The sequence below is a fragment of the Benincasa hispida genome, chromosome 3, assembly GCF_027475165.1.
Source record: "Benincasa hispida cultivar pf3 chromosome 3, pf3_genome.v1.1, whole genome shotgun sequence".
NCBI lineage: Eukaryota > Viridiplantae > Streptophyta > Magnoliopsida > Cucurbitales > Cucurbitaceae > Benincasa > Benincasa hispida.
Window position 1 is genome coordinate 23,161,786 of NC_143480.1, and position 72,089 is coordinate 23,233,874.

Here is a 72,089-nt window from a genome sequence, read left to right on the forward strand (position 1 = left end):
TAGTCCAATCTAACCCCCTTTCGTTAACTAATGGGACACTCCACTATAGCCCGTAGCGAAACTCCCTTCACTGTAGATATATTATGTCCACTTAATAACCATAATCAGTAAGTCGATCTTTCACAGGTTGTTCGTAATCACAGCTAAGTCAAAATTACCGTTTTACCCCTGTGAATACATCTTGTTCCTTAAGTTCTTACTGACCCTCTAATGAACAATTCTGATTCATAATCTCTATGAATCAAATCCTTTCTCTATCATGAGAAGGCGATGCCCCGATTGTTCAAGACCTGAAATCAGTACTTAAGAGAATAACCTATCTGCTAACCTTAAATAGGGTAGGAGTGAATTCCATCTTGCAAGGCTATGTCCCCAGCTATTCATCCGATCTTATCCCCAAAATGGTAAGCTTATTGAGCAGTGTTGTTGGACTACTTTCATCGTTTGCAGATCAAATGATAATCACAAACAAACAGGAGTTCATAGCTAGCTCAGGATTAAGATCGAGTTAACCTAGATTATTTGATAAATGAAATAGTTAGTTTTAACAGTAAACGATCGTTATACAAAAAAGTGACTATTTTCGTGGTCCAGTCTATATGCAAACTCATTGCATAGGATGCCCCCTCTCACATGTCTCAACATGAACGATTTGTGGATCACATCATTTGTAGCACTTTACAACTTCTTGTAACAATTATAGAGTGGGCCACATCCAATAGTGTTACCAGGATGAGATATCCAATTTCATCCATATACTTATTAGACCATTTAGGCTATATACTATCAACTTGATCCTGTTTATGTCACTACATAAAGTTACAACATTCAGACTATAGCCAATGATACATTTATTGGATTTTCATAATAAGATGTAAAATCAACAAGTCATTATTATTGATAAATAGAATGTTTAATACGAACTGCGAGTTCTAGGACATTCCTAACAATTTCCCACTTGGACTAAAACTCCAGTGAGAACAAATATATACAATATAATGTTGAGAAACATAATGGGAAAAATACAATAAACTAGGGCATCTATAATACCATAGACAATCTCCCACTTGTCCTAGATTACACTACTCGAAGTCCTAGTCCAACTAGGTGGCCCTCAAAAACTTTAGCCGATAGGGCCTTTGTGAATGGATCAGCAAGATTGTCTTCAGAGGCAATCTTTGTGACGATCACATTTCCTCTATGTGCTATCTCTTGGATGAGATGGTACTTTCTTTCAATGTGTTTTCCATGTTTGTGACTCCTGGGTTCCTTTGAGTTGGCAACTACACCATTGTTGTCACAATACAGTGTGATAGGCAGGTGCATATTTGGAACAACTTCCAAATCAGCCAAGAATTTGCGTAGCCATACTGCTTACTTAGAAACTTCGCATGCAGCCACGTATTCCACTTCCATGGTGGAGTTAGCTATACAACTTTGCTCGATGTTTCTCCAAACTATAGCTCCTCCGTTAAGAGTGAAAACTGATCCTGAGGTAGATTTCCTGGAATCTACATCAGTCTGAAAATCAGAATCAGTGTATCCTGTAAGGATCAAATCCTTAGGTCCATACACAAACATATAGTCCCTCGTTCTCCTTAGATACTTGAGGATATTTTTGACAGCGGTCCAATGACCGTGTCCAGGATTGGATTGGAACCTGTTGACGATTCTAACTGCAAAACATATATCAAGACGTGTACACAACATAGCATACATCAAACTCCTAACTGCAGATGCATATGGAATTCTGTTCATCTCCTCAACTTCTTGAGGTATCTTAGGACATTATTCCTTGGACAAATGAATCCCATGCCTGAAAGGTAATAAACCTTTCTTGGAATTTTGTATACTATACCTTGACAACATCTTATCAATATAAGATGCCTGAGATAGTGCCAATGTTCTATTCTTTTGGTTTCAAAGATCTGTATTCCTAGAACATACTGAGCATCACCCAAATCTTTCATTTGGAATAATGTTGCTAACCATCTCTTTAAGTCAGCAAGAAAACTTGTCTCATTCTCAATGAGCAACATATCATTAACATATAGAACTAAGAATGCTACAGTTTTGTTGACTATCTTCTTGTATACACAAGGTTCGTCAACGTTCTGTTCAAAGCCATAAGATTTGATCGCAGTGTCAAATCTTATATTCCAGGATCTGGACGCTTGTTTCAATCCATAAATGGATCAATTAAGCTTACATACTTTCTGTTCCTGTCCTTTTTCGATGAACCCTTCTGGTTGAGACATAAAAATACTTTCATTAAGATAGCCATTCAGAAAAGCTGTCTTGACATCCTTTTTCCATATCTCATAGTCATAATATGTGGCAATGACAAGAAGTATTCTTATTGATTTGATCATGGCAACAGGAGAAAAAATTTCTTCATAATCAACTCCTTCTCTTTGGGTAAAACCCTTTGCCACGAGTCTGGCTTTATAGGTCTGTACTTTTCCAGTTTGGTCTCGTTTTCTCTTATAGATCTATTTACAACCTATAGGTGTTACCCTTTGTGGTTGATCTACAAGTTCCCAGATAAAGTTGAAGTACATAGACTCTATTTTATCGTCCATGGCTTTTATCCGTTGTTCCCTGTCGATATCTTCTATTGCCTGCTTAAAGTTTAATGGATCCTCTAAACCATCATCTTGTATGATGTTTTGAGTTTCTGTTAAACTCATGTAGTATTCAGGTTGTTGAATAACCCTCCCACTACGACGAGGCATCCTTAACTCTTGAGATGGACGTAACGGGACAACAAACATTATTAATGGACCAGCTTGATCAACAACTCTTGTTGATCTTTCTATAGTATCTTTAGACAGTTCTTGCAATATTAGTTTACTATAAGGTAGATGATTTTTAATATGATCCTCTTCCAAGAACGTAGCATTTGTCGATACAAATACTCTATCTTCTTGGGGATCATAAAATAATCCTCCTTTTGTTTCTTTGGTGTATCCTACAAAAAGACATAATTTTGAACGTGTGTCCAATTTTTTAGGATTCTGTAACAACACGTGTGCTGGACAACCCCAAATATAGAAATTACATACTCGTTTTGCGTCCTTTCCATAATTCATATAGTGTTTCTAAAACACTTTTGGATGGAACAACATTCAGAATAAAACTACAATCTGTACTGCATACCCCCAAAAGGACTGAGATAATTGAGCATAACTCATCATAGACCGAACTATGTCCAACAAAGTTCGATTTCTCCTTTTTGCAACATCGTTTTGTTGTGGTGTTCTAGGTGCTGTGAGTTTGGATTGAATTACATGATCTACTAGATAGTTCTAGAATTGCAAATCCATATACTCACCACCTCGATTAGATCGAAGTGTTTTAATTCTTTTACTTAACAAATTTTCAGTCTCAACCTTAAATTCTTTGAACTTTTCAAGAGTTTCAGATTTGTGACTGATTAAGTAATTATAGCCATATCGAGAGTAATCGTCAATAAAATTGACGAAGTACTAATATCCTCTTCGAGCTTTAACATTCATTGGACCACATAGGTCTGAATGTATAAGTTCAAGAGGTTATTTGGCACGAAGACCTTTGTCAGAAAAAGATCTTTTCATCATTTTTCCCTCAAGATATGATTCGCATGAAGGTTGGGAACTGTCTTCTAACTGATTTAGATGACCGTTTTTTACCAATCTCTCAATCCTGTTGAGATTAATGTGACCAAGCCTGAGGTGCCAAAGATAGGCGTTAGGAGAAATTTTTCGCTTTTTATTATGAGTCTCAGCCGTTTTAAACATCTCTATATTTAAAATTTAAAATGGCTTTTGCTTCGGTTGGTTTTAATATGTATAAGTTGCTATAAAGTCTTGCAGAACAGATATGTACACCTCTTGAATAAACAAACACTTCATTACATTCAAAAGATACACTGTACATATTTTCTAACAGACAGAAAATGGAGATTAGATTTCTTTTCATCTTTGGTACATAGAACACATTCTTAAGCAAGATAAAAGAATCTCCAAAAAAAACTTCACATCTCCCACTGCTTCAGCTGAAATGACTTCACTTGTTCCCACCTTGAAAGTCATCTCATATTCAGAAAGACTTCTCCAAGAACTAGTTTCCTGTAGAAAAGTACAAATATGATTAGCAGCGCCTGAATCCAATATCCAAGTAAGGTGAGAATTTTCCACTATACATGTTTCAACAACCAGTAAATCAAATTTACCTTGTTTAGCCTTTTTTGCTTTCTTATCAAACAGATATTTTGGGCAGTTTCGTTTCCAATGCCAATTTCTCCACAATGAAAATATTTTCCCTTGGGAGTTTTGTTTTTGTTTTTCTTTGCAGTGGCTTTCTTTTTCCCTTTTCCTTTCTTCTTCATTTGATCGGATTTATCTTTAGACAAAAAAGGACCAGTTTTCTTATCATCAGTGGGTTTCGTCCCTGATGTCAACACCCCTTATAAAACTTTTTTGATTTTGAAATAACATTTATTTCTTTTTCCTTCAGTTTCATCATTGATTGATAAGCTTGCAACTCATTCAACAGCATCGTCAAATTATAAGTGATTTTGTTCATGACAGCGTTTGTCCTGAAGAACAGATAACTCTCAGGAAAAGATTCCAGTATCATGCTCACTTGACTTGTCTCGTTTATCATTTCCCCGTGAGCCTTCGCAATGTTAAAATGAACCATCATGTTGAGAACGTGTTCTCTTACGTTGGTTTTATTTTTCATGCGAGTCATATAAACATATTTGATGGCTTCATGTCTAACAGAAGATGATGGTTGCCCGAACATCTCCTGTAATGATGCCATAATCTCACAAGCTGTGGGCATGGCCTCATGCTTCTTGTTAAGTACATCAGATATACTCGCTAATATATAGGCCGGGGCTTTCTCGTTCGCCCTCACCTACCTATCATAGACGTCTCGAACATTTCAGGTAGCCGTTGAACTGGGTTAAGGATCTCATACCGAGAGTTCCATGAGCGGGCTTAGATCGCTCCGATTTCACAGTGACCGAAACATAAACGATATACATTCTATACAAACAGCTATGCATATTAAACTCATAATCGACATGCTCAGAATACAATAAAACACAAGGAAAGAGTTCATACCAGATGCAGACACTCTTCGAACGGCTGAACCCAAAGCAGTGGAAAACCTCCCACCGATCTACCAGCACCCAGCGAGTCTGTCAACTGCAACAGCACGATCCGAACGTACATGAACAATACCGCAGGGACGACACCACCACAAGAGAAACCCAGGTATCCTCGGCATCAAAAACCCAAAGAGTGGGCTCTGGTGAGTTTAGTAGAGGATGGAGGAGAAGACGTAGTGTAGATGATAAGCAAATGGGAGATGAACTCTGCTATCATATAACGGAAATACTTCTCGTATAGTAGAGCTACACAATCGTTTAGGAAAAACTGAACAATCGTTTAGAAAAGATGTATACGATCGTTTAGAGAACGCGTGAACCAGACGATCGTTTAGACGAACGAGCTTCTATCGTATAGGCTCTTGCGATCGCTCTTTCACGGATTCTTTTTGGGTGCGGGCGATACGAATGCACAATTGAATAATAAAATGAAAACGATTTTCATAGCTTTAACTCGCCAATTACCATAACCTTCACAGCCCCACTTCCCACGTCCGAACGTGGATTAATCGGTTAATTATCAAATAATTAATCAATTAATTTAATTAATAAATATAGTCATATTATATTTATATCCTATAGTTTGATATCATATATCTACTATAGTATTTTCTCCTCTACTTGATATAAATCATATTTATATCTAATTTCCTTCAAAATAATGCATCTCATACATTTAGCCAATTATATCATATATAATTAACCAGTCCAATTATATCATATATAATTGAACTTCCTCTAGTCAATTTGAACATTTCAAATTAACCTAAACACTAGTTCTCGACTTTATCCAAGCTACCCAGGTGACCTAATGAACATGTGGCTTGAAGCTCCAACGATATGTGAATAGCTGACTAAACTCTTTAGCCACGCGATCTACCATCCATTAACTGTCAGTGATTCTACTAAAGACCAACAACTGAACTCTTCTTACCACAGATATATTTTTGTGTCCATCGGATACAACCAATCATGAGTACGATGACCCTTCACAGATGCTCGTAAGTACAGTTGGGCCAATTTACCGTTTTGTCCCTGTAGTTACATCTCATTTCTTAAATACCACTAATTCCTCTAATGAACAATACAACATAGTCCAACTATGTGTGAACATCTCTCAGGCCAAGAGAAGGTGTGTGGCGCCACATTGTTCAAGCCCTAGAATCAGCCCTTAAGAGAGCCATCTATCTACTTACCCCTACCTCGAGGAAGAAGTGACTTCCATCTTGTGTAGCTGAGTTCCCAGCTCCCAAATCAGACGAATCCCCAAAATGGTAGGTTTGAATTGGCGACTTGGCCACTCGCAACCATACAAATCAAAGGACCGCCCTTAATGGTAGAAGTTTTCAACTCACTCAGGATTGAGGTCATGTTACCTATGGTCATCCTAGTGAAGTGAAGTCTCTATCATGAACAGTGTTATATAATGAGACATTAACACTTCGTGGACAGGTCTTATACAAACTCTTTGTATAGGATGTCCCCGCTCGCATGTCCTCAACATAAATTATCAGGATTAGACCATTTGTGGCAAGTCACAACACTTGTGACCATTCCACAAAGCGGGTTGTGTTCGTAACATTACCAGGATAAGGTTTCCCTCCTATATCCATATACTACATACCATTTTGGTTATCACTCAAGACATGATCCACTTGTATGTCACCACATACAGATAACTAGAGATTTTATGTTTATTGGTTTGTGGTAAAGCAAATAAAACAAATAACCGAGCAAAACAATAAGATGTGAAGTAAATATCATATATTAATAATCACTGGTGTTCGTAGATACTGTTTACAAACTATAAAACACGAGACTTTAGGGCATCAACCCCAACACTGGGAACTAAAGGACACTCCTCCATCAACACAAACCTCAGATCGTCTACTACTAATATCGTATTGATGTTTGACTTCCAATTCAAATAACCCTCTCCATAAAATTTATCAGAAGAAAGCAATTGTATGATTGAGTTCAACATTGCTGAAACATTTTAAATAAACTCTATTAAATATGCATCTAAATCCATTTTTAGAAAAACTAATAAAGTACCCAATAAATATTTATTTATTTGCAACGATACTTAAGTGATTTAGAACAAATGCTGCTGTGGGGCAGCCAAGAATTCCTTCACAGAAGCAAGACAGTTCTTGACCAACTACTATTTTCAGAATAACTCATATTCCAATAGTTCTTTTGGTTATCATTTTCGGTCAAGATCTTTACTAACAATTAGTAATTCTTGTAAGTGTGACCCACCATTTTCAGATCTTATAGGACGGTATGAATATGCCTCTGAGATAGAAGACAATATCCAAGACAGAACTATAAGACCCTATTCATTTTACTGAAACATGGGTTGTTTTGAATCTTATGTTACAACCTCCGAAGGGATCATCGTGGTTAAATGACTAGCTAGTGCCGCCTAAAAACGACAGCGGGCGCAACATAGGAATCTCATGTTTCAAAGTTATGGAGGAGACCGTAGGACAGTGTTGATACATTTCCTTCACCCATTTACTATGAACTACCTCCCTCATTCACCTTGTTATTGACCCATGCAAACACTTTCCGAATGGAGCAGTCGAGGTAAAATCGACATGAAGCCGAGCATGGATCTCACGGTGTGAACTCTTGAAGACATGAGAGCTAATAACTATATATCAAATATATTGTTAATCTTCCACTGAAGTATTCTAAATGTTTAGGTAATTTACTTAGGCATGATGACAAATTTCATACAACCTAAGTCTAATTGGTTTTATCCAAGTATAACTCTTATAATTGGATTTAACCTATAATGTCTAGGTGATAAACCATTTTATTACCTCACATCGCTCACACAAACTCATAAAATCAGTTAACAACTCTCAATCGTTCGGTCATAATCCCTAGGTAGGAGGTGTTCCGTAGACTGTCAACTTAAGGACCCCCAGCCTTATACAGGTTTATGAACCGATATGAGTTTGTAACTATATTTTATAAGTTAACAATCTATTTTAACGTTTAAAACTAGTTGTTAACCTAAGTGAGCATGCAATTATTCTTTGTTATGGATTTTAAATGTCTAACCAATTTTATAACAACATACAAAATTTAGACATGCTAAACATCCACAACATTCAACAAAGGTATCTAATATAACCATTATATTAAACATAACCCTAACATGCATACTATATATTATAACTGTTATAACATACTTTCAATGCATGTAGCATGCTTCCTACGGTGGGGTTTTAAATCTACATAGCATACTGTATGCATATATATGAATTATTTAATTATTACATACATCTCATGCATAAACAATTAAATACTAACTGATATGGTTTTCGTTTTGGCATAAACAAGCACACAGATGCCTAACTATTACAAACAACTTTAAAACCATCTTTAAACCGCTCAAACCACTCCAAACCGAACCCAAGCAACTTGAACCGGACTGGATGAGTCTGAACCAGACCAGTCAAAACCCTTTAAGGCTGAATCGGATTAGACCTTGAGAAAACTGGTTGAACCGACTGCTCTCGATCCAACCTCAAAGTCTTGCTAAGGTCGATCGTGTAGCGCTGACGGCAATTGTCTAGTGTCATCGCCTTATGTTGAGAAGAGATACACGATCGCTTAGTGTTTGATGAAGCTAAACGATCGCTTAGCTCATCGTATAGAACTACACGATCGCTTAGTACCATAGCCTAGCTATCGCTTAGCTCTATCGCATAGAACTACACCATCGCCTAGCACTTTCATGTCATTGCTTATTATCTGCCGCAGCTAAATGATCGCTTAGCTCCATCGTATAGAACATCATCACATCGCTTAGCAATTCTTCTACACGATCGCTTAGCTCTGCATCTAAACGATCGCTTAGTGCTATCGCGTAGCACTTCATCACATCGCTTAGCGAACGTCGTAGCTAAACGATCGTGTAGTGCCATCGTTTAGAAAATCCAACGTATCGTTTAGTTTCCACGCCAAAGCTAAACAATCGCGTAGTGCTATCGTATAGCAAATAAATGCATCGCTTAGCTCCCGCAAGTACACGATCGTTTAGCGTTCAACATCACAACGATCAGCACCATTGCTAAAAGATCATCTAGCTTTTCTTCACATCGTGTAACGTCTGGAACTAAATGATCGCTTAGCAACTGAACCTCAACAACGAATTTTAGTAGAAGATGAAAAACTGAAACAGCAACTCGACCTCTTTCACTTGTTTCTTCAATTACATCTTAATTTCAACTCCAATGACTCCAAATAAATTGCAAACTCTTGCTAACACATAAAAGCTCATCAAACAAGAGCCATTTACAAATTTAATCGAGAAATTAAAGATAATTAAAATGCCAAAACTCAAAAAACCATATCAGTGTGTCAGTTTCATATATCTCATGAAAAACGCCCATGACACCAAAATTAAACCGATTTGAATGCTTAAAAGATTCTCTGATACCAATTATTAGAGTTAGATAACATGTAGCTGAAGTATCAAGGATCCATAAGTATTCAAATTCATTAATTTTGGCAGAAACTAAAGCATGATCTTCTATAAAGAGTGTTTTAAGACCATACCTTTGAAGAACTCTCCAAGAACTTGATTGTACAACAGCAGTTTTCACCAAAGATTACCGCAAACCACCTCAAGATCTTCCCCACTATCCTCTTGGAGATTTAGACCGAGTTTTGGGACTTAAGAACAACTTGAAACGATGAAGAACAGTGAAGAACTCACAACAACTCAATTGGAAGAACTCTTTCTTCTCACTGAAATTTTCTCTCAAAATTTCTGTGTTAGCATGCCTTCAAATCACTCCAAACTTCTTTATTTATTGCAGATGAACATGCAAAGAATAGAATTACATGGCTTGCATCTCATGCTTGGAGTATTAATGAAGAGAAGAAAATAGACTTTGTGAGAGCATGAAGAAGATGATATTGGAAAATCAACATTTTCCATTTCTGAACATGCAAAACTGATTTTCCAATTTTCTTTGTAAAATAAAATTTTGATTTCAAAACCATTTTGATTTATAAAACTGAAAAATTAATTTCATAAATTAATTTAATATCAAATATTAAATTAATTTTTGCACAATAATCATCTTCATATATTTAAATCATATTTAAATATATATTCTCCTGTTCCGTTTAATTTGAACGTTTCAAATTGATTTCTCAAGCTACTCTGAAGCTTAACCATTTACGAGTTAGTAGGGGGACCTCGCGGACCTACAGATCATGGACTTCAACTACTCGAGATCAATCGGCTAAACTCATTAGTCCGATCTAACCCTCATTCGTTAACTAATGGGACACTCCACTATAGCCCATAGCTGAATCCCCTACTATAGATATATTATGTCCACTTAATAACCATAATCAGTAAGTCGATCCTTCACAGGTTGTTTGTAATCACAACTAAGTCAAAATTACCGTTTTACCCCTGTGAATACATCTTGTTTCTTAAGTTCCTACTGGCCCTCTAATGAATAATTCTAATTCATAATCTCTATGAATCAAATCCTTTCTCTATCATGAGAAGGCGGGACCCCGATTGCTCAAGACCTGGAATAGTACTTAAGAGAACAACCTATCTGCTAACTCTAAATAGGAAAGGAGTGAATTCCATCTTGCAAGGCTATGTCTCCAACTATTCATCCAGTCTTATCCCCAAAATGGTAAGCTTATTGAGCAGTATTGTTGAACTACTCTCACCGTTTGCAGATCAAAGGATAATCCCGAATAAACAGAAGTTCATAGCTAGCTCAGGATTAAGATCGAGTTAACCTAAGTTATTTGATAAATGAAATAGTCAGTTTTAATAGGAAACAGTCGTTATAAAAAAAAGTGACTATTTTCGTGGTCCGGTCTATATGCAAACTCATTGCATAGGATGCCTCCACTTACATGTCTCAACATGAACGATTTGTGGATCACATTATTTGTAGCACTTTACAACTTCTTGTAACAACTATAGAGTGGGCCGCATCCAATAGTGTTATCGAGATGAGATACCTAATTTCATCCATATATTTATTAGACCATTTAGGCTATATACTGTCAACTTGATCCTGTTGATGTCACTACACAAAGTTACAATATTCAGATTATAGCCAAGGATACATTTATTTGATTTTCATAATAAGATGCAAAATCAACAAGTCATTATTATTGATAAATAGAATGTTTAACATGAACTGCGAGTTCTAGGACATTCCCAACAGAAAGGACCAGTGTTGGTTTGTGGAGATAGTCTTCAGTCTTGGAAGCATAAGAGGATAACATGTTAGGTTGCAGGGGATGCAGAGGAATGTCATTTTAAATAAGGTGTTGAATTTGGATTCTAAATCTTGATCCAAATCCTAGTCTTGGGGCATTATAGATGGTATTAGAGTGAAACCTCTCCCAATAAGATATAGTTCGGGGACAAACCAAGTGGAAACTGGTAAGCATATAACGACCCGAGCTTAAGGGGAACATGGATGAACTTGAGACCACATCTGAATGAGAGGGATCTCAACATGAAAGTATAGTTAAGAAAGACTTAAAAGAATTGAAAGTTACTACATATACCAACAAGGTGCACCTTCCTTTTCGATAGCTCAATTATAGGAACTCCAAATTTAAGAGTGCTTAGCTTGGAGCAATCTTATGTTGAGTGACCTCCTAGAATTTTTTTTGTATGCATGTGTGTAACCCATTAATTTATTTTCCCTCCACTTAGGTTCAAAGATCTCTAAACAATAATCGAAGCTAAGAATACTTAGTTGGAACGCATGCTAAAATTTTGGAGGGTAAAAATTTGCCTAAGTATTAGTGGATAAAGGTTGAAATAAAAAAGTTGGAAGCATAGTATATTATAGTCAAAATTTTGGCTAAGTGTCCAAACTATGCGTTGAACCTAGGGGAAATTATAGGAGTAGAGCATGCATTGGGACTAGTAGATGAAGAAAGGAAGGAGTAAATTTTGGTTAAGTGTTGGACGTGAAGGTTGGACGCATGTTGTTGTAGGAAGTCAGGAACTCAACTCATCATCCTAAGATTGGAAGCATAGTTGGGGAGATTCAACTCATCAGCCTAAAGTTAGAAGCGTGGTTGGGGAGATTCAACTCATCAGCTTAAAGTTAGAAGCGTGGTTGAGGAGTTTTAAACTCATACCATGTAGACAAAAGACATACTCATCTAGGAAGCTTGAGCCAATATAAAACATCACCACAATGTACCTCTTAGACCATTGGACGCATGATAAGGCCAAGGAAATGACCACCTAGACGCATGCTAGTTCAAAGAGACCAACTTGGATGCATCTAGGGAGCTTGGTTGGACATATGAGGGGAAACTAGGGTTGAAATCTTGTTGGATTTAGTGCCTAAATCTCGTTTACCTTGTAATTTGTAGTTTTGTAAATACAAATTATTTATTTAATAAAATAAGCAGTATTTTATTTGACCTTTGGATAACACTACATCAAACCAATAAACTAAGATCCAAGGTCATTTAATGAAATTTGGACAGTATGTGGTAGACATACAACTAGATCGTGTTCAAATAATGATCTAAAAGGTTTGCAGTATATGGTTAAGGTTGGGTGTCTTATCCTAGTGATGCTTCATATACAACCCACTTTATAATAGTTACATCAGTTATAAGTGTTACAAACAATATGATCCATATTGTTCATGTGGAGAAATGTGATTGAGGGTAACCTATATCAAGATTTTATATAAGGCCAAACCTAGCGTCTCATAATAACACCGTTGATTGAAGAAACTAACTTTTCGCTAGGATAACCATAGGTAACTTAACCTTAATTCTGAGTAAGTTGTGAACTCCTGTTAATGAGGGCAGACCTTTAATTTGTATGGATGAGAGTGGTCTTTTCGTCGACTCAAAATGCCTGTTGGGATTTTGTCCGAGTAGGGAGTTGGGAACACAACTACACAAAATGGAATTCACTCATTCCCATAGAAAGGGAAAGTAGATAAATTGCTCCCTCATAGCTGATTCCGAATCTTGAACAATGAGGCCTCACCCTTTCATTAGCTCAAGAGGATTATTTTATAGTTGGACTATGAATTGTTTGTTCATTAGAGGAATCAGTAACATTTAAGGAGTTAGATGTAACTATAGGAGTAAAACAGTAATTTTGACTTAGTTGTAGTTACAAGCAATTTGTGAAGGGTCAACTTACTGTTGATTAGTTATATCCAATGGACACAGAAATATATCTACAATGTGAAGAGTGCAACTGTAGGTCTTTAGTAGAGTGACTGACAGTTAATGAATGTTGATTAATCCAATTAAAGAGTTTAGTTGAAGTTTATAATCTATAGGTCCAATGGGTCCCTTGTTAACTCACTAAGGATAGTAACAAGGATTAATCATTTTTGGAATACTTTTAATTGTTCAAATTATTTATGAAAATTTAAGTAATTAATTATATTAATATGATTAATATAATGTATGATGTATATCAATGCATTATTGAATATTGTTAATTATAAATATGATTTAAAACTATATAATATGTGAGAGAGAAAAATTTGAATGTGATTCAAATATTTTCAATGGATTTTATATTATAGATTAATATTTAATATGAATCTGATTCATATTAAAACTATAGGTTAAAAGAGGAGGTTGAATTATAATGTGATTATAAATGCATATAATATGGTTACTAATAGTTAGATTAACCATATTACTAATATTATATTAATATTAAATAAAATAACTCCCCACTAAGGGAGTTATTTTCTGCATAATGTGGGAAGGGAGTTAACGTAACTCCTTCCTCTTCTCCTCCTTCTTCATTTTTGCATGAAACATAGAGAGAGATTAGACTCTTTGATTGTTTTTTTTTTTTTAATGTTTTTTGCTCTCACTCTCTCTAAAAAAAATTCCCTCTACCAAAATTCAAAAATGCCACATTTTCATCCTTGTGTCTGAGAATAACAAGGACTTCATATTGGTGGTGTTCTTATTAGGTAGAACAATTTCTGGTATTTTTACAGAAGGTTTGATTATGACCTTAGAAGGAGAATTTTGTGAAGATTTGGATTTTTTACAAAGGTATTAATTCCTTCATCTTTGTTTTTTTAATTGAAAAATATCTCTATGCTTAGCCTAAATTAGGTATCTGTAAATCAATTTTGGATTTTTCCCAATCCCAATTCAAAGACAGAATGATAATTTGCTTCTGCATTGGGATTCGATCCCTTCAAAACTTGACGGTTGAAAGTTGGCTACATGTTGGACCATCTTGGACACATGATGTGAACAAAAGAAGAAGACATTGGATGCTTGACCCAAGAGGATGTTTTTGGACACATGACCACGAGAGATTGGTCTCGGATACATCATTTGAAAGAAGGATGCGTTGGACGCATCTTGAATGCATTGTAGGAGTAATCTGGACACATGGTTGATCAAGGATGGAAATTTGGCTAAGTGTTGACAGCATAAGAGTCGGTTCAACTCATCAAACTTGAGAAATACTTGGAGAGTTGTGTAGAACAACCTTGGACGCATAGGAGGGTAACTTGGGCACATAGAAGAATATTCTTGGACAATATCTTGGCATATAAGAAGGATAAACAAGTATGAAGCATCTACCTTGAGGAGAGTTGCACTAAGCAACCCTAGAAAGACATTGGGACGCATATATGGAGAATATGGAAGCTTGGACGCATGCCTTAAGGTGTGGCACTAGACATCAACACTAAATAAGAGAAAGGAAGGTCATCTCAGATGCATGACCTCAAGGGGTTAGCTTTGATACACCTTGGACACATAGAGGACATCTTGGATGCTATGCTTGGACGCATACTTGTAAAGTAAGAGGGTGAGTAAGCTTAAACATTTAAAAAAATAAACAAGAAAGAAACCATGCGTTGAGAGGGAGACAAACCCAAAAAAGAAGTAAGAAGGGAAGGTTGGGCGCATGGTGTGGGAACCATGTGTCCAAGGTAGGTTGGAACCATGCGTCCAAAATAAGTTTGTAAGTGGTTAAGAAGTTAAAGCCACGATTGTTGGAGTTGGAAGTAGGAGGTGGTGAAAGAAGAAGAAAAGTTGGCTAAGTATAAGAAAAGGTGGCAAAATCTGAGGTGAAGAAACATTAGAGATTGACACTTAGACGCATGAGTTGGTGCATGCAATTGAGATGGCCAACTTGTAAACCCCTAAGCTCGTTTTACTAAATAGTTATGTTTAAGTCTTCTTAATTAAGTGTTTAAGATGCATGGACATCTTTGTTTTCCTCTAAGTGTTAAGGGTAAGGCTCTCGGGTTCTTTAGAAGGCAGAAAAATATTCTAAGTATGGAAGGTTAAGTTCTCGGATGAGTGAAGAAGAATTAACACTTAAAGGAAAACAAAGATGTCCATGTGATGAAATCATGTCAATGTATGCGACAAGTCATGCCAATTCATGCAACCAACTCTTCTAGATGACATGCGACCAAGTGTTTAAGGAAAAAGAAATTATGTCTAAGTGTGGTCGTGAGGTTTTGGGAAGATCGTGAAGGAAGATAAGTTAAGGGTCGAGTATGACATTGGCTGAAGCTAGACAGAGTGGTATGCGATTAGCTCCTAATTACCATGCGGCCAAAATAACAGCCAAGTACAAAGTAGGTTATGGAAATGAATGAGGGCTAGTTATTTACGTAAGGCTTGCCAATAATGTTCCAGGAAAAACAATGCGATGATGGCTCGATTATGCGATAAACAATGAAGGGGCCCAAGTGATCGCAAGCCCTATTCGATGGAAATAAGTTGAGGATTTTAGTTTTAATAATTTGTTAGTGGGCTAAATGGCAGCCTTAGGAAAGGTTAACTAAGGATTAATGGGCCAGGTGGCATTTAATTAAGCAAACTATTCGTGCAAGCCTAATTATAAATAGGCTTAGCAAAGAAGGAGATTGTTTTGCAAATTTTCCTATGCCTAAGAGAAGTGTGAGTGCTTGTTAAGGCTCTAAAGGTGCTGAAGGATTTTTTAGAAAGTTTCAAGATCAAAAAAGGATTTGATGCTAAAATTCTAAGGTAAGTGAGCTATGACGTTTTAAGCAAGTTTTTCAAAAGGAAATTTAGTTCATTAATAGATGGAAATAGAATTATGAGGTTTAAATTGTTGAATCTGAATAAATTATGGATGAATAAGCAGGCAGCTGCATACGAAGATTAAGCAAGCAGCTAGTTTGTCAAGGAATGCGATGACGTACAAAGGCAGGAAGTAAGGCACGTGAGGGTTGGTTGATGCATAGGCACGAAAGGGTGTCCTTGCGACCATAGAGCACCCAGTAGAAAGGGAAACCAGTATCTAGACAAGAAAAAGGTAAAGTGGCTAAGTATAAGGGATGTGATGAAGTCAGTTATGATGTGATGATGATATATAATAATGTTAATTTAAGTATTATGTTAAGCTTAAAAGGGAGCTAATGATACTAACCAAGGGACCTCTTCTTATTACAGGACAGACGCAAGTAGGAGAAGCTTACAGACCCCTTGGATAGATAGCTTAAGACAGTGTATGACAATTTTTGATAAATGTTTTTCCAAAGATAGTTTTTATGAATATTCATAGGCAGTTTACATGAAGTTTTCATATCATGTTTGAGTAAACGCATGCTTTTAATGAATGTTGATCGCATGATTCATATTTTAAATGATGAAGTTATTTATGAATTTAGCATGCGTTTTCAGTAAGCCTATGACATGTTTTATAGCATGATAAAGTTTTATCAAGGAATTTTTTTAGCATGCTTATTGTTTTACAAGGCACCATGCGATGATAATGAAACTTTGAGGAATGTTTTAAATGAATGTATATTCTGCCATGATCATAAATGTTTTGTGCCTTGTATGAACCCTACTCCAATGTTGGTATCGAAGGTATGGTAAGGTACCCAGATTTCAGTTATGCTAGGGATCGTTACATCGAAGCTATGGTAAGGTGGTCAGGACCCAGTTCAGCTCTATGTGCATGATGACTTGAAGTAACGGTGAAGTTCCGCAAAGGAAGTAGGATCGTTTCTGATGTTTGAATTTTATGAAGTGGAAATTATGGATGATATGTGCGGTGGATTGCATTGTGCACTCAAGTTTCCCCAGAGGAATCCAAGTATAAATTCCTCTGAGTTTTCTGGTAAGTCCAGGGTCGAACACAGGGACTTGTGAAAATAGTTGCATTGGAGATTTTTATGAAAACTTGCGATAACCAGTTGAATAAATAAATGTTGGGTTGTTGTTGCATTAATGAAAATACTAACGAATGTGGCAAAGTTCGAAAAGAATTGGTAAACGGGAAATATGATGAATATGCGGTGAACGAGTTGAGAAGGGTTTCGGCTAACACTCCCTAGGATGCGTTCATGCCTTGCGATCATGCAACATGCATACAATAGTAAACCACCTCTCGGCGTGAATGCCACGGCTTCTAAGGCTAGAACGCATGTGATAAATATGCGATAAGTCTACAGGGTTTACACATAAACCTCTTTCTCTATTTATGCGATGACAACATGACATTCACACAAATATGTGACCACGTAATATCATTCCTATTCCTAGGATGCATGCGATACAAGTTGACAAACAGAGCTTATCTCTAAGTCCCTATCTCTTGTTTATGCAAGCCTAATCTTGCTCTTTCGAGTCCAGATTCTAACCTAGCTCTCTCGAGACATTAGGTTCTTTCTTTAGATTATCTCTCGAGTAACTCTAAAGGGGTATTTTGCACCACATAAAACAAGACAATCGCAAGCAATGAACTTCCTAGATCATGTTAGCTTAGTTCCTCTCAACCTATTCAACTAGTTTAGCTACTCATGCGTATTAAGAGAGCAAGCAGATGTAGAAATAGAACTTCCATTGAATAGATATAAGATGAAGTACAAAATAACAATGCAAGTATAGTAAAGAGCCTGGAGAAATTTCTTGTTGTCAGGCGTTACACTGTTTCTACTCGTGCTCTAAAGATATTCTCGCTTTTGCAAGAGTCAGCCCGGTCTCTGCTCTTACGCCCCAAGGTTCTCTCTCGAGCTGTCTTGGACAATCTCCGGCATCACCACTCTTCTTTTGCTCCGCCGTAAAATGGAAAAGAAAACTATGAACAGAGGTATGAACTCGTAATGGTGATGAGGTAATCGACTGCTTAACCCCTTCTCTGAAGAATGCACTTGGTATTTATAGGATCAAAGGTGAAAGGCGGCTTCTCTCTCTTGGTTGTACAGATGGGACAACTTTAATTCCTGACTGATGCGCCGGATAATTATCACCGATAAAGCTGGATGTACTTTGTGACCGTTATCGGCTGTCAACTTAATTTGGATCTGACTGTCGTCAACTTTCTGTCCCATCAATCTTAATTGTCCTTTCATCCGGATGCGCCCACCATGTTGCGGTGATTCTTCTTGGGTGAATGTTTGCGAGTACGATCAACGCAAAGTCTTGCGGTGAAGTTACGCTCGACCAATGTATTTCTATGATCGGATTCTTTGCATTGTGTTAACGCATTATTCTGCACAAAAATATAAAGATCAACTGCTCTAATGCATTGGACGCATGCGACCGCAATATTATAGAATTTATGCTTAATGGACGCAATTTAATATATATCATCAACGCAATATAAGGATTTAACACTATGATAACGTGCATTTCTGCCCGTTATCAGTTCCCAATTTTTGTTTTTCACAAAAGCCCAATTTACATAATAGAAAATATAATGCATTATCAGAAAAATTACAGCATACTAAGGAGGGAATTAGGAAGAAGTAACAACTTACCCTTAAAGCCAAAAGGTCTTCATGTAATTCCTTCTCTGGTCACGAACTCCCCATCTGGAACTCGATCTCCAAAATTGAAATCCCAAATGGTCACCACCACAAATGAACCTCTATATTCTCCTTACGGATGAGAATTCAGAAGTTGTGGGCTCTGGTTTTGGGAAGAGGGAGAAGAAAACCTAATTCTTATGTGTTCTTGGGAGTTCTTTTTCAGAAAAACACATAGAGTATTTTCTCTATTCCAAAGCCCATGGAAGAAGAGAATGTCACATAACCTCCCACCACACACGTTTTTCTAAGAGTAAATTAAGAGGGGGGAGAGGGGGTTATAACTCCTTACTTTTAATTGTTAATAAATTTAATTTAATAACACGTACATATGTGTGTGTGTGTGATAACTAACTTATTAGATATACATACATATATATATATATATAATTATATATTATATCAAATATAACACATAACCTATAGTTATTATATTGTATCAAATACGATATAACCTATAGTTTTATTACTCTCAATAATTCATGGTATTTAATACAAATCATATTTATACTAAATTTAGTTATATGAATCTCATCTATATATTTAGTATTTGAATCATATTCAAATATTTAATTCCTTTCAAAATAAACTTGATATTATAATGTATTGAATACATTATATTAATTATGTCACATATAATTAGTTTAATTAATTATATCATATATAATTAATTCCCTCAATTAATTTGAACAATTCAAATTATTCCAAAATTAATTCTCAATAATCTTTATTGAGCTATAGAGAGAACCTTATTGACCTGTAGATTAAAGCTCCAATGGTACTTGGTTAATTAATTAAACTCTTTAATTAAATTACCCAACATTCATTAACTGTCGATCACTTCACTAAAGACCGACAACTGCATTCTTCGCACTACAGATAGATTTCTGTGTCCATTGGATATAACCAGTCAACAGTGCGATGACCCTTCACAAATTGCTTGTATATACAGTTGGGCCAAAATTACTGTTTTTTCCCTATAGTTACATCTAACTTCTTAAGTACCACTGATCCTTCTAATGAATGATAAGTCACAGTCCAATTATGACCAAATCCATCTCGGGCTAAGAAAGAATGTGGCCATATTGTTCAAGCCCCATAATCATCCTTAAAGGGAGCAATTTATCTACTTGCCCTGACATCAGGGAAGGAATGAATTTCGTCTTGTATAGATGTGTTCCCAGTTCTCTGATCAGACGAATCCCCAAAATGGTAGGCATATTGAGTTGGCAATCTGGCCACCCTCCCCATACAAATCCAAGGACCACTTTCATAGGCAGGAGTTCACAACTTATTCAGGATTCAAGCCATGTCACTTATGGTCATTCTGGTGAAATGTAAGTCCCTATTGTTAACGGTGTTATATAATGAAACTAGTCATTTCGTGGTCCAGTCTTATACAAACTTTTTGCATAGGATACCCCCGTTCACATGTCTCCACATGAATGATCAGTATCAAACCATTTGTAGCTCTTTACAACACTTGTAACATCTACAAAGTAGGTCGTATCCATAAGCCTTATCCATCTACTACAGACCGTTTAGGTTACCATTTAAACTTGATTCACCCATATGTCTCTACATACATGTTTAAATTGAAGGAAATCAGACATGAGGATTTCCATGAGCAGTAGAATGATCGTTCCAAATTACATTCGAAATTGAACATAAACAATTGCAGTCAAGAAACGAAAACTTAAAGGTCATGCACAATACGAAATTACTGCTTTACCAGATAATGAAGGGAAAGATCAAACATACCTTTGAAGACTCGTCTTCAAACTCTCTCGATCACAAACGTTCGTTCAATCTCTAAGACCACAACACATGAACGCTCGAACACAATGACTGCAACACAGCACAATCACAGTGAACACGAACTCAACGATCTCCAAGATCACAAACCCAACGAATGGCCTCCAAAAACTTCGACTCAATCAAGTTGAGTAAGACACCACCACAATGGCTACCTTGGTATTCTCGGTGTGAGAATCCAGAAGTGTGGGCTCTGTGTGGACTTGGTTAGAGAAAGAGACCGGAGGAGTAACAATCATGTAGACGATTGAGCAAGTGGGAATGACAAGAGTATATCGTATAGACGAATGCCCAATCGTATAGCAAATGCTCATTGATCGTATAAAAAATGCTTCATGATCGTTTAGCTACGACTAACTGAGTGAACTATTGTATAGTGTCACTCCATGATTGTTTAGTCTCTCTTTCAGCTATCGTTTAGTGAATCCAATTCACTTGACAATAATTCCGTGAGTTTTTCCGAGAATAGCAACTTTCACAAAATCTACTAAATTTAGGAAAACATTTTTTTATCTCACGGTTATCATGAAACCACCAATAACCTCTCACTCAATTGGTTATTATAGAAAAAGATTTAATTATCCAATAACTAATATTATTATAAATATATATGATAACCAACTTACCATATTATATTTATAACCTATAGTTTTAATATTTCATCTCATGAAACATATAAACCATAGTTCTTTTTCTATTTCATGGTACTTAATGTAAATCTCATTTATATTAATCCTCCACTTGATGTATCTCATACATCACACCGATCATATCATATATAATCAAATTTCTTCTTGTCAATTTGAACATTTCAAATCAACACGAAGAACTGATTCTCAACTTGAATCCATTGAGCTACCAAGGGGACCTTATGGACCTGTAGCTTGAAGCTTCAATGGTATGTGAATAACTTACTAAACTCTTTAGTCACGGGATCCACCATCTGTTAACTTCCAAACACTTTACTAAAGACCGAAAGCTGCACTCTTCTTACTACAGATATATTTTGTGTCCATGTCAACCAATCAACAATGCGATAATCCTTCACAGATCGCTCGTAAGTACAGTTGAGCTAATAACCTTTATGCCCCTGTAGTTACATCTAATTCTTTAAGTAACGTTGATCCCTCTAATGAACATAAGTCATAGTTCTACTATGACTGAGCCCTATCTTCCAAAGAGAAGTTGTGGCCACTATGTTAAAGACCTGGAATTAGCCCTTAAGGGAGAAATCTATCTACATACCCCTGCTTCAAGGAAGAAGTGAATTCTATCTTGTGTAACTGAGTTCCCAGCTCCCAAATCAAACAAATCCCCAAAAAGGTAGGCATGTTGAGTTGACAATCTAGCGACTCTCACCCATACTAATCAAAGGATCGCCCTCAAATGCAAGAGTTCCCAAAACACTCAGAATTGAGGCCATGTCACCTATGGTCATTTAGGTGAGATGTAAGTCTCAAGTATCAATGGCGTTATATAAAGAGACTAGTTATCTCGTAGTCCGGTCTTATACAAGTTCTTTGTATAGGACACCCCCGCTAGCATGTCTCCATAAGAATGGTCAGGATCTACCATCTGTAGTAGTTCACAACACTTACAAACCTCTATAAAACGAGCCGTATACGTAGTGTCACCAGGATCAGGTATCCCTCCTTAATCCTTATACTACAAACCTTTTTAGGTTATCACTTAAGGCATGTTTCCACTTGTATATCTCATATACATGCTTAAGTTTGCAACAATAACCATGGAGCTTTGTTTATTAGATGTGAGTAAATGTTAAATAAGATAACTCTTATTTTATTCATAACAATGTGTACAGTTTACAAACTATGAGACTTCGAGAGAATTAGGACACTAATCCCAACAATCTTCTACTTGTTCTAATGCCTCGAGAGACTAATGTACAATACATGAAAAATTACAAGTACAATATACAATAAACTAAGGCAGACGCTATACCCTAGTATCATCTCTAACTTTCCTTAGACAAGATGCCGCATGTCCCGCAGACCTAGACTCTCCAGGTGACCCTCGAACACTTTAGCCGTGAGAGCCTTTGTAAATGGATCAGCAACGTTGTGCTCTGACGCGATTTTTGTGACTATCACATCACCACGATGCACAATCTCCCTGATCAAGTGATATTTCTGTTTGATATGCTTGCCTCGACGATGACTCCGAAGTTCCTTCAAATTTGCCACAACCCCATTGTTATCAAAATAAAGAGTGATTGGCAAATCCATATTTGGAACAACTTCCAAATCTGTAAGGAATTTCCTTAGCCAAACAGCCTCCTTAGTTGCTTCACAAGCGGCTACATATTCGGCTTCCATAGTGGAGTCCGTGATGCATCCTTGCTTGATGCTTCGCCACACTACAACCCCTCCATTCAGAGTGAACATCGACCTCGATGTCAATTTATGAGAATCTCTATCAATCTAAAAGTCAGAGTTTGTGTATTATGTAAGGATCAAATGCTTATCTTCATACACGAGCATGTAGTCCCTCGTTCTCCGAAGATACTTGAGGATCGTTTTGACAGTCGTCAAGTGGTTTAATCTTAGATTGGACTGATAACGACTGACAATCCCTACTGTATAGCAAATGTCGGGTCTGGTACACAACATTGCATATATTAAGCTTCCAACAGCTGAAGCATAAAGAATCCGTCTCATTTCCTCAACTTCTTGAGGTGTCTTAGGACATTGATCCTTAAAAAAAAACGATTCCATGCCTAAAGGGTAACAAACCACTTTTGGACTCCTGCATCCTATACCTGATCAATATTTGATCGATGTACGATGCCTGAGACAAGGCTAACCTCTTATGCTTACGATCTTGAATGTTCTGGATCTCTAGAACATACTGTGCCTCACCCAATCTTTCATTTGGAACTGGGCAGCTAGCCACTTTTTAATGTCAGTCAAAAACCCTACATCATTCCCAATGAGTAGAATATCATCCACGTACAGTACCAGGAAAGCTATTGAGCTGTTGATTATCTTCTTGTAAACACAAGGCTCGTCAACGTTTTGATCAAAGCCAAATGGTTTGACCGCACTGTCAAATCTAATGTTCCATGATCTAGACGCTTGTTTCAGCCTATAAATGGACCTATTAAGCTTGCAAACTATTTGCTTTTGATCTGGAACTACAAACCCCTCTAGTTAAGCCATGTAGAAGATCTTATCAAGATTACCATTAAGAAAGACAGTCTTGACATCCATTTGTCATATCTCATAATCATAAAATGTGGCTATGGACAGGAGTATCCTGAAAGACTTGAGCATGACAACAGGTGAGAAAGTTTCCTCATAGTCCACTCCCTCAACCTGAGTTTAACCTTTTGCCACAAGTCTAGTCTTAAAGTTTTGCACCTTTTCATCTACACCTTGTTTTCGCTTATAGATCCATTTACACCCTATAATTTTTACCCCATTAGGCTGATCCATAAGCTTCCAGACTTGATTGAAGTACACAGACTCCATCTCCTGGTTTATGGCTTTAATCCACTCATCTTTGTCAACATCCTCCATTGCTTACTTAAAAGACAATGGATCCTCAACCCCATTATTAGAAATGACGTTCTGGGCTTCAGTCAAATCCATCTAGCGATCTGGTAGGTTCATAACCCTCCCATTACGTCGAGGCAGTCGCAGCTTGAACTAGTTGACTAGATGTATCAACCTCAACAACTCTTGTTGATCTGTCAGTCTATTCAACAACTCTTGTTGAACCCTCATAGTCTCAGTCTCACTAGAAATCTCACGTACAACAAGCTTACTTCGTGGTTTATGATCCCTGATGTGGTCTTCTTCCAAGAAGATAGTATTTGTATAAACAATCAATTTGTTCTCACTTGGATCATAGAGGTATCCACCCCTCGTTTCTCTGGGGTAGCCTACAAAGAGGCAAACTTTCGAACGCGGTTCCAACTTCTTCGGGTTAGTCACAAGCACGTGGGCCGAACACCCCCAAATCCTGAAGTGCCGCAAACTATCTTTACGGCCTCTCCACAACTCAAAAGGTGTTTTAGAAGCACTTTTCGAGGGAACGTTGTTCATAATGTAACATGAAGTCTCCACTGCAAAACCTCAAAATGAGTCTAGAAGATGAGCACAACTCATTATAGACCAAACCATGTCCAACAAGGTTTTGCTTCTCCTTTCTGATACACCATTCTGTTGAGGTGTACCTGGGGCCGAGAGTTGGGACGTAATTCCATGTTCTATCATATAGTTCTGGAATTGGAGGTCCATATACTCTCCACCACAATCAGATCGTAGTGTTTTTATCTTCTTACCTAACAAGTTTTCAATTTCAGCCTTGTACTTCTTGAACTTGTCGAGGGCTTCAAACTTACGTTGCATTAGGTAGAGATACCCGAACCTTGAATAATCATCTATGAAAGAGATGAAACATTCATACCCATTTCAAGCCCTAACACTCATCGGACCACAGAGGTCAGAATGTACAAGCTCCAAGGCTTCCTTGGCTTTGTAACCTTTTCCAGTAAAAGGTTATTTGTGTTGGGATTGGTGTCCTAATTCTCTCGGAGTCTCATAGTTTGTAATCTATACACATTGTTATGAATAAAATAAGAGTTATTTCATCTGGCATTTACTCATATCCAATAAACAAAGCTCCATGGTTATCGTATGTAAACTTAAGCATGTATATGAGATATACAAGTGGATCATGCCTTAAGTGAAAACCTAAATAAGTCTGTAGTATAAGGATTAAGGAGGGATACCTAATCCTGGTGACACTTCGGATATAGCCTACTTTGTAGAGGTTTGCAGGTGTTGTGAACTACTACTGATGGTAGATCCTGACCATTCATGCGGAGACATGCGAGCAGAGGTGTCCTATACAAAGATTTTGTATAAGACCGAACCACGAGATGGTTCGTCTCTATATATAACGTCGTTGATACTGGAGACTTACATCTCACCTAAACGACCATAGGTAACATGATCTCAATCCTGATTGTTTTGGGAACTCTTGCCTTTGAGGGTGGTCCTTTGATTAGTTTGGGTGAGAGTGGCCAGATTGCCAACGCAACATGCCTACTTTTTTGGGGATTTGTCTGATTTTGGAGAAATGAACTCAGTTACAAAAGATGGAATTCACTCTTCCCTGAAAGCAGGGGTAAGTAGATAGATTGCTCCCCTAAGGGTTAATTCCGGGTTTTGAACATAGTGGCCACAACTTTTCTTTGGAAGAGAGGACTCAGTCATAGTAGGACTATGACTTATGTTCATTAGAGGGATCAATGGTACTTAAGGAGTTAGATGTAACTATAGGGGCAGAATGGTTATTGGCCCAACTGTATTTACGAGCGATCTGTGAAGGGTTATCGCACTGTTGATTGGTTGATATGGACACATAATATATCTGTGGTAAGGAGAGTTTAGCTGTCGGTCTTTAGTGGAGTATCTGACAGTTAATGGATGGTGGATCCCGTGACTAAAGAGTTTAGTCAGTTATTCATGTACTGTTGGAGCTTCGAGCTACAGGTCCATAAGGTCCCCTTGGTAGTTCAATGGATTCAAGTTGAGAATCAGTTCTTCGTGTTGATTTGAAAGTTCAAATTGACAAGAGAAAATTCGATTATATATTATATGATCGGTGTGATGTATGAGATGCGTCAAGTAGAGGATTAATGTAAATAAGATTTACATTAAGTACCATGAAATAGAAAAAGAGCTATGGTTTATATGTTTCATGACATGAAATATTAAATCTATAGGTTATAAATATAGTATGGTAAGTTAGTTATCATATATATTTATAATAATATTAATTATTGGATAATTATATCTTTTTCTCTAATAACCAATTAAGTGGGATGTTATTGGTGGTTTCATGGTAACTGTGAGATAAAAGGAAAAAGGTTTTCCTAAATTTAGTAGCTGATGATTTTGTGAGAGTTTCTATTCTCGGAAAGATCTCACGCAGATGGTGTCAAGTGGATTAAATTCACCAAACGATAGCTGAAGAGAGACTAAACGATCGTGGAGTGAAACTATGTGATAGTTCACTCAGCTAACCTTTAGCTAAACGATCGCGGAGCTTTTGCTAAACGATTGCATATCATTTGTTAAACAATTGGGCATTGTCTATACGATAGACTTTGTCATCTCCCACTTACTCAATCGTTTACACGATTGTTCTTCCTCTGGTCTCTTCCTCTAACATAGAGCCCACACTTCTAGATTCTCACACCGAGAATACCAAGGTAGCCATTGTGATGTATTGTTAAAAGTTGGGAAAAACATGTTGGGAGTATTGTCAGATTATTCAAAGGTACCAAGGTACCAAGTTATTCTTAAAAGTATTGTCAGATTATAAAAATCTAGTAGATATCAAGTTGGGCAAAACATGTCAAGACGGACAGTAAGTATCACAAAAAGGTGGTATTTATTGTCTTCACGCCTCCTTCCGGGTGAAATAGGTAAATTTGGGAGGGATGTGACAATGTGAGTGAGGACAAAGCATGCTAAAAGGACCAGTATTGGTTTGTGGGGATAGTCTTCAGCCTTGGAAGCAAAGAGGATTACATGTCAGGTTGCAGGGGATGCAGGGGAATGCTTGGGTAAATAAGGTATCGAATTCGGATTTCAAATCATGATCCGAATCCTGGGCCTAGGGTGTTACACATATGAACTCCACATATATGTGAACTCCACAGATATATGAACTCCATACATCCTATCTCAACTCAGCATCCCAAACGGTCCCTATATTCTCAACCAAAATGTTAAAAGTTGGCCCCTGGATAAATATTTGGTTTTTGAAAATTTAAAACCTCCTCTTAATTTCTTACAATAGTTTGCATTTTTATTAAGTAAAAGAGTTGAATTCTTAGACAAATTCCTAAAAAAAAAAGTTTAAAAAAATTAAATTTCTTAGTTTTCAAATTTTGGTTTGATTTTTAAAAATATTGGTAAGAAGTAGATAATAAAACAAGAAATTTAGAGGTGGAAAAGGTGTTTATAGGCTTAATCTTTTAAAAAATATAAACAAAAAATCAAATGGTTATCAAACAAAATCCAAATTTTCGTATTGAACTAAATAAAAAAGGCTCCCTAACACTTATTGAACACACAATAAAAAAAGTTCAGGAGTTAAATTGATAGTTTAACAAACTTTTTAATCCAATAACATTTGGAGTGAAAATTCAAAATTTTTTACACTTAAAAGAGTTTAGATGCCACATATCCTAGACAATTGGGGTATACCGACATAATTTAACCAATTTTAAATTATAAAATTAATATATAATAAATTATAGATAAAATTATAAGTTTAGACATTGAACTTTGAAGTTTGTTACTATTTATCTTTGAATTTATAAAAGTGTTTAAAATATCTCTAAATTTTAAAATTTGTATTAAATTGATCTTGATGCCTTCAAAATAATTTAGCTACTAATTATAAATTTGAATTTTATGTCTAATGAAACTCTAAAATTTTAATTTTGAGTTAAAACGAGGAGTGAATTTAAGAAGTATATCAAAATTTAAGAGCTAAATTTACGATCGGGGTAGACACAAACTTAGAAGTAGAAGTATAGCTTTAACATGTATTTTTAACCCATTTAGATTTTTCGTGAGACTAAATATCCAGAGGACGCTTGTGCTCTTGCGTGCGTGGGGTTCAGTTAGAAGGCATATATAATAAACCAATAGCGCCTTTTTATCCCCAAGCAATTTCTGTGGAATCTTTGCTTCCGGAAATGGAAGCTTTGAGCACAAATTCGCCAATTCCTTCACCCAAGTTTGAACCAGATATCGAGAAAATTAAGCGAACGCTCGTCCACAAGGGTGTTCATCCCACTCCCAGAATCGTCCGCTCTCTCCGCAAGAAAGAAATCCAGAAGTACAATCGCAAACTCAAGCGACTGACCGAACGACAAGCCGATCAGTCGCCACCCCTTTCTGAGTCCCAAAAGCAACTAATCGCCGAGGAAACTCATTTTCTGACGTTGAGAAGCGAGTACAAGGAGTTCTCGAAGGCCATTGAGGCAAAACCAGCCGGTGGCTTGATGGTCGGAAGGCCTTGGGAGAGACTGGAAAGAGTTAACCTTAAAGAACTTACGGGTTTTAGAACGGGATACAATCGGGATAATCTGAAGAAGGAGAGTTTGAGAGAATTGAGGAAGCTGTTTGAGGCTCGTAAGCTCGAGGAATTGCAGTGGGTTTTGGACGACGATGTGGAACTGAAGGAAGAGTGGTTGGAGAGTGAAAATGACCACCGTGACGCCATGGAACGGAGGCGCGGCGATGGAGAGGTTATTCGCTTCCTTGTTGACAGGTTTGTTGTTTATGAACAATTGCCGACGATTTTGAAATTTTCGATAATTTAAGATAGCAATGTTGCTATTTTCAGGCTCAGTTCGAGACCAATTTCCATGAGAGATTGGAAATTCTCAAGGATGATGATACGGTCAGGATTGCAGTTTAATGAAGGTCAACTACTTAAAATTTTGGATGCCCTTGGTGCTAAGGGATGTTGGAAACAGGCATTGTCAGTGGTCGAGTGGGTGTACAATCTTAAAAGTCACAGTCATTCTAAAAGCAGGTAAGTTATTTAATCCACAGTGTATAACATATGTGAACAATTAGAGTGGTGAATGTTGTCTGTTACCTTCTTGGTTGGAAACTTCCTCAAGTTTGATTAATTGCTATTTGTACATGTTTTGATCAATGTATTAGTGTTGGAAATAGGGTTTTTAACCTAGGAGCATTTATGTAATTTTGTAAGACCCCTAGGGCTTCCTACGGTCTATTTATACAGTGAGTCCTTGTGTATTTAATGTATCAGTTTTAATAAGAAAAGATTTTATATCGTGGTTTTTCTCCCTGCACTAGGGTTTCCACGTAATCCTGTTGTTTTCTCTTCCCTCTTCTCTTTTTTAACATGGTATCAGAGTGCGGTGACGAAAACCTAGTTGTTATGGAAGAGAATCAACCTCAATCCTCGTCTATTGATGGGTCTTCAAGTTTCGACATGAGAACGGTAATCCGGGCAGCGGTAAAGGAATGTTTTCAGGACGCCCTACCGGAATTAATATCTACGTTCAGGTACAATCCTTGGAAAATCGTCCTCTGCCAACCGGGTATCACTATTCTGGAACAAGTCAGAATCCGATCGGAGCTGGAGCCGGCCGCGAGGAACCTTCGATTCACGATCGGAGCTATCACCATCAGGGCAGAGTCGGTGGCGGTCACGGCAGATTCGGCGGTCTCGGACGTAAGGAACAAGCTGGCCGCGAGGAGGTGTTGATCGTCGATCGGAATTATCAGGGCAGAGGAAGCAGTATCAGGGGCGAGGAGCAGAGGGGGGAGGATCAAATTAGGGTTAGTATCAGTCTGGAGCAAACCGGACCGGTTCGGGTTGAACCAGGGTAGACCAGCCACCGGTATTTTGATTTTAATTCTGACCCGAACCGATCCGACCCGAGACAAAACGTTGTGTTTCAGTCCGACCCGCGATCCCTTCATTTTAACCTACGATCCGACCCACGACTTGAGAGCTCATCTGTCCGACCCGAAAGCTCTTCTACCCAGTTTTTTGCACCAGCCGATCCACTTTTAGCCAATCCTGCCCGACCCGATAATCCGGCTTCCTTCAATAGTCGAACTGATGGTTTTTTCACATCCAACAACCGAGGTCTCGAGCAACCAGTACCTGTTCCGATAAATTGTGGTACAGCTCGTTACCCAGACGATGTAAGACAACGGTTGGTTTACCTGCAACAGCAGATTTCTGATCTGGATACGATGTTCGGTGCAAATCCTCAACCGGTTTATTCAGAAAATCCGGTAAACTCATTACCTATAGTGCCTAACGTTTCCTACTTATCTGGTTCGATGGGTAATTCTGTAGAATTTATTGTCGGAGAAAAATTAAATGGCTAGAACTATTTTTCTTGGTCTCAATCGATTCGGATGGCCTTGGAAGGGCGCCACAAGTTTGGATATTTGACAGGTGAAATTCCAAAGCCGGCCCCAGGTGATCCATAAGAACGAATTTGGAAAGGAGAAGATTCATTGCTATGTTCTGTCTTGGTGAACAATATAGAACCCCAGATAGGAAGACCGTTACTGTATGCTGCCACAACCAAGGATGTCTGGGAGGTGGCGCAAGATCTATATTCTAAACGACAGAATGCCTCTCGGCTATATACACTCCATAAATAGGTTCATGAATCCAAACAAAAGTCTATGGATGTTACCTCTTATTTTAACAAACTGTTGATGCTGTGGCAGGAAATGGACTTGTGTAGAGAAATTGTCTGGAATTGTCCACAGGATGGGGCCCAATATTTGAAGATTGAGGAAGCAGATCGTGTTTATGTGTTTTTGGCTGGATTAAATCCAAAGTTTGATGGGTTCGTAGTCGGATCTTGGGCCAGGGTCCGATTCCTTCACTTCGAGAAGTCTGTTCTGAAATACGACTGGAAGAAGATCGGTCGTGTGCCATGAATAATACCACCTCAACTACTGATGCAGCTGCTTTTGTTGCCAAGCCGTCCGGTACTGATGATGATAAGAAACCTCCTCCCGTTTGTGAACATTGTAAAAAGCTTTGGCATACGAAGGATCAATGTTGGAAATTACACGGGAAGCCCCCAAATAGCAGACGACGACAGTCTCACGAAAAATCTAATACTAGTCGTGCCCTGGCAAGTGATTCAGTAGATGACCAAATTCAGAAGAAATCTCCTAGTGATGGTAAACACAGTTCAAGTACCGTTGGGGTTAGTGTAATTGCACAGTCAGGTAATTTTCCTTCTTTTGGCCTAATTAGTGTGAATGGTAAAAAATCATGGATTGTGGATTCAGGGGTTACAAATCATCTTACGAGTTCCTCAAAGTTATTTATGTCATATAATCCGTGTGCTGGTAATGAGAGGATTCGAATTGCAGACGGGTCTTTTGCCCCTGTTGCAGGAAAGGGCAATATCTCTCCATTTCATGGTTTAATTCTACGTGATACCTTACATGTGCCTAAAATATCATATAATTTGTTATCTGTCAGTAAACTAACAAGAGATTTGAGGTGTAAGGCGATTTTCTCACCTAATTCAGTTTTATTTCAGGACCTGAAATCGGGTATGACGATTGGCACTGCCCGGCACAATAGGGGACTCTACTTCCTTTCTGACGAGGCTTCCTCTAGGAATGATCACCAATCAGGGTTTATGTCTTTAAATTTCTCTGTTTCTGAAAATGATGTTATGTTATGGCATTTTCGCTTAGGACATCCGGATTTTCAATATATGAAATACTTATTTCCTCATTTATTTCGTAATGCTAGTACTTCTTCTTTTAATTGTGATGTTTGTATTCGTGTCAAGCAACATCGTGTTTCTTTTCATTCTCAGCCTTATAAACCCTCGAGTCCTTTTTCTCTTGTTCATAGTGATGTATGGGGTCCTTCATCGGTTACTACTTCCACGGGAAAACGGTGGTTTGTCACGTTTATAGATGATCACACCCGTCTCACCTGGATTTTCCTGCTCACTGATAAATCTGAAGTGTCCTCTGTTTTCCAACAGTTTTACACAACTGTCGAAACTCAATTTAAAACAAAGATTGGGATTTTAAGAAGTGATAATGGGCGAGAGTTCTTTAATGCCTCTTTCAGAGAATTTCTCGACTCTAAAGGTATTGTTCACCAGAGTTCGTGTGCTTACAATTCACAACAAAATGGAGTAGTTGAGCGTAAAAATTGACATCTGGTTGAAGTAGCCCGATCTCTTATGTTATCCGCCACCCTTCCGTCATACCTTTGGGGAGATGCAGTTCTTACTGCTGCTCATCTCATTAATCGGATGCCCTCTCGTATTCTTAATCTTCATACCCCTTTAGAGTTGCTTAAAGAGTCTTTTCCTACTACTCGGTTGATCTCTGATGTTTCTCTTTGGGTTTTTGGTTGTGTCGCGTTTGTTCACTCCCATGGTCCAAACTGCACAAAATTTTCTCCTCATGCTCAGAAGTGTCTTTGTTGGATATTCACTCCATCAACGTGGATATAAGTGCTATCATCCGTCATCTCGAAAGTACTATGTCTCTATGGATGTCACCTTTCTTGAGGATCAGTCGTTCTTTCCCGTTAGTCATCTTCAGGGGGAGAACATAAATGAAGAAGAGACTAACTGGTCCTCTTATGCTATTTCTTTAGAGTCAGCGCCTATTCAAACCTTGTCTAAACCTAATCTTGATCATGATAGTCTGGTTCTTCCTACCAATGAAGTTCCTTGGAAAACGTACTACAGGAAGAATCTCAGGAAGGAAGCAGTGTCACCTGTTGAACCAGAACTGTCAGTTCCAGTGCAGGAGTCAGACCTGTCATCAGGTCCAGGTACGTGTATTCCTAATGATGTTGATTTATGTATGGAGGATGATGAAGGCAGGCATGACAAGGGGGAAGGAAGCAGTGATACTAAGAGAGTAATAGAAAGGGAAACTGTAGATGATGGAATGATCGAAGTTACGGAGGATGAAATAGTCCGTGCTAATGATGATGTGGAAGTTACTACTGAAGTTTCTGATACACAGATAGTAAATCATGATGAGAAGCTTGAAGAGGTGAAAGAACGTGATGTGCGTCACTTGATCTTCCTATAGCCCTGAGGAAAGGTACCTGTTCATGTACTAAATATCCTATGCATAGTTACATGACGTATAGTAATCTGATATCCGAGTTCAAGGCTTTTACTACTAGTTTGGACACTGAAGTGGTTCCAGATAACATAAGTGTTGCAATGAAAAAACCAGAATGGCGCTGCTCTTATGGAAGAAATAAGAGCTCTGGAAAAGAATAAAACCTGGGAACTGGTGACTTTGCCTGAAGGGCACAAAACAGTAGGATGTAAATGGGTGTTTACTATAAAGTACAAGTCAGATGGGACAATTGACCGATACAAGGCTAGACTTATTGCAAAAGGTTTCACCCAAACATATGGAGTGGATTATTCTGAGACGTTTTCACCTGTGGCTAAACTTAACACGATCCGAGTGCTTCTGTCAGTAGCTGTGAATAAAGATTGGCCCCTACACCAACTTGATGTTAAAAATGCTTTTTTGAACGGGGAACTTGAGGAGGAAGTCTATATGAGTCCCCCCTCCCGGGTTTGAGAGTCAATTTAAAAATAAAGTGTGTAGATTGAGGAAATCACTATACGGACTGAAACAGTCTCCAAGGGCCTGGTTTGACAGGTTCACGACGTTTGTGAAAGCACAGGGATATGTTCAAGGACATTTCGATCACTCTTTTTGTAAGAAGATCAACATCAGGGAAAATTGTTGTTCTTATTGTCTATGTTGATGATATTGTTTTATCTGGGGATGATGATGTAGAAGTCACAAGGCTAAAAACAGAGATGGCTAAAGAATTTGAAATTAAAAACCTCGGGAAGCTAAGATACTTTCTGGGAATGGAAGTGGCTCGCTCAAAAAAGGGTATATCAGTTTCTCAACAAAAATATATACTGGACTTGCTAAAGGAAACAGGTATGACTGGGTGTAAACCTGTTGACACGCCAGTAGAATACAATGCAAAAATCGGTGATAAGCATGATGGAATTCCTGTTAATAAAGAAAGGTATCGGCGGTTAGTTGGGAAGTTGATATGCTTGTCTCACACAAGACCAGATATTTCTTATGCAGTAAGTGTTGTGAGTCAGTTCATGCAAGCTCCTTGTGAAGATCATATGCTAGCAATTGAACGTATTCTTCGGTATTTGAAAGGAACTCCTGGTAAAGGTCTAATGTTCAGGAAAACTGATAAACGATCTGTTGAAGCTTACACTGATTCTGACTGGGCAGGGTCTGTTGTTGACAGAAGATCTATGTCTGGATATTGTACATTTGTCTGGGGAAATCTAGTCACCTGAAGAAGTAAAAAACAAGGAGTTGTTGCTAGAAGTAGTGCTGAGGAAGAGTATCGGGCCATGAGTCTAGGAATTTGTGAAGAAATCTGGTTGAAGAAAGTATTATCAGATCTCCAGCAAGATAATGAGCTTCCAATGAAATTATTTTGTGATAATAAATCTGCCATCAGTATTGCAAACAACCCAGTTCAACATGACAGAACTAAACACATGGAGATAGACAGACACTACATTAAGGAGAGGTTGGACAGTGGAAACGTATGCATCCCTTATATTTCTTCGAATCAACAAGTTGCTAATGTTCTTACAAAAGGGTTATTGAGACAAAATTTTAATTATTGTGTAAGCAAGTTGGGACTTGTTGATATCTATGCACCAACTTGAGGGGGAGTGTTGGAAATAGGGTTTTTAACCTAGGGGCATTTATGTAATTGTGCAAGACCCCTAGGGCTTTCTACTGTCTATTTATACAGTGAGTCCCTATGTATTTAGTGTATCAGTTTTAATAAGAAAAGACTTTATATCGTGGTTTTTCTCCCTGCACTAGGGTTTCCACGTAATCCTGTTGTTTTCTCTTCCCTCTTCTCTTTTTTAACAATTAGTTATTTTTCAGTTCACTCATGAAGTACGCGTTTTTCTGTTGTTAAAAAACTTGTGCCTTTTGCAGGTTTGTCTACACAAAGCTTTTAGCTGTTCTTGGGATGTCGAGGAAACCTCAGGAAGCCCTTCAGATATTTCATTTGATGAGGGTAATGTTATAGTGCCTTTGTTCTTTCATATTCCAAAAGTATTTTTCAATGTGTGAGTGATGTTGTTAGATATGTTATAGCTACCTTATTCAGGGAGATGGCCAGATATATCCTGACATGGCTGCATATCACAGTATAGCTGTTACGCTAGGTCAAGCTGGTCTCTTGAAACAATTGCTGAAAGTTGTTGAATGCATGAGGCAGCAACCGTCTAGAAAAGTTAGAAACAAGTGCCGCAAATCTTGGGATCCTGCAGTTGAACCCGACCTTGTTGTATACAATGCTGTAAGAGATCATATTTATGTAGCATCTTGACACGTCCTTATATTTTTCAGTAATGTGTTTTTTAGTATGGTGAAAGTACTTGTAATCTCCATTCTATCTCCTATAATATACTGTCACGTAGATTGGCTCATTTCTTAGAAATTCGGAGTGTTCAAAGGAATGCTAAAATAATTCATGTGACATGAACTACAAGTAGTGCTACCTTCTTTTTTCATTATTCAGTCATTGTACTAGTAGAAATTATTGATCCCCTCCAAAATTGTTGCTAGATTTTGAACGCATGCATTCCCACCCTTGAGTGGAAAGGTGTCTACTGGGTGTTCACACAATTGAGAAAGAGTGGTCTGAGACCTAATGGGGCAACATACGGACTTTCTATGGAGGTACTTGCTGTATCCTATTTCTTGAATTAAACTTCCTGGTTTTTTTTTTTTTTTGTGTGTGTGTGTGTGTGTGTGTGTGTAATGGAGTGTGCTCATGGTGGTGCCTCATTGAAATTATGAATGAAGACCGTGAGGTTAATACCAAAAAAGAGCTGTCTCTCTCCATGATACTTGCACACACATGCACTTTGATTCAAAGTTATTGTTTCGAGATTGGGTGGTATTGTTTTTTGTATCTGCACTCTATGCTTTGCCTATTTACGTTCTTGCACTAAACGACTATGTTAGAGATCTGGAAAATATAAATTTTGACTTCTCTCTTATTGGATTCAAACTGGATGAAAATATCAATTCTAATAGGAATATCTGGGGTGAATCCTTTCACTCTATCTTTTGTAAAACTTCCACAAGACTGTTCAAAATGCTGTCCCATGCCTTATGTCTATACTCATAGGTTTCTCATAAAAATGGAAGGGGGAAAAGAAGGATGGTGAAGGTAAAGGGTTGTGACAAACCTGTAGGAGACATAGCTTTGTACAACATTGATGGACTTCAATTTGCTGAGAAATCCTTCACCATCTTTTTGCAACTCTTCTTATAATAAGTTTAGAGCTATCCTTCACAGTCATTTATTGAACTCAAGTATCATTCTTTCAACAATGCATCAGTGAGTTGTGATCGGGTTGGACAAGCTTGTACCTCAGTTGCTCACTTCTTACAACAAAATGAGGATAGGTAGGTTATCCATCCAATGCTAGCTGCTTGACCTTGATCTTCAAAAAAGGGAGAGGAGAAGGGATCATTATCCACTTTTTATGTAGTTTTTTTTATAGGTATTCTTCATGCACCATTGAAAAGATGAGGGTCACATTGGATAGGAATGATGAAAGTGCATTAGTAGCCTTATTCTCGAACCATGTTTATATTGAATCTAAAAATCATATTTAAGCAGTATAATTCACCTCTAATGCTCCGCATTAACTAACCACTACAACAATTATTTGAATCATCGCTCTTGGACATATATAATAGCATATTATTTATTATATTTTTGCCCTTTTTGCTATTCTGCGCTGATAATTTGTTAGACTCTCCATGATATTCTTGGAATGTTCCCAGTAAGCTGTAGGATTGATGTTTTATTTATTTCTTTCAATAAGAGGCAACTTGTCTGATGTTTTTAGTGGGGGAAAACATGTTACTTGATATTTCTCCGTCTTTGAGATATTTATGTTCAAGGCTTACTATACATGATTGTTGAAAGGTTATGCTGAAATCTGGAAAGTATGAGCAACTTCACAAGCTTTTTACAAAATTGAAGAAGAGCGGAGAAACTCTAAAGGCAAACACTTACAGAGGTAGTTTCATTTGCATGTCTTCTACTAATGGTTGTTGTCTGGATTGTTGACTTAATATATCTCTGACTCTGACTTGGGACTGTAGTTCTTGTCAAAGCTTTTTGGGAGGAAGGAAATGTCAATGGAGCTATTGAGGCAGTCAGGGATATGGAACAAAGAGGAGTAGTTGGATCTGCCAGTGTCTATTATGAACTAGCTTGTTGTCTGTGCTACAATGGGAGGTGGCAAGATGCATTAGTAGAGGTAGGTTCCTCGTCAATATATATATATATATATCTTATTTAGCATATAACTTATAAGGACCTTTGTCTAGGACTAGGATCATATCTTTATTTAGATCTATAATCTCCATATCCTGACTTCAGTAAATTTAAGTTCAACCTACAATGATGATTTTCTTTTCTTTTTTCTTCCTCTTCATGATTCTGGCAATCAATCTTTCCAAAAGGGTTGCGGCAATGTTTATAACAAGTCGAAACTTAGGTGTTATATGCATTCGAATTTTATGAAAAAAAAATATCATCACATTCATGATCGTGTAGCAACACAACCTTGATTGTAACAATAGCAGGTAGGAAGTTCTGTTCTCATTATTAAATGTGACTGCAGGTGGAAAAAATGAAAACACTGTCACACATGAAACCTTTGGTGGTGACCTTCACTGGCATGATCTTATCTTCCTTCGATGGTGGACATATAGATGATTGTATATCTATTTTCGAGTACATGAAGCAAAAATGTGCGCCAAATATAGGGACCATAAATAGCATGCTTAAAGTTTATGGCCGAAATGATATGTTTTTAAAAGCTAAAGATTTATTTGAAGAAATAAAGAGAAAAGCTGATTGTTCCTCCCACAGTAGTGCTGTTCCTTCTTTAGTTCCAGATGAGTATACGTATGGCTCAATGCTTGAGGCAGCTGCTAGTGCACTCCAATGGGAATATTTTGAGAATGTATACAGGGAAATGGCTCTGTCGGGATACCGGCTTGATCAGAGTAAACATGCAAGGCTACTTGTGGAAGCATCCAGAGCTGGGAAGGTAAAAACCATTTTTCTTTCATTTATCTAGATTCTAGAACCTTTAGCCAGTATGAAATGCAACTCGGTTCTTGAAAACTGCATGCTAGCAGAATCCTTCCAGTGTTTGGTTATTTCTTGACATCCATCTTTTAATTTTATATGCCCCTTTATTTGTAGTGAAGTTAGTCCTAAATAGATGGGCACCTGAACTAATATGCTGAAGTCTATCTATTTCAGTGGTATCTATTGGATCATGCATTTGACTCAATCTTGGAAGCTGGACAGATTCCTCATCCACTGTTGTTCACAGAAATGATATTGCACCTTACAACTCAAGATAACTATGAGCAGGCTGTCACCTTAGTGAGAACCATGGGATATGCTCCATTTCAAGTGAGTGAAAGGCAATGGACAGAACTTTTTGAAGGGAACAGGGACAGAATTTGTTGGAAAAACTTGAAAAAACTATTGGATGCTCTTGGCAACTGTGATGCATCAGAAGCCACGGTCTCGAACTTGTCGAGGTCATTGCAGTCTCTTTGCAAACTAGGCATACCAGAGAACACCTCCCAGTCTGTAGCTTGTGACCATGATGTAACCGATGGATTACAACTTCCTGGTTCTGAAAACACGGAGAATATGAAGCTTCACCCAGATCGCGTCACTGATTGTTGTGATGAGTCATTGGATATCATTCCTGTTAACCATGCAAGCTTGAACATGAAGGTCAAGAGTGACTCAGAGGTGTCCCCTTGGTCACAGAGTAGTTCTGAAGGTGTTTTAGGTACTGACCAATTTTCAGATCGTTCCATCAATGAGCTCTCGACTATTGATTTGTGTGATGACAGCGAAGATGATGAGGAAGGACTTAACATGTTACTTGATGGATTTGATGATTCTTATGATTCAAACTTGCCTTCTGTCAATGAAATACTGAAAACCTGGAAAGAGGAGAGGAAAACCGATGGGTTATTTCTCCACCCTCTGAATTAGTACACTTTAGTAATGTCTTGTTATGTGTCTGTATATAGTACATATTTACACAATTTGCATAATCATAGCTTTAAATCGTTGCATTTCACTATCATGTTGAGGCGGCCTTTTTTCATAACGCAAGCAAAGGATGTTTTACTGGGAAACAACCTCTCAATAAGTGTTCAAATTTTTATGACGTGTCACTTTAAGTCGGAAGATAATACGTTGGATTTAGTAAATTTATATCTGATGTATAAAGTTATAAGACGAAGTTTGTTGATAATTGTAAAAAGTAGATTAAGAAAGAAAATGAAGTTATTTGATAATTATAAAAAGTGAAAATAGGAAATGTGAAATGTAGGAAAAAATAGAATATGAAATTACCCAGTGTACAAACTTGAATAATGTTTAATATTAAAGTTAAGTTGTTTATACAAACTTAAGAAGTTGGTGGGTCAAATGATTCCAAGGTTCAATTTTAGTGTCTTGAAATAATTTTGAAGATATTTTAACATGAAAATTTATCTTAATATAGTGAATTGTTTTGCTTTATCTATACTAACGTGTTGTTAGATGATATAATATTAAATTTACCTTTAAACATCAATTTAAACTTTTGAGTCAATTGATGATTTAACATGTATTTTTAAAGAATAGAAATCAATTATAAATTTTATTTAAAGTACACGGTTTAAATTTAGCCGTTTGAAAGTATTAAAATAAATTGAAAAATACTAAAATAAATTGATTAAAATTACCATGTAGTTATTTTAAAGGGCAAATATCAATTTATATCTCTAAATTTTGGGGATTGCATCCATTTAAACGCTAAAAAGTTGTATTAATTTAAACCTTAAACTTTGGAGTTGTAGAAATTTAAACCTTGAACTTTGAAATTTGTATTAATTTAACAAACTAATAATTATATCAATTTAAGCCTTAAACTTTCATAAGCATATCAATTTAAACCATGACCTTTCATAAATATATCAATTTAAACCCTAAACATTCACAAATGTATCCAAATAAAATATAATAGACTGTTTAAGTTGATACAATTATGAAAGTTTAAAATTTAAATTGATACACTTATAAAAGTTCGAGGTTTAAATTGATACCATTATTAGTTTTGAGTTTAAATTGATACCATCCTCAAAGTTTAGAGTTTAAATTAATACATTTATTAATTTAAGGTTTAAATTGATACAACACCTAAAGTTCAAGAGAATAAATTGATATTTGCCCTATTTTAAATGATAAAACTACTTAAAATATTTTTAAATATTGTGCCATATTTATAAATAAGTTTTTATTTGGTTGTATTTGAAAACCATCCTATTACAATAACCAAAAGTGAATATGAACCAAAATTGTGTGAGATTCTGTCAAAGGGTAACGTGGACTTTTTGCCTATCTTTGGACTATTACTCAAATTGTTGATATTGTAGACAAATTTCAAAATGTCAAGTAGTTTTGAGGGTCACTGTTGGACGGGGAAACCCTAATCCTAATGAATTCAGACACCTGTAGGACGTCGGTGCTTCAATGAAAGACGATTTTCTGTGACTTGCGAATATTATCGACGGTGTCCGCCAGAAACCCTAATTCATCGAAATGCCATCGATTGCCTCCAAACTTCCGGCCAAAGCGTTAGTGAGACTTCTCACTGTCGCTCCAAGACCGTTGCTAGTTCGCTCCCTCAGCACCGTATCCAAGGAACGCACCCAGAAACTCGAGAGGATCGCCGATGAGCTCCTCGACCTCACTAAAATCGAACGACACGACTACGCCATCCTCTTCCGGTTGAAAATGGGTTTAAACAAGTACGGGCCTGCAGTTTCTGGGCTAAGCGCACCAGGTTCAGCCGCCGCCGGATCTGCCTCTGCCGAAGCAAAAGAGGCTGAGAAAACCGTTTTTGATATAAAGCTCGAGAAATTTGATGCGGCGGCGAAGATCAAGATCATAAAGGAGGTAAGGACGTTCACTGATTTGGGTTTGAAGGAGGCTAAGGATTTGGTGGAGAAGGTGCCGGTGGTGCTCAAGAAGGGAGTAACGAAAGATCAAGGAAACCCAATTATTGAAAAGCTAAAGGAATTGGGAGCTACTGCGGTACTGGAATGACTTTTTTTTCTCCGTCATTTCATATGTTCTTTTTGGAGTAAAATAATGCTGCCCTTGTTTGAGGACTAACGAAAATTTTTCAAAGAGCCAAGATTTATGAAGATTACAATTCAAAATCATATTGTTGCTTGACTTGAGATTCAAAGTACATTTGGTTTTTTTCCCTTTGGCATTTCTCCTCCGGATTTTCTATGAGAATCAGTTTCATTCTGACGTTCTTAGGCGGACCTGAAGAATTTAGCAAATCTATAATCCCCATGTAAACGAAGAGCACGAATCTGTTCTAAAAGCTCTTCATTTCTCTCTACTCATGTGACATGTGTGATATACGAAAAATCTCTACTTTTAGTTTAGCAAAATTTCCTTGAGATGCGGGAAAAGCTATATGTATTTTGTTCTTTCCTGAGATTCTTGAAGAACAATGAAACAGTTTTCATTCCGCTGCTTCTCTTGTGGCCTTGATTTGTTGGCGAAAAGTTGTGAAAGAATTGATCTACGGCTATCATTTTGTTGTATAATGGGTTGATCAGACGCTGAGGCATCCTTGGTCCCTGATTATTATTTAGGGAAAACATGCAAGGTCTCATTTGAAACTCAAGTTGATAAGGGGTTTCTATATCTTCTTTATCTGAATATCGCCCTAATAAAAACAGACCATAATTAAGGATAATTGTTTTAAATGATAAAATTGTTAAAAACATTTTTAAATATAATAAAATGTATTAGTGATAGACTGCGATGTTATTATTATAGTCTATCAACTGATATTTTGTTATATGAGTAAATAAGTTAGTTCATTTTAAAGAATTTTTAGTTAATTAATATTAATAAAATTTTCTCTTTTATCTTCCTTCACAAATGGATTGGAGACCCTTCAAAAGAATGTTGTTGAATAATTTGATCATCGTTCCCAATATGTGAGTTTCCAAATATCAAAACCTTTAAGAACATCCGCCTAGTCTCTGAATTTCTAAGGATACGTGTATGTACTGAAGCACCAATGATGGTTTTATTAGTATCATGCTCAAATGCACAGATCAAACAAAAGACGACAATTTCAACTAATAATTGGTCGATTGGTTGTCACGTCGAAACTTGTTTCTTTTCTCTCTACTAGGTGATGTTCATTTTCATAACTTCACAAATACTTTGATTAGCAATTGGAGTTGACACATCCTTTATTTTGTTGATGTTTGAAATACCTTTTTAAGTGTTCAATTTAAAAAATAAGTCATTTTGAAATATATATAAATATTTGACAAATACTCAAAATAGATTTTGAAAGCTATTAATGTCTATATTTTAAACAGTTTTGTTTAAATGAAAATGAATTTTTAAAAAACATTTGTTTTTTAAGTTTAATCCAAACGAGCATTTTATAAAACCAGTCATATTTAATCTTGTTTTTACTTCTAGACAAACCATTCAAATTAAGATGTTATCTCTTGCGGCTGTTTTACTCTGAAAGATGTCAATGTCCTCATATTTTATCAGAATCATTAACCGAATCACAAAAACGGTCTACCGAGAAAGCAAACGGAAAATATTAATTTACAGGTTTGATTTCTCTTGGAATCATAAAGACAATCTGGCGAGAAAACACCATTTTCAGATTAAGAACGCATTGTTCTTTCCAAAATCCTTTGCTCTTTGTTTGAATCTAAAATCACATTACCGACATGCACTTCCGATGATATGAACCCCAGAAGCCGTCTTTCTCATAAGGCAATCATATTCTGCAGATTTACAATGCTAACAATATCTACAGTTTAGTTACATTCACTTGCACATGGAAATGTAGCAGCAGCAGCACCTTCATCTTCTCAGAACACATTGCCTACAGTTGTCATTGCAAAGTTTTGTTATCTGCCAAAATAAAATAACATAACATAAAATAAAAGGGAGCAACAAGAAAAAGTTAGGTGACACAAAAAGAAAAACCAAGGCTTGAATTTTCCTTCTCATGGTTATTTTGTACCATACGAGCCCAATAGTGCTAGACATCAATGCAAGAAAACGAGAATAAAATGATACCTTGCAAGAGGGTCAACCAGGTGAACAACAAAAAATCAAATGTGGAATCATTTATATAAGAACTCAAACTGACTTGGTCAATAGCCAAGAAAGGGGTAGTGAAGTGGAAGGTGAGACGTTAACATCTAAAATAGCAGACCACGAGATACAAAAATGAAAGAAGAAATTTTCTTAAAACGTCAGCAAAGATGCCAACTGTCAATTTGTATAATGCTTTTCGTGTCGTTGTCCTTTTTAAAGTTGAGATTAGTTTATGAAAAATCTTGATATCACATGTGCATATGCAAGTTTACTGTGTGCTAATTAAACAAGATAATGCAGGAGTATAAACTACGAGGTAATTTATGACTGAAGCTGTGCGTTGCATTACCTTGGAGAAGTACTTTCTGAACAGGACTTCTACTAGGGAATGTTCTGCACTCCAATGCCTTCATTGCTGCTTCAGCAAAAACTTGTGCTGTTTCAGCTTCAGCCTCTGCTTCTTCTGCTTCTCTTGCTGCCCTTTCAGCTTCCGCAATGGCAGCCTCTGCCTCAGCTACTGCACGTGCAGCAGCTATAGCTGCCTCCTCTGCAGTCATTACCCTCATCTTTGAAAGTTCCGAGTCAACCTGGGATTTAGTGATAATTTTGACTTCATTCTTCTCGGTCTTTGAAGAATCCATCTGCTTGTCCTCAAGAAGTAACAATGGAGCACTTCTTCTTCCAGACAAGGGAGAATTTGGAGCAATCCTGTACTTGTGCTTTACCTACCCAAACAAAATCCATATAAATGATCTAATAGCAAATTCCAGCATTACCATTCATTTGCCAGTGTCAAGTTTGCCATTTTCTTCATGATTTTTTTGACAAATTCAGTATTACTAGCGTTACAATTTACAACGGGGCCTTGACCTTTTTTTTTTGTTTGGGGGGGGGGGGGGGGGGGAGGGTGGTGTGGTGGTGGGGGAGCCGGTATATTTTTACACCAAAATAATATATTTTTACACCAAAATAATGCATTCAAGATGGCAGAGTCTAGGATGTCTTTAGAAGTCTTATATATCTCCTTGGAGATACGAGCATTTCTTTCCTCCCAAATTTTCCACAGAACTGCAGAGATAATGCATTTCCACAATTGCTCTTTGGAAGCTTTAAAAGGAAGATCAATGAAAATAATCTGAACCAACTAAAAGTGTCATTCGGTAAGACCACATTCCAGTCAAAACCAACTAAAAGTGCCTTCACAAAATATTACTCTAATTTGAGCATGAATTCTTTATACACGGCTTACTGGACCATCCTACAAAATATTTTCTGAAATTGTGCCTACAATAAAATACTTGGAAATGTTTCAAAATGCACTTGAATAAATTCTTAACCACATAACCTGGCACATTTAAAGCGTTCAATGTGCCATGTTATTATGACTCAAACATCAGGGTCAGTTAAACCCCTCCATCAAATTTTGACTGAGCAAGCTCTTTTTGAAGGCATTCGATATTGTTTATGGTTCCACAGCAAATCCCATTCAAAGTTGAGATATGTGAAAGAGGCAAACCTTGTATGTAGAGCCACGATTTGGACAAAGTAGGGACACGTGAAACACCAAAGGCTAGCAGCTGTAGAGTCAATTGATATGCCACCTTCCACATCTAATCCTAATTCTCTTTGGGAAAACGGCTGCAGAGAGTGGGCACAAGTTTCATATTTGATCACTAAACAAGAGAATGTCATCTATAGGGGGTAACTTCAGGAAAAGAAAAACCAAGTCACCTACTACAAAACTCAAATCCTTCCTCTTCTTATTGACCAATGTCTTCACACATATATGCCACCCCTGGAATATAATTTATGTCAGGCTTTGGAACAAAGGGCACAATGTAGGCGAGGATGGACTTTTGTAGAGACTTTACGAAGTTTTGAGGATCTAAGAGCTCTCCCTACCATAAAGAAGCATTAAGAGATTTCTTCATGGACGATGGAAAAGGGAAGGTGGCGACCTGGTGGCTTATGTGCAACATGTGGTCCTTTGCCACTCCATTAGTGACTCAGCTTTAGTGCCTTGAAGTGAATGAATTTGAAAGAACGGGCTTGCGGAGCTTCTTGCAAAGGAGATAAGAAAAGGCTCAGCAGAGGAGAGGCAAGAGTCTTTCACAAACTCAAGTTCAAGACCTCCAATTCAAATCCGTCCCAACAGTTAACTGTGATTAGGTCTTGACCACAGAGTGCCTTAAAAGAAGTTGTTTTAAGGTATGAATTGTTATAACAATTTTGGCCCAAATGCATCCAGCACATCCACTGTTTTGATTTATCTGTGCAGCGTCAAGGATCTGCCTCTAAGCAGTCTGTTTACAACTTTGGACTGGTCCATTTGTAGATGAAAGGAACTTACTATTCTTCAACTATGTATCCAGTTTCCTGAATAGCTGTTGCCAAAAATAAAAAAACTAGGAAATTATTTTCTTTGTCGGATATGATTAAAAAAAATCCACGGAGCCTCTTTCAGAAAAAAAAGGGTCCCTCACTACTCAAGCTGCAAAGGGATGCAGCAAAGAAGAATGGTACTTATAAGCCCTATCTGCCACCACAAGAATGGTACTGTCCTTCGGAGTGGAGCAAGTCTTCCATAAAATCCACTGTTATTACCTACTAGACTTGCTGAGATAAAGGTCGTAACAATCCTACAGAGCTGCCGTCAAAGAATAATCCATTTTTTATCACATTTTAGTGTGAAATCTGACTCCATTCCGTCCAGAAAAAAATTCACAGTTGATCATTTCTAGGAACTTCACAAAGCAAGAGGTTCCTTTTAGCACCCCAATTAGCTTCTATGAAAAGTTAGGATAATTCCACCATAGTTAAATCCCAGAGAAAATAACAGATTGGTTCTTGTTAGAAATATTATTAGAATGAACATTCAAAATATTTTTAGGATATCAAGGGTGTATTGATCATTGGACAAAGGGTTGGTTAATAAATGGTGGTTATATACAATGTGGGTTAGGGAAGTAAGAAGTAAGTAGTGAATCCGTAAATAGTTTCTTGGAGTCCAAGCTTCTCTCAGTGTTTAGGGAACTGCAGTCTTCCTTCAGTTTGCTGCTATTTTCGGTTATTTCTAATTCAAATTCTAGTTTCTAACAGTCCTTTAGATTGGACATAACGTTAGAAAAAAGAATGTTTGCCCCGATTCTCCATTGAGTACCTTGGGGTCGAAGATATTCTCCATAGTCAAGGCTGCACAGAATGGAGGTTCCTCCAATTAAATCACTTAGAGAAGTTCTACCCACAATCATTTTATCGAGAATACCCGCCATCATTTAATCGAGAATTACAGACTCTTATAGTGACTATCTAGACTCACCGGTGTAAGGACTCCATTCTTGGGATGGCTAGCACTCTTGCAATTAGTTCTCTTCCATACACCAAGGCTGCCCTTGCTCCTCACTGACCCAACGTCTAATGAAAAGAGCAATAGGTTTTTCGTTTTGCATTAAACTGCCAAACTCCCACAACGTAGGCACCAACCTCCAACAACAAATAACTGCTCAAATTTCGGTAAAGAAAGAACCTAACCATGGTTCTTTTTAGTTGCTGACAAGCTTGTTGGCTTAGGTGTATCTATGAACTGGTCCCTTTTCAATGATTCCATGAGTGGCCACAAAATGCGTTCATTATCCTTCATAAAGGGGTTGTTTGGGGTGCTGAGTTGAGATAGGACGCCTGAAGTTCATATGTCTGTGGAGTTCATATGTCTGTGTTTGTGGTGCAGAGTTAAGTTCATATGACTGGATATCTGATACAATTTTTTGAACTCTAAATAATATACTTTTATGATTACTATTTTTGTTTTAAAATCATTTTAATCAATAATTCTACCCATTTTTGTTTGAATAAAATATGGATTGCAATTTTTTCTTTTAATTTTTAAAACGTTTCTTTCTTTCTTTCTTTCTTTCTTTCTTTCTTTTTTTGAGCAATGAACAACAATTAACCGATTACATTTCTTGTAAAAATATGGTTAAATAAAATGAGAAACTAAAACGAAATCAAAACTTTTGATTCTAACTAATTTTTCTCTTTGAATTTCATTATCTTCTTCTTCTTTTTCTTCTTCTTATTGTTGCTCTATATTTTTACTATGTCATGAATTTTTTTAATTAAATCTTCCCCATCATCGTAACAACCAATAGAATGTCACCACATTTCTTCAACAATTTCACTTTCATTTCCTCTAAATTTAGAGGATCATCAAATAACAAATCTCTATTTTTCACTAATTCTTGCCGGAAAATGTTTCAGGAAATTCTTTTTCATTTAATGGTTTTTTTTGTTATATGTTACGTACTTTTCAACTATATACATACTTTTTGTCTAAATCTTCTTAACACTCATTTGATATGTGAATTCATTACGTATAAATATTGCACTTAATGTTGACAAAATAATATTTTTTTATATAATCAACCCTACAACATACTTTAAAAGTCATCAGTCTTATAGTAGTCGGAAGTAGTTGTCGATGTTGATTATCAAAGATGATTTTTGCTGGAGTTTGTAGTCAAAGGTGGTTGTTAGAGCTCGAAGTTAGTCACATGAAGGTGTATTGGAGTTGGTTGTCGAAGTTTGTCATCAGAGGCGGTTTTCAAATCCTAGAGTTGGTCGGGCGAAAGTGATCGTCGAAGTTGATTATCGAAGATGATTTTCGCTAGAGATTGTAGTCGGAGGTGACTGTCGAAGTCCGAAGTTAGTCGCATGAAGGTGGTATTAGAGTTGGTTGTCAGAGTTTGCCATCGAAGGTGGTTGTCGAAGCCTCGAGTTGGTTGTCGGAGTTGCTCGCTCAAAGGTGATCGTCAAATGTGATTTTCATCGGAGTTTGTAGTCGGAAGTGGTTGCTAGAACCTACGAAGGTGGTTGTTGGAATTGGTCATTGAAGTTTATTGTCGAAGCCAATTGGTTGTCGGAGTTGGTAGCACGAAGGTGACCGTTGGAGTTAGGTCACTGAAGGTGGTTGTCGGAGGTTAGAATTGGTTGTCGGAGTTGGTCCGATGAAGGTTGTCGGAGCTCAGAGTTGGTCAACGGAGCTATCATCAGAGGTGGTTGTTGGAGTCTGAATTTCGTTACCGGAATTGTCATCGGAGGTGGTTGTCGGATCCCGGAGTTGACATTGGAGGTGATTGTCGGAGCTTGAAGTTAGTTCTCAGAGTGTGACAGTGGTCGATGGGTGGAGCCATTGAAAAGATGGAAAGAAGGGAGAGTTGGGGTGAGTTAATAAAATATACCAACTCAACTCCATCAAAATTTAAAGTTGGTGGGCCAAACAATGAGTTGGTATATTATACCAACTCAACTTAACTCATGTTAGTGAGCGAAACACCCTCAAAATTTCTTTAGTACCCAGTTAAACAAAGGAACCTTCAACATTCTTGAAACACACAAGACACGTAGGGATTGAATTTTCTGCTGATCAGCCGACACTCCACCCATCGTAATAACTGAGGTACTCCAGTTCCATTAAGGCAAATCACATTTCTGGAGGTTAGCATATAGCTTTTGATCATGCTGGACACAAGTATCCAGAATAGGGCTACAAACCAAAATTCCATTAAAAAAGACACAAACAAATAACCTCGTCATCAAGCATGGCCTGTCTACTCAAACATGGGCTTGTGTCCCATTGATAAAATCTGACTTCAATAATTTTGTTTCCCCAACCAAACAATTACAAAAATTGGCTGCCAAAAGGACTACTCAAACAGCAGGGGTCACAGAATTTTTGACCGGTTTGCTCTCTCCTACTAGATACTGTAACCAGCTTACCCTTTCCCCGCTCCCCTTTTGATTTATTTTGTTTACATTGTAGTTACAACCTTACTTTCCCCTTAGACATACCTTATGAACACTCCCCACTATAGAATGACACATTCTCGTGCATAAAAGTTCTGAAACATCCTTCCAATTACCCTTGCTATTCTATAATTTCCTAAGCCGCTGCTCCTTCACGCCTTCCTCCTAGCGAAGACATTAGCACAGGCTTACCAGTAATGTTCAATTAGCTTTGCAGCTCAACAGTCTCGAGAATGAAGAGCAGCTATTATAATTGTTGGTGAAATTTTATATTTTTTAAATGAAGAAAAAGGGAAGTAAAGAATCCCACATTGATTAATTTAGCTAGGAGTTGCCTCCTCATATACCCCACCTTTCCTTGTGGGTTTAAGCCCCAAGGGGTACCTAAGTTTTAGAAAGGGTGGGAAGGTAGACAAATGTGGATATAGTGGTCATCCCACACGCGCACCGTTGCCGTCCGGTCGGGCGTGACGAGGCGCAGCGCGGCACGCACGCGTGTGGAATTATTTTTTATTAATTTTTTTTTTCTTATTTTTTATTAAAAAAATCATCATCCGTTCCGTTCAGCCATCCGAACTTACCGTGGTCATCCGTCTTTTACGTGGTCTTCCGTCACGTTCGTTCCGCTCCCACCTTGTGCGTTTATACGACGTTTCCCCTTCTTTGCACACTCCCAAGGCCTACAAATTGCCTTTGGTGCTTTAGAAGGAAGATACACAAATCAGAAATCAACTCTTCCCTCCCTACTTTCCTTCTCCCTTTTTTCCCTTCACGTTCTTTGAGCATATTCAGTCTGAAGGGGTGTGAGTATTCCGATAAGCTTTCAGTACAGTTCCGATCGAGACAAGTTTCTACCTGGGCTGTTTTATCTTGGGGACGACGTGGCATCTACTACAAACTGTTTGCATTCCAAACAGAACCGTGAAACGTCTTAAAGAGAGTGAGATCCGCGATTCAGCCTACTTTCACAAGGTTCTATTTTGCAAGTTATTCCCAGTTTGTTCGCCAGTGCTAATTCCATTGCCTATGTTTCAACACTGTTCGTCGGAGACTCCGCCTCTGTTGCTGTTTACTGGGCAGTTGGTTCATCAATAATCATTGTTCCATATAGTTCCAGTACTATTATTATTTTTTTCAATAACCAGGAGTTGAAGCTTTGCCCTTTATACTTAGTGGGGCGCCTACGCCAAACTTGGACCCATAAGACATCAAGGAGGTGTTTGCGGAGCAAAAAGTGGAGTTGTGAAGTCTGAAAAGTGGCGAAGTAGTGGGCTCACAGTGTAAGAAGTTAATAGAGCATAAAATTGATGTTTTTTAGTCGTGGGACCTACATACTCCTTTGACCAAACAAGGAATGGAGTTCCAAACTCCAACTCCTTGGTCAAACACCCCGCAAGGGTTTTTGATATTAAGCTCACCCAAAGATTTGAACTTGGAATGGTGTCAAACCAAATCTGAATTTTTTATCAAAATGAATCTCTCCTTCTAAATGTGGGAGGAGATCTTTATTTTTTAAGGAAAAGTGATTACAAGATGCTAACAAAATAACAACTAACTAACTAATTCCTTGGTTAGTTTTACAAAAAGGCCCCTTGGTACACCATATTCCATCCCCTAAAATCAGACTCATCCTCGAGGATGACAATTAGGACACCAACTGGAAGTCATCAGGAGCAAAATAAGGTTTAAGATCAATAACATTGAATATTGGATTAATATGTAGGTCACAAGGCAACTCAATACGGTAACTTTGTTTGGCCTTCAGTCTACAAATGAGATGTAGCGCTTAAATGCAGTCTTCCACTCGTCCCTAGTGGTATTCACTCTTCAAGTCCTCTTTTGAAAAAATCAAGGCTTCTCCGAGATGAACAAGTAAATCACCTATTCTAGGGATTGGGAAGCTATACTTTACTGTAATCCAGTTGATAGCTCTACTATTAACGTACATCCTCCAACTTCCATCTTTCTTTGGTGTAAGTAGGGCTGGCACTACACACGGGATCAAACTCAATTGAATATGCCCTTTTTAGTAACTCCTCGATATGTTGATGAAGGATTTCATACTCTTTAGGACTCATCCTATAATGAGGCAAATGTAGTAAAGTAGCTCTCGAGATTAGATCAATGTGATGTTAGATGTCTCGCAAGGGAGATAGCCCCTTGGGTTCCTCTCTAAGTTGAGGGAATTCATCAAACAAACAGCCTTTGTACCTTTGGAGGAGCTTCAACTTCTTGTGTTTCTTTGGACTTTTCAGTAACAACAAGTCCTAGAATATCAGCCTCCCTTTCCTTCATCAATATTTTGGCACTAATTGTAATAAACAAGTGGCTGCTGTCTTTTTTCTTCATCTTTACTCCCTCATCATTCTTCTTGTTCAATGGGAGCAATACAATATTCTTGTCCATCTACTGGAACTCGTATGTATTTTCTCTCCCCTTGTGCAAGGCTCGAGAGTCAAATTGCCACAGTCTCTCCAAGAGGATATGGCATACATCCATCTCCAACACGTCACACACAATTTGATCTTTGTATCCACTCCCAATAACATTGCATCTCCAATTGTACAAATTTCATTGACTTGAACTTCTCCACTCTTCTTCACCCAACCAATCTTGCATGCACTTGAGTGAGGCTCCACCTTGAGATTCAATGCCACTACAAGCTTCTTAGACACGAAGTTCTCACTACTTCCACTATCAATGATAACATTGCATACCTTGCCGTTGATGGTGCATCTTATCTTGAAAAGACAATGCTTTTGTGGATTAGATTCTCCCTTTGGTGTGATCAAAACTCTTTGGAGAACGCATGAGACTTTATCTCCATCCTTTGGCTCAATCATTTCGGCTTCTTCTTCACTAATTTCATTGTTCTCATATGAGATTTCATCTTCTTCCATGTAGGCTACTCTCTTGCGTTGTGGGCATGTATTGGATAGGTGGCCAGCTTGGCCACACGGAAAGCATTTCCCTAAAGAAGGCTGGTTGCAGTGGTTTTGAGATTTCTTCTAGTCGCCTACCTCTGTTTTCTTCTCTTCCAAAGTTTCTTGGGTTTCCTTATCTGTTCCTCATGTTGCAAGAGGTTGGTATGCTTGCTTGTGGTTCTTACCAACAACTTGGGTTCTCCTATTGGTGGCTACATCATATGAGGCTTTTCTTGAAGCATTCTTGGAGCGTATCTCATTTAATTCTTCCACAGTTTCAGCAAAAGAAATCACATCAACAAGTAAATGAAATGGTTGAAGTTTCACCTTTTCTTTGAGATCCATTCTAGGGCCACCGATGAATCTAGCAATCATGTGCTGTTCGTTTTCTGCCAAGTTGGCTCTTGCTCCTAGCCGATGGAACTCCTCCACATAGTTTGCCACTTTCCTCGACCCTTGTCTACAATTTTGATATTGATTATACAATTGCTCGTAATACGGAGGCAGAAATCTCCCTTTCAGCAGTCGTTTCATCTTCTCCCATGTTTGAATAGGCCTCTTCCCCTGCCTTTGCCGATTAACCTCCATTTGATCCCACCATACGAACGCCCTCCCTTCAACTTGAAGGCTACTAAGCGCACCTTCTAGTGATTTGTGGTGTTCATGTAGTTAAAGAAGTTCTCCATATTCTTGATTCAATCCAGAAATGTCTCAATATCACGACTCTCGTTGTAAACCGGTAAGTCAAATTTGATTTTGTAATCGTGCATTTCACCTCTAGCTTTATATCTTCCTTCTTGCCCTCTTCTTGGAGTATAAAACTCTTCTTCTTGATCATCTTCACTCAATGAATCCCAATCTTGATCTTCTTGATGCCTTTCTTGAATAATGGGTGTCTTCTTGGATTTTCTTGGAGCTTCCTATGCTGGTTTCTCCCTCCTCTTGGTTGTCCGCTGCCTCTCTTTCCTCTTCCTCCCCATTCTAGCATGAATGGTTGGGCATTCTCCCGATTTTGAAGTGCTGTTGCCAACAACTCTACCTTTCAAGTAAGGGTTTCCATGCTTTCTTGAAGACTTATTAACGTTTCTTGAATTCCCCCCAATGAGTTCCCAAAGGACAGCAAGTGTCGTGTTTTAGTTCTTGGAGAGAGGATGGGGGTTTCTTCCACCTCTTTTTCTTGCTCACAGTTGTCTCCACCAATCGACTGATTGGCTCTTCTTCCGGCCATTGATCCCCAAATCTTGGAGTGCTCTGATACCACTTTTGGTGTCAAACCAAATCTAAATTTTTTATCAAAATGAATCTCTCCTTCTAACTGAGGGAGGAAGTCTCTATGGGAAAATTGATTATAAGATGCTAACAAAATAACAACTACTAACTAACTAACTCCTTGGTTAGTTTTACAAAAAGGCCCCTTGGTACACCATGGGACTTCTAAGCTGGTATGACCAGGAGACCCCAAGCCCTTGCCAATTGGGCAACCCCTTGGGGGCTACAATTTCTCTATAATAGTAGGAGAGTTACCTTTATCAACTTTCCATTTGCGGTCATATGCTTTAATTTTGTTGAAAGAAGTTTTTTAAGGTTTTGTGGGGCCCAGTAATGCTCCTACATAAAACAAATGAAAATTTCAGAATGTATAGAACCATTTTTGTCAACAAAAAAAAAAATCATGTAGAGGCATCAAGGTAAGAAGAAGGAACTGAAAATTGTATAAAGCTAGGGTCATAAAATCTTCTGTATTCATCTATGCTTTTTTTTTTTAATTTTTTATGTGAGGATTTACTATAATCTAAACCTTCAAATGATCAGAGTACACAATTTGTTAGGGATCTAAATTATGAATGAGAAAGACCCAGGACCTGAAAGTTATATAAACTAAGTACCGATCTAAGAGATGATAGAACTGCCTGAAATAAGTGAATTTGATAAACAAGAGGAGAACCTTTTTGTAATCTCCTTGGTTTTTGTTAGATGTCTTATTACTCATTTTGTTCCTTTCATCCTTTTTGAATGAAAGTTATTTCTTACTTCACACTCACACACAGAGATTATCATGTAATGTTATAAACAGATAAAGAAATCACATTTTAGTAGAATTTTGCTCAGCATCCCTTCCACAGAAAGAAAATGACATATCACAGAAGCACATAACAATTACAACAGTAAGGTCTTGCTAATTCTCCATTCCATGCCTAAGAAATAATTAAGGAAGCCAGCAGGAAAGATCTTTAATGCACATAAAAAATTCTCAAACATTCAAATTCAAATGTTTTATGCAGTAGCACCTCTATGTACATAGCAATTGCAGCCCGGTCAGAACCCCTTGGCTCCTTTAAGTTGTTAATTGCCTCTGATATAAGTTTGTCCAGTCTACACCATGCAAAAGAGGTCTTATAAATCAATTAAAAATCAAGAAAGGAAGGATGAAGCACCTGCAGCTTCCAATGAAAGACTAATTTTAGAGCGCGATGTTTGAAAACGATGTCTAATGGATATAAACCAATTTGGCAATTATATTTTCCCATTCTGAATGGAGGTGAAAGATCACTTAGATCCTTAATGTGTCATATCTTAGTTCAAGATAACTGCCATAGGGGCAAAAGGTAACATTATAGAGCCAAAAAAACCTCTTGTTCCTCATCTGATTACAGGAAAGATGAACAATAAATTGAAGAAATATTGCCTCCAAAACGAGTTTTTTTAAAAAAAAAAAAAATAGAGTGGCACTAAATGCAATAAGGTCGAGGGCTTTGGTAATGCATCAAAGCCAAGATTTACTTTACCAGAAAATTTAGCCGGCTATGTGCTATGGTATTTGATATTTTAAATGGAACCGTGTGAACCCAAATAATAATTGGTTAGGCAATTATCACAATAAATATCTGACTATTTCACCCTGGAACAAAAAAGATTCACATGATTAGCTGCCATGAGACCTTGCTAGTGGCTCTTTTGGACCATTAGAGCGAATTGTCCCATTCGAAATTGCTAGTGGCTTAGCGTCAACAATCTCCTCATTCTGAAGCACGGTGCTTACAGGCATAGGATTATCATGTTGTTTTATGGCCATAGAATTCTTTTTAAGTGCGAGCTTAGCCTTTTGCCTAGACCCCCATATTGCAGTAACATTTATATTTCTCCACTTATCCTGTTCAGAGCCAAAATTACATTGAAAAAACATTAAATGTTTCGGTAAACCGAGCATTATGTCTCCAAATAGAATATGAAAGAAAAACTTAACATGAGATGCTTGGTGAATTTCTACATTCCGTGACTTAATTACTCTGGTCAGTGAACAAGAATTAGGGGGCGGGGGGAGGCACCTTGAGATCCACATTTGAACGTTGATGCAAAATTGAACTGAACTCAGGATCTGTGAGTATTGTGCGCCATTTTCCTGCTCCATGCTTGATCACTCCTGCTTTAAGGGCAGCTTCTTCTTCAGCTGTCCATTTCTGCTTTGGCGCACCCATTTGCAAAAGCCCACCCGACACTGCAACAATTTTTGCAGCATTTTTAGCGAACTCCCATTAAGCAATCAAATCAACTCAAGGAACACAAATCACTGGCCAGTAAGTAATTTAGTAATTCCATTGTTTACAAGAAATAGAGTGTTTTCAAAGTACATGAAATTGCTCATAAAAAGCTTTCAACGCAAATTTTGTCCATTTTAGAGCAAAACGAACAAATGGTAAACAATTCAAATGGACGAGAGGGTAGCTAATGTTTCCTTGTAAAACGAATGCATCCTTCATGAGATTTCTGACACCTCTATGTCACATTTAACACCGAAGTTGTAAAGTTGTTGATCGAATAAAGATGGATGCAAGATTATTTCTACCCAATTATTCAAATTGTTAGACATATCTAATCAATTCTCTCCCCGAAACGGTCCGAGCTTCTAGGAATACTTCTATTTCTACCGAACAATTCATTCAAACTGAAAACGCAGAAGCAAGAATTGAACAAACAGAACTTGAAACAAAATTCTGTGTCTTCTTACCTTACAAGAAATAGGGAACAATAGAATCTCGTAGTTGGGTTGAACTTCCGAAAGAAAGAAAGCCCGGAGCTTAAACCATTTTTTTGTCGCTCAGATTGTACTAAACGTTTTTCCGGCAATTTAAGAGTGTGCGCGCGCCTGATCGAAAGAAAGATCCGATAAATTATTTTGAAGCGGATAAATTTCGCGGTCCGGTCACATCGTCATCCAAACAAGCCGAATCTTGGGAGGAACGAACAAATGATAGAAAAAAGGAAGAATGAAGAGGAAATAGCTTTAGAGAGAAGAGAAAAAAGTGGGAAATTGAGAATGGGAGGGACACTCTCAATTTATCTGTCATAATAATTCAACCACACCCTCGTTTGAAGCAAATTACAAATCACTGCCAATTGGACTTTGGCGGATAAAGTAAAAGTTAAAAGCTGCGTAGCTCCAAATGTCGATGAATATATGTATTCCAATAAGGTGACTAATACAAATATTGCTCAACTACCATAAAATTTATACGGTCATATTTTATGTTTGATATTTGATTCTTAAAAAAATAGTAAAATTAATTAATAAAACATTAATCAACAGTTGGTAATTTCGAAAACTATATCATCTTTAAAATGGGTAGGAATTTCGAGGAGGGGATAGAGATATGTTGGGGTTGCATAGTCAATGTAATTTAACTGGACTAGTAAACTAGTAAACTCGAGAGAACAATCGAATGTTACAAATATCATCACAATAGTTACAAAGATGGAAAAACATAAGTTTTAAAAAAAAAACTCATGGCATATCTATAATATTGCAATGTCCCGAACAAAACACTTTTGGCTCCACGATAGACCCAATGCTACTTTTGTAATGTCGCAATGTTGCATTGTTCTCTTCGAACCGATTACTTTTTGCTACGATTGTTTTGTGCGATGAAATTTTAAGAGTGTGATAGCAGTCAATGAGTATGTACTACATAATTTTATCTTGTGTGATGTTAAGCAATTATTGTTGCGGTGCTTTAGAAGATAAGATAACTTTGATAACTACTTTTTTAAGGTAGACTGTAATGTGAAATGAAAGTCATTTATAATCATCACATCATAGCAAAAGTTATAAGTCGCAAAAGATTAGATTAGATGTTATTTTAAATTTGAAACCAACGTGTAAATAAAGATGATTAATGTTGTAAAAGATTGTTAATATTGTCTAATTTTATCTACTTCATTTGTCGAATGAGATAACCTATTCATCGTATATTGATTTGGAGTAAGATATAAAACATATTTGAAATAACCCATTTACCCGTTTTGTAAACTTCACATAAAATTGTAGTTGAGTTAATTTGAAAAAGTATGTGTATCTAAATCTACAAACATAAAAACGATGTTTAAATTTGTGTATGACAAAAACCACACCAACTTCACCATTTATTTTACTCTTTTTTTTTTCCTTCCTCCTTCATTATTTCAAATATTTGAAAATTTGACCTTAGTTAAAAAAAAAAAAAATACATCATAAGTCATAAAATATTAAAATTAAATTATAATATTCTTTAATATATTTAAAATTACATTCAAGTTAAATTTACAAGCTTAATCAACAATTTTAAAATTTATGATTAATAAATATCCAAATTTTCAATTTTAAACCTAATAAGTTTCTTGGAAATGTCTAATAAATATATAAATTTTTAATTTAGTATTTAATAAATCTCATAAAATATTAAAAAATTTATTTTTAAATATAGAAAAATGAGTAACTTATTTAAAAATATAACAAAATATCATTGTTTATCCATGATAGACACTCATAGATACCGATAGACGTATCAGTGTCTATAACTGATAGACATTGACATTTTGCTATATTTAAAAATATTTTCGACAATTTTGTCATTTAAAACAATTATCGATATTAAAAATGCTTAAAAAGTAACTATTTTAAATTGACAAAAAATATTATTTTCATTTCCAATTTGTCAAACCCCCTCTCGATTTACCTCTTTAACCTAGAAGGATATGTGGGGATGACAGATACTATCTTTTGTGATACTTATTGTCCAATTAAACATGTTCTACCTGAATAAGTCCCAAGTTATCATAAACAAATATAACTTTATTTTTAATAACCAACTCCAATGTTCTCACAAATAATATAACAAGACTATGATCAAGTTCAACATTCAGAACCTGATTAAATTGGAATTCATTGATATCAACCCGAAACCCTAAGACACTGAAACTATGCAACACATCCAATCCCATGGTAGTGGTAGACCTCGACCTCAAGCGACAACTAGAACTCCTTTGTTACTTAGGGGAAAAACAAAACATTTGGAAAACGTAAGTTGGGAAGCCCGATTAGTGATATTTTATGATACTGCCTTTTTGTTTCAAAACAAAATTGAAATCTTATAACAACGCATGCTTTAAAACTTTAATCAGAAACTCTTTTTAAACACGTGAAATAAAGAAATATCTTTTAACGCATGTTCTTTTAATAGAAACTCATATAAACACATGATAAACTTTTTATAACAAAGAACACATGAAACTTAATAAAATGCATGATAAATCAATCATCATATCTGTACCCAAACATCCCCATGGTAGACCAACTCAACCTATCTAGGCACTGAGGTGGACCAACTTAACACACTCAGTCACTGAGGTGGACCAACTCAACACACCCAGTCTTTGTTAATGCGGACCAACTCAACGCATAGCAACTGTAATACATGCATAAAGAGTTCAAGTAACTAGTTGCGGGTACTAGATCTAATAGTTTGAAAACTTCTTTCTCAAACCATTACTTTTCAGAATATCACATGAATAATCAAAACAAGAGTTTATATTTAAATCTATAATTTGACACGTGATGATAAAATCATATTTATAAACTCCGAACAGCCTTTAATATTTCATTAACATAGTTTATTTCATCAAATACCTTTAAGCAATTGTAAAAATAGGAATTTTCTTTTAGGAAGGGTCTCATTCCTCAAATTTCTGATTATCCTGAAATTTAATTGATAATTCCATGATTATTCATCAATCGGCCATAATTTAAATATCTCCATAATTATTCTCCAAAAAGATCCAATTTCTCTTAAATTCTGCCATCGACCCTAATTTCATTCTAACCTTAGGTTTTACCTTATACTTAAACCCTTTAATTATCTTAAAATTAACTTAAGATCTCAAATTAACTTAATTCCAATGTTAAAGTGTCTTAACTATACTAAATAAGCTAAAAAATCAGTCCTAAAAATACTCCATTAACCCTAAATTTATTCTTCAATATGAGCCAATTTTGTCTAATTTTTTCCTAATGTTTTTAGTAACCCTAATTCCAAATTTTAGGGTCACTAAAAACATCCTAAAATTTAATTGAGATTTAACTTTGGTCCCAAATTAAACAATCCCAAGGCCAAAGTATATTATTGATATTCATTAGTAATCAAGCTTAGGAACATTTCAATTAATCTTAACCTTTAGAATTAACTTACCTTCAAATTTGGAGTTTCGAATTAACCTCTAACTCCATGGATCAGTAAAAAATTCGAGCAGCCCATATTTTCGTCCAACTCCGGCCGCCATTAATTTTCTCCTTTTTCTTTGCTTTTCCTGCCAAGATTCTTCCGTTCAAATCTCCCACGAACTTTTCCCTTGCTTCTCCTCTAAGTTCAATTTTGCCTCACTAAAACACCCTCAAACACGCTTAATCCGATCTCCAAACTCTTCCCCATTTTAAAGTCAGCCAAAACTCCAAACTCAAATTCCAGCTTCAATTTCTAGTTGTCATCTCCCACTAGAGGTCTACCACATACTTAGCTGACTAACCAACCCTTCATTTCTTGTTGCTCTAACGAAAGAATTTGATAAAGACAACTCAAATTTTATCCAAAAGCCCCCAAAATCCCAATTTTTTCTCTCTCAGCCCCTTTCTCTCTTTCAATTTCTCTTCAATCCCAGCCCAAGCTATTTCTAACAAGCCCATAACTCCCCAAATTTACAATTAAAACCTTGAAATTTCCCAAAATTCACCATTTCCAAATATGTTTGACTTTTGTTTGACTTTGATATTTGACTGTTGATCGTTGACTTTGACTTTATCCCGAGCATACCAACTTTATCCACAATTATCCTACAATAATCTCAATTAAGTTTGTTACCCTCAAATTATTCATCAATCTTTACCTTCTCTTACTTAGTGAAGAAAACATCGATTTAGTTCCTTTTTATTCCAAGTATATATCTTAGTTAAACGTTTCATATCAAACCTAATCTTGAGTCACAAGTTCAATCTCAACTTATAATCTTTTAAATAATTCCCAGAAGAGAAAGAAAAAAGAGGTGAGGGCTTACACAACTAAATTTTTAATTTTTAATTTTGTAGTAAATATATACATTATTTCTTAAATATATATTTGTTATTACGTATTAAACACACAAATTAAATGACCTATTATATATTTTTCAAATTTTAAGAACTACATATATATATATATATATATGTATATGTATGTATGTATATAAACACAAATTTGAGCCACACATAATGGTTAGGTTGACCGTAAATATTATAATAGTATATACCAGTGATGAATCCCCATTTTCTAATGGAAAATACCAAAAGATTTCTAATAGGAATCCTGATTTTAGTCAACTGCCATTACTTTCCTAAATCATTTAAATGGGAAAAAATTAAATTTGAAACGAAAAAGAGAGAGGGGAGAGTAGAATACAGGAAAACAAAAATTGAATAGGAAGAGATAATAATAATAAACATGTGAAAAAAAGAAAAAACTAAATTCAAACAGATTTTCTAAATTCTCTTTTATAAATAATTATTCATATTCAGTTAACAATTTCTAAATTATCTTTTATAAATTTTTAAAAAATGATTTTACATTTAAGATGATATCAGAGCATATAGTCTAGTTAATATTGATTTCCACTCTTCTACATATTTCAAGTTCACAAGTAAGAGAAAAAAATTAGATGATATAAGATTAAATCTGCCGTCCATTAATTTAAGCTTCTAGATCAATGAATGATTTAAGAAAATTTACAAATATTGAAAAATTGGGAATCGAGACGTTTATAATTAATTTTCAATCTCTCTCATATCTCACATATGATTAATTTGAGTTTCATTAATATTAGTATAAAGGGAAATTATTTCAAATGGGAAAATTGTTGAAAGTAGTTACAAGATAGAGCAAAATTTTAGAACTATCAATGATAGACGCTGATAAACTTCTATCATTGTCTATCAATGTCACTAATAGACACTAATATAAGTCTATCAGCGTCTATCATTGATAGTTCTAAAATTTTGCTATATTTTGTAAATATTTTAATTTATTTTTTTATATTTGAAAATAGCGCAGGTATAAATTCGTATGACTAATATGCCTTTTTCTTTTCTTTGTTTTCTTTTTGAATTAGGACCAATGAATGGATGACTCGACGAGAACCAACATTTAGAGAAAATATTATTTCCTCTATTTTTTCGTTATTGTTTGTCTAATATCTTTTTGCTTAAGAGCTCAACTATTCATAATAATTATTATTATGAATATGTACAAAATGATATAATAATTATTACTAGGGTTATTTTCAAATATAGAAAAGTGGAAAAAAAATATTCATAAATATAGCAAAATTTCAATATTTTTTTTTGCGATCGCGAAAGACTACTGATAGACACAAATAATAGTCTATCATGATCTGCCACAAATAAACTGTGATATTGTGTTATTACTTGTAAATATTTTCAGCAGTTTTGTGCTTCAAAATAATAATTATTTTTGTTATTATCGTATTATCATGTATCATTAGTCAACATTATCCTCATTTATATTCTGGGTGTACATGGGTTGGAACGAAGGTATTTTTTAAACCAACTAGGGTAGGTTGGATTGGCAACCCAAAAGACTCGAACAAAACCTCCAACCCAACTCTTAAAATTTAGGTTGGGTTGGGGTGGTTTTCGTGTTATAACTTAGTTTTTCTTTTTAGTTAAAAATAGGTAAATTAATATACTACACATGATTAATAACTAAAAGCTCATAAAATTCAAATGCTAAATACCAAATATCTATACTATTTATTACAAAGTTTAAACAAAGGCAAACATTATAATAATTTTAAAATAAAAATATTAAAAATTCACAAATTAATCAATCCAAAGTAATCAAACTTTAAACAAAGAAGAATATTTGAATATATTTTTTAAAATTAAGAATGTGTAATTTAGGTTGGGTTGGGTTGGGTTAACACAAATTTATTTTAGTCAACTCGTGACCCAATCCAACTCGACAAACATAGAAAAAGTTTTAACCCAACCTAAGAATGAAATTAACCTAACTCAATCCTTACATTTTGGGTTGGGTAGTCCGAGTTGTTCTGGTTGTCGAATTATTTGAACACCATAATTTACATTGCAGCTTATTTGTAAAACCATAGATGCCCACAAATTACAATAAGACTTCATTTTCTTGATGCATCATTCTCGTATAAATCTAAATCATTAGGTTTCATTACTTTTAACCCTTATGGGTTCTTTTATATTTGTAAACATTTTTTTGTCTATTTCGTTTTTTAATCGATTTCATTGTTTTTCTCCTTTTAGACACTACAAACTATCTACTTTGACATCCTACTCTATATTTCCCTACTCGAATATCGATAAGTTATTATATGTAATTTCATATTTTATTAAGGGGTGATTGCAGGGAGAACAAAAGAATTTATAAAAATTGGGCTTGTGGCCCATATGTATTAGGTTTGCAAAAATGGCAACAAAGGAAGCCTAGCCCACGTTTAAGCATGTAAAATGTCTGCTATGCCCTCTCTACTGATATACATTTGATACACTCGATATATCCAATGCACTACTAATATACATTTAATAACCCTTGTTACACTATTGATACACTTGATACCTTTGATATTCGTGATACCCTTCATATATTACTAATATACACTTGATACACTTTACGTACTAATATACTTTACTAATATACTGTTGATAAACTTGATAATGATACACTGAGCTATATTGTTGATATACATTATAATGATGTACTGGTCTATATTGTAAAATATATTAAGTTTTGATTTTTTTTCTTTTTTTAAAAAAAACCCAACTTTCTTCTTCTTTGTATGAATAAATCCATTCCCCCTCATATCTCTCTCTTTCCTCTCCATACCATGTAATCAAAGGAATTGAATTCCTCATTGGAAGCGAATGATCGTCATGTGCCAATGAATTTCATTTTGGAAAAACTTAAAATAGAGAAGAACATGCAAAAATACGTTCAACAAGATAAACAAATTAAATAAAACTATAAGCATGCTCTCTAACAGAGGGAAAAGGAATAAGGAATGTTAACCCTTATAGAAACACTTCTTCATGAAATTTTCTCTCCAATTTGGACAGCAACGCTTTTGCACTCGAATAGTGAAAATCTTCTAAAAACATGTACACACCAAGGATGAACATCACCACTTGACCACCTCGTTATTCTTGAGAAAATCAAGGAATGATGGATGTGTGGGCTCTTGCTTTGTTTTCGACATAGGAGGTGAGTATAGAGAAAATGAGAGAATGAGAGAATCTTTCTTCTTCATGTTTGGTAAAAACAACAACCCCTCTTTCTGTATTTTCAATACAGATTAAACGAAGAGAGATTGGATGGGAGTTAACTCCCATCCACATGAAGAATAACTCCCTTATAGTGGGGAATTATAAATATTATAATATAATATAACATTATATTATGTTATGTTATAATAACAAATTTATTATATGATTGATTAATCAATCATATTATATGCTTTTTAATCACATCAAAATGCACATCTCTCTTATAACTTATAGTTTTAATATAAATCATATTCATATTAATTTTAACATATAGTATTTATATAATCTTATTCATATAAATAATATTTGAATCTTATTCAAATATTTGTCTCTCACATATTATATAGTTTTAATTATAAATCACGTTTATAATTAACTATACATTATAATGCATCAATATACACTATACTTTATTTATTCATATTAATATAAATAATAGCTTAAATTTCCTTAAATAGTTTGAACAATTCAAATTATTCTAAAAATAATTATTCCTATTTTTATCTTAGTGAGCTAACAAGGGGACCTTATGGACCTACAGATTAAAAGCTCCAATAATACGGGATTAATCAACCAAACTCTTTAATTAGATTAATCAATATTCATTAACTATCGATCACTCCATTAAAGATCGATAACTGCACTATTCGCACTATAGATATATTTTTGTGTCTATGGATATAACCAATCAACAATAAGTCGACTCTTCACGAATTGCTCATAACTACAGTCGATTAAATTACCATTTTACCCTTGTAGTTACATCTAACTCCTTAAGTACCACTGATTCCTCTAATGAATAAACAGTTTATAGTCCAACTATAAACTAACCCTCAAGCCAATGAGAGGGTGAGATCTCATTGTTCAAGATCCGGAATCAGCTATTAAGGGAGTAATTCATCTACTTTCCCTAAAGACAGGAAAGAGTGAATTTCATCTTGTGTAGTTATGTTCCTAACTCTCTACTCGGATAAATCCCCAAAATGGTAGGCTTATTAAGTTGGCTAAATTAGCCACTCTCACCCATATAGATCAAAGGATTACTCTTATAGATAAGAGTTCACAACTCCCTCAAGATTAAGGTCAAGTCACCTATGGTCATCCTAGTGAAATATTAGTCTTTTTAAGTAATGGTGTTATGAAAAGAAACCAATCATTTCATGGTATGATCTTATATAAACTCTTGATACAAGATACCCTCATTCACATGTCTCTACATGAACTATAGATCATATCATTTGTAACACTTACAATTTTTGTAACATTTACAAAGTGGGTCGTATTCGCAATATCATCAGGATAAGACACCCAACCTTATCTATATATTGCAGAAATTTTAGGTTATTACTTGAACATAATACACTTGTATGTCTATCACATACTGTCCTAAATAACTATGGATCTTAATTTATTGGATCGAGTTAATGCAATCTAAATGTTGAATAAAATAATTCTTATTTTATTAAATAAATAATTAGTATTTACAAATTACAAACTACAAGATCCATGAAATTTAGGACACTAAATCCAAATTTCTCAGTTGTCCTAAAGAGAGGGAGGTGTACAATACAAAATACAATATAAAGTAAATTACATAGAATAAATTAGGACATACTCTATACCCCATAATATCCTCACTTGCCCTAGATAAGATGACACAAATCTCGTAGACCCAAACTCTTTAGGTGACCCCTAAAAACTTTAGCCATAAGAGCCTTCGGAAATAGATCAACAACATTATGCTCCGAAGCGATCTTTGTGACAATCACATGTCTCCGTTGCACAATCTCCCTAATGAGATGATATTTACACTCGATGTGCAATCCTCGTTTGTAGCTTTGTGGCTCTTTGGAATTGGCCACACCACCACTATTATCGCAATAAAGGGTGATGGGCATTGACATGTTTGGAACAACTTCCAAATCTATCAACAACTTCCTAAGTCAGACAGCTTATTTGACAACTTCACAAGCAGCTACATACTCTGCCTGAAGGGAAACTCAACATGAGGAGTTCCTTGAGTGGAAGTACATTGTCCAAACTCCATTGTGATCAAACTCATACATTTACAGTCATACAAACAGATTATGCAATCAAAGTAAATTACAGTATGCTTTTGAAATAAAATAAAGGTTGAGAGATTATACCATTGAAGAACTGTTCTTCAAGTAATCCCTCAATCCAACTTGTTCATGAATGCTTCAAACAAGTCACGAACACTTCTCTCGAACAAGCAGCAACCAAAACTCGACCTCGAACCAACAGGGACACTACTACTTGGATTCCTCAGTATGCTCAGGGTGAGAACCTAGGAGTAGTGGGCTCTAACTATTTTGGTTAAGAGGATATTTGTGAGTTTGGAGGAGGAAGACAATTGAAGAAGAAGCACTATCGCATAGCAAACTTCTCGATCGTTTAGGCTATCACATAGCAAAATTTCCTATCACATAGACTATCGCATAGACAAAGAGAGCCTATCGTATATGCTCTAAGTTTGGCGTGTAGACTGTCGTATAATCTCTCTTTGCGATCTTGTTGTAATTTTGATTTCTTCAAAATCTTCTAAGAAAAGAAAAAAACATTTTTTTCTTTTATTCCAATTGTCATAAAATTTTCACAACCACCCACTAAGGTAGTTTTTTAGAAAAAAGATTATTATTCAAAATAATAAATAATATAAACAAATATGATAACCAACTTATCATATTATATTTATAACCTATAGTTTTAATATTGTATCACATTCAATATAAACTATAATCTTTTCTCTCTATTTTATGGTATTTAATATAAATCATATTTATATTAAATTAACAACTATTTGAATCTCATTTAAATATTTATTCCTCCAATTAATGTATAAATACATTATATCAATTATATTATATATAATTAAATTTCCTCTTATTAATTGAACAATTCAAATTAACCCAAAAACTGATTCTCAACATAATCCTTTTGAGCTACCAAAGGAACCTTATGAACCTGTAGCTTGAAACTCCAATGGTACGTGAATAATTAATTAAACTCCATAATTACATTATCCACCATCCATTAACTCTCGGGCAGTCCACTAAAGACCGACAGTTGCACTTTTCGCACTACAGATATATTTATGTGTCTGTTGGATATAACCAATCAATAATGTGATGACCCTTCACAAATTGGTCGTAAGTACAGTTGGGTGTTTTGCCCCTATAGTTACATCTAACTCCTTAAGTACCACTGATTCCTTTAATGAACAATAAGTCATAGTCCCACTATGACTGAATCCTCTCTAGCCAAGAGAGGGTGTGGCCACTATGTTCAAGACCCGAAATCAGCCCTTAAAGGAGCAATTTATCTACTTACCCCTACATTGAAGAATGAGTGAATTTCGTCTTGTGTAGTTGAGTTCCCAGCTCCCCAATCAGACGAATCCTCAAAATGGCATGCTTGTTGAGTTGGCAATCTTGCCACTCTCACCCATACAAAAAGGACCGCCTTCATGAGCAGGAGTTCACAACTCACTTAAGATTCAAGTCATGTCACCTATGGTCATCCTAGTGAAATGTAAGTCTCGATTATCAACGGTGTTATATAAAGAGACTAATCATTTCGTGATCCGGTCTTATACAAACTCTTTGTATAAGATACCCCCGCTCGCATATCTCCACATAAATGATTAAGATCAGACCATTTGTAGCACTTTGCAATATTTGTAACACCTACAAAGCGAGTTGTATTCGTAGTGTCACCAGGATAAGGTACCCAATCTTATCCATATACTACATATCATTTAGATTATTATTTAAACAATATCCATCTGTATGTCTCTACATACTTGTTTAAATTTACATAAAATAACCTCGGATCTTAGTTTATTGGATTGAGTATATGCTTATAAAATAATATTTATTTTATTAATAACAATATGTTTATACAAAGTTTACAAACTACGAGATTATAAGAAGATTTAGGATATCAATCCCAACAATCTCCCACTTGTCCTAAAACCTAGGGAGACTAATGCACAATACAAAAAAAGTACAAAATACAATAAACTAAGGCATACACTATACCTTAGTAACATCTCCCACTTGCCCTAGACAAGGTGCCGTATATCTCGTAGACCCAGACTTTCTAGATGACCCTTAAACACTTTAGACATGATAGCCTTTGTAAACTGATCAGCAACGTTGTGCTCCGACGCGATCTTCGTGACAATCACATCATCGCGACACACAATCTCCCAGATCAAATGATATTTCCATTCTATGTGCTTGCCTCTTCGGTGATTCCTAGGTTCCTTAGAATTTTTCACAACACCATTGTTATTACAATAAAGTGTGATGGGCAAAGACATATTTGGAACAACTTCCAAATCAGCAAGGAACTTCTTAAGCCAAACAGCCTCTTTAGCAACTTCACAAGCGGCTACGTATTCGGCTTCCATAGTGGAGTCCATGATACATCCTTGCTTAATGCTTTGCCATACTATAGCTCCTCCATTCAGAGTGAAAACTGACCCTAATGTGGATTTCCGAGAATCTCTATTAGTCTAAAAGTTAAAGTCTGTGTATCCTGGAAGGATCAAATTCTTATCTCCATACACGAGCATATAGTCCCTCAATCTTCGAAGATACTTGAGGATCGTTTCAACCGTCGTCCAGTGATCTAATCCTGGATTGGACTGATATCGACTGACAATCCCTACTGCATAGCAAATGTCAGGTCTAGTACATAACACTGCATACATAAGATTACCAATAGCCGATGCATAGGGAGTTCGTCTCATTTTCTCAACCTCTTGAGGAGTCTTAGAACTATTAATGATAGGCATTGTTAGACTTCTATTAGCATCTATCAATGTCACTAATAAACACTAATAAAAGTTTATCGACGTCTATTATTGATAGTTCTAAAATTTTGCAATATTTTATAAATATTTTGATTTATTATAATAGACCAGGTATAAATTCATATGACTAATATGCCTTATTCTTTTCTTTTTTTTTCTTTTTGAATTTGGACTAATGAATGGACGACTGGACGAAAACCAACATTTAGAGAAAAGATTATTATTTCCTCTATTTTTTTCGTTGTTATTTGTCTAATGACTCCTTGATATATATATATATATATATATATATATATATATATTCTTAAAAGCTCAACTATTCATAATAATTATTATTATGAATATGTACAAAATGATATAGTAATTATTATTAAGATTATTTTCAAATATAGAAAAGTAGACAAAAAAATATTCATAAATATTGCAAAATTTCAATATTTTTTTGTGACCGCGAAAGACTACTATCGGATAGTTACAAATAGTAGTCTATCGCGATCTATCACAAATAAACGGTGATATTATGCTATTACTTGTAAATATTTTCAGCAGTTTTATGCTTCAAAATAATAATTATTTTTGTTATTATCATATTATCATGTATCATTAGTCAACATTATCCTCATTTACATTCTGGGTGTATATGGGTTGGAACGATGACATTTTTTGGACCAATTAAAAAATTAGGGTAGGTTGGATTGGCAACCCAAAAGACCCGAACAAAACCTCCAACCTAATTCTTAAAAGCTCATAAAATTCAAATGCTAAATACCAAATATCTATGCTATTTATTACAAAGTTTAAATAAAGGCAAACATTATAATAATTTTAAAATAAAAATATTAAAAATTCACAAATTAATCAATCCAAAGTAATCAAACTTTAAACAAAGAGGAATATTTGTATATTTTTTTAAATTAAGAATATGTAATTTAGGTTGGGTTGGGTTAACACAAATTTCTTTTAGCCAACCCGTGACCCATCCAACTCGACAAAAATAGAAATTTTTTAACCCAACCTAAGAATATAATCATTTTGGGTTGGGTAGTCCGAGTTGTTTAGGTTGTCGGATTATTTGAACATAGTCCATTCTTAGTTAATTAGGGTTTAATGGGAACCCTAATTGAACTAGTATATAAAGAGACCTTAAGCTATGGTCCCCATCTAGAGAGAGATCTCATTAAGGGTATTCGAAATTTTGGTTGAGGAAGACCATAGTTATCTATGGAATCCTGGTACCTAACATTCCTCTAGCTGCGTCATCCTCACTTGCCTTGGATGCTTCTAGTTCCCAGGAGGTCACCCAACATAGAATTGACCCAAGCTAAGCACACTTGAGCCACCGAAAAAAAAGGTGCACCTTGTTGGTATAGGTAGTAACTTTTAATTCTTTTAAGTCTTTCTTAACCATACTTTCATGTCCTCAGGATCCCTCTCATTTGGATGTGATATCGGTTCATTCATATACGCCTCTTGAACTCGAGTCATTACATGCCCACCAGCTTCCGCTTGGTTCATCCCCGAACCACATCTTACTGGGAGAGGTTCCCTCTGATACCATCTGTAACGCTTCAGGGCCAGGATTTGGAATCCGGATTCGACACCTAATGGCCCCGGCATTCCCCTGCATCCCCTACAACCGAGATACGCTATCATATTCAATCCGTAATAGTTGATACAAAGTCTCATGAATCATCTTTCTTTCCTAATAAACAAAGTTGATGTGCTCCAAAGCAAAACATTAAGACATATATGAAATACTTTTCTAAATGATTCTTGTATTAGTGACTTAGGCTATTCCAACTCTACTAGAGACCTTCTATGAGGAGCCTTAAGGATAGGAGTTGCCCTCAACTCAAGTTCATCTCTAGTGCTAGGGGTCATTCTGGGAGATCAAATTTACTCAACCTTAATACTCATATAGCTTGTTTTTTACTTGAAGCTAGATTACTTGCACCTTCAAATCAAATCGATGGCTTCATTAATTCCTTATTCTAGATATTCGTGTCCACAATCAAAACCTCCAAACCTTACTAATACCTTTCAACGTATTTCCCCTCTTTAACGAGGCTTTACCCCTTCCATTTCCATAGTTTCTAGCAACTATTTCTACTAAACATCCTTTCATAAAACGTTATTTCCTTCGACTCCACTATAATTTGAAGAAGATTGCTAAGCACTCTTCCACTACGTGATAGTCTAGCTTAATCAAATTCCCATGCTAAAATTGAGTTCCATGACCAATAGCTTAGGCAGGATATCCATTTAACCAACAAAACTAAGATCCATAGTTTCAAATAGTAACGAGATTGTTCATAGCAACTCTAAAGGTTCGTAAACACATATTTCCTATCTTGGAAACCAAATCAAACCTTTGTTCTTAATCTCAAGACATTAATTCCCGTTACCTTATATATATATATATATATATCTCAAATACTTTCATTTTCCCTCACCCTTGTCTTTTCCAAGACCAATAAATCCAAGATGCTCTTTTCTACTTTCCTAGTGAAATATATCTATATCAAAACATGTGACTGTTCGAATCCCTTTCCACAGTCTACAATCCAACAACCTAAGTAAGCTATATTTTTTTTTCCTGAATAATGCCTACTGCAATCCAAAGTTCCAAATGGTAATAAGAGATTCCTCCTTTACACTAAAACCAATGCCTTGTATCCACCCATATCATGTTTTAAAATCCAAATCATACTTAACTATTTGGGAGTCTTGAACACATTAATTTCCATTTACTTCTCCAGATTAAAAAAAAAAATTCCTTAAATACTTTTATTTTTCTTCATATTTATCCTTGCTTAACCCAACAACTTGAAGGTGCACTTTTCACTTCAAGAGGGAAACATAATCCCTAAACCAAGACATATGACCCTTTATAACATTTTCTATAAATCTAAAATTCCATTCCAAACTTGGAACTATAGTAGGGTATCCCCACAAGATAATATTGCTTTTAAACTTCAAAACGTTTGAAATATTAGGGCGTTATATTTACATTGCAGCTTATTTGTAAAACCATAGATGCCCACAAATTACAATAAGACTTCAATTTTCTTAATGCATCATTATCGTATAAATCTAAATCATTAGGTTTCATTACTTTTAACCCTTATGGGTTCTTTTATATTTGTAAACATTTTTTTTTGTCTATTTCACTTTTTAATTGATTTCATTGTTTTTCTCCTTTTAGACACTG

General features: G+C 36.1%; 3 protein-coding genes across 6 annotated transcripts; 2 read left to right on the top strand and 1 right to left on the bottom strand.

Annotated features, from left to right (window-relative positions):
- Positions 1-28,442: 28,442 nt before the first annotated feature.
- On the top strand, positions 28,443-39,595 carry DG1 (Tetratricopeptide repeat (TPR)-like superfamily protein). The gene is made up of 9 exons (XM_039025858.2): positions 28,443-29,130; positions 29,206-29,397; positions 35,385-35,466; positions 35,560-35,751; positions 36,021-36,134; positions 37,399-37,492; positions 37,578-37,735; positions 38,102-38,533; positions 38,752-39,595. Exons 1-9 carry the CDS (start codon positions 28,553-28,555, stop codon positions 39,505-39,507), a joined length of 2,598 nt encoding a protein of 865 aa, XP_038881786.1. The 5' UTR covers positions 28,443-28,552; the 3' UTR covers positions 39,508-39,595.
- Positions 39,596-40,931: 1,336 nt separating this feature from the next.
- On the top strand, positions 40,932-42,056 carry LOC120073861 (Ribosomal protein L12/ ATP-dependent Clp protease adaptor protein ClpS family protein). The gene has a single exon (XM_039026749.2). The coding sequence runs from the start codon at positions 41,104-41,106 to the stop codon at positions 41,608-41,610; it is 507 nt and encodes a 168-aa protein (XP_038882677.1). The 5' UTR covers positions 40,932-41,103; the 3' UTR covers positions 41,611-42,056.
- Positions 42,057-43,199: 1,143 nt separating this feature from the next.
- On the bottom strand, positions 43,200-56,873 carry TRB2 (Homeodomain-like/winged-helix DNA-binding family protein). 4 transcript variants are annotated; one of them, XM_039027993.2, is made up of 7 exons: positions 56,398-56,873; positions 55,718-55,887; positions 55,331-55,542; positions 54,680-54,764; positions 53,916-53,999; positions 44,015-44,390; positions 43,200-43,476 (listed from the first exon to the last, which is right to left on the bottom strand). In XM_039027993.2, the coding sequence occupies exons 2-7, from the start codon at positions 55,865-55,867 to the stop codon at positions 43,457-43,459; spliced, it is 927 nt and encodes a 308-aa protein (XP_038883921.1). In that variant the 5' UTR covers positions 55,868-55,887; positions 56,398-56,873; the 3' UTR covers positions 43,200-43,456. The 4 variants fall into 4 exon arrangements, with proteins under 4 accessions (XP_038883921.1, XP_038883922.1, XP_090168313.1 ...); XM_039027994.2 differs by having other exon boundaries at positions 43,200-43,447; positions 56,398-56,817; XM_090312187.1 differs by lacking the exon at positions 53,916-53,999 and having other exon boundaries at positions 43,200-43,447; positions 56,398-56,817.
- Positions 56,874-72,089: the final 15,216 nt, after the last annotated feature.

Bases quoted from the DNA above. Each gene is read 5' to 3' on its own strand.
- TRB2 (XM_039027993.2), bottom strand. From the start codon at position 55,867: ATGGGTGCGCCAAAGCAGAAATGGACAGCTGAAGAAGAAGCTGCCCTT. The intron at 55,543-55,717 runs GTGCCTCCCCCC...GGCTCTGAACAG, and splicing joins GTTCAAATGTGGATCTCAAG to GATAAGTGGAGAAATATAAA. The intron at 43,477-44,014 runs GTAATGCAACGC...TTATTTTGGCAG, and splicing joins TCAGAAAGTACTTCTCCAAG to ATAACAAAACTTTGCAATGA.
- DG1 (XM_039025858.2), top strand. From the start codon at position 28,553: ATGGAAGCTTTGAGCACAAATTCGCCAATTCCTTCACCCAAGTTTGAA. The intron at 35,752-36,020 runs GTAAGAGATCAT...AATTGTTGCTAG, and splicing joins ACCTTGTTGTATACAATGCT to ATTTTGAACGCATGCATTCC. The intron at 37,493-37,577 runs GTAGTTTCATTT...TTGGGACTGTAG, and splicing joins AAAGGCAAACACTTACAGAG to TTCTTGTCAAAGCTTTTTGG.
- LOC120073861 (XM_039026749.2), top strand. From the start codon at position 41,104: ATGCCATCGATTGCCTCCAAACTTCCGGCCAAAGCGTTAGTGAGACTT.